Below are 72,089 nucleotides of genomic sequence, written 5' to 3' on the forward strand. Positions count from 1 at the left end.
TGTGGGAAAAATTAGCCTCTGATCCAAGTTCATTTGCATCTGCCAATCCCTGGCAACCTTCAACGGGCCCAGGTCCGGGGTTGAGGGGCTTGTCCTCGGCTTGTCTCCTTCCCGGACAAATGTTGATGAAAACTGACGCTCCTCTTGGTTCGTTAAAGGTTGAGCGTTGATGGATTTTCTTTTGCACTCAACTTTCTCGGCTAGACACCTGAGAACTGGTTGTGTCTCCATGTGTATCTGCCCTGAGTAAGGCTATAATAAATAATCAAGATTTATTTGTGACTAATATGATTTTGAATGTTGATCATATTAGCTTGGATGATCCAAATCGTTTTTGATCTGGTTTATTTATTTCACAGTTTAAGTGGTGAAGATTTTGCGACAGCCAGGATTTGACAATAAGGTAACTCATTTTAGTCACATTAGATTATTGTGTCGTTGCAGTTGTTGAGAGAGATTAAGAACACCTTCAGAGAGCATTTCAAACCACTACACCAACATCCAGAGTTTTGGTGTAGGTTTTGGAAAATTTCCTGTGTCTGCATTGGTGTTCTTCAGGTCAGTCAGTGCAGAGATGTAGCAGGCAAACTGGGAGCTCTGTTTTAAAGTGACCATGAAAGATTATCTGTATATTTGGTCTGTGATGGAATACTTTCTCATAGAGTGCACATGTGCCTCTCACCCAGTGAACTCACACATTTCAAATCAGATGAAAATGTGAAGTGGTGCTGGTAAAATCACGGGCAAAATACAGATAATGTGCACAACTTTCAAATACGGAAGAGCAGTTCTTTAGTACATTTAAATTGTCATTCTTTGATTATATGTCCCTGATATTATGCACACTGGAACCAGAAGGTGAATCATATCAAATACAGTGAAGACTATTGTATGTGTGCATGCATACAAGATTACACACAAATCATCACATTTGAGTTCTCAGTATTAGCAGAGTTTTTATTTTTATTTGCAATTTCCATTTTTATTTAGTTTTACATTTTGTTTATTGGTGGTTCAGTTTTTAGCACTGCCACCGAAAACCAAGAACGTCCCGGGGTTCAGATCCACCAACTATCTATTGCCCCTCAGTGTCTTAGGTAAACTTTGCAATACATTTTTAGTTTTGTAAATATAAAATAATCTTTTGCTTTTTGTATTTGTCTAAAGTTTAGCTATAGTTCACTATACTTACAAAACTTTGCACATGCATTCTGGTATAATTGCAATAGCAGACAGGTAATTTGCAGTGCATTTGGATCTTAAGAAGTGTTTTTGAAAGAATGTCTTACATTGACGTTGCCTTTCGTCACAAAAGATCTTGCTATAAAGCATTAATTCATGAATTACATTATGCATTATGAAATACATGGGACTGTGTAATCATCACTGGGTGTGTCATTTCTGTTTTATTTAGTGTTATTTTAGGTTTCAGTTTTATTTTATACTGTTTTCCTGCAGGTGACCACAATGCGGCAACAAGACTGAATTAAGACTAGAAACCTGCACCATCATCTCATCTTTGCAGCTCTCAGTTTGGAAAGTAGACCTACACAATTGTCTCAAAGGTAAAATCTTCTGTTGGATAATTTATTAGTGTGCATAGCCTCCTCTGTTAGTTTTTAACAAACAGATGACATGTCAGTTGTCAGCAGAAGTGAAGAGAGGACAAAATGTAAAAGTTGAGAACTTCAGAATCTGAGGTTTGTCCAGATTTGCAGAGGGACAGATCAGATTTAATTTTGTTTATATCATGCTCAGTCTTTCAAAATTAGAAAAGGCAGGATTTGTGTTGTTCAAACATACTGATTCCACAAAAAGACACAAATGTGAAATTACCTAGCTAACATGTTAGAGAGCTACAGGATGAAAATTATATGTGAAGAGATCTGCTTTTTTAAAATATAGCTACATGCTTGTATTTACATCGGTGACCATCTGAGGGCAGTAAGCACTCATTAATCAGTTCCTCTTTACTGACATCAGTGTTTCTGTCAGTTTAAGAATATCTGTGTTCAAATATGCAGTGTTATCACACTGATTAAGTTCATTATTCCAGCACTGAAATGAACTTCATCATCTCAGCTGAACTGAGCTTCAGAGAAACATCATACTGAGGCTACGTCCACATGTACACGGGTATTTTTGAAAACTGAGATTTTCCGTTTGTTTCTTTTTTAAAAATCCCGTCCACATGTAAACGCAAAAATGAAGGAAAACGCTGCTGGGAACATGCCAAAGCAACAGGTGATATATTCCTAACCGTGTGGAAATGTTGGCCAATCAGAAGTCTAGAAGCCTGGGTGGGAAAGAGTAAGCGCCATCGCGCATAGAAGCAGAACTGAGTCCTATGTGTGGAGGCACAGTAACTGTGTGTGTACATGTAAGCATTTAAACACTGCAGAGAGTAAAATTAACAGTAACAGTATTTTGTCTAAGTCCGCCATCGTAGAAATCCATATCACCGAAACAATAACGTGGCGCACAGTGTGACGTCAAAAAAGGCGCACACCTTTGACGCTGCGTTTTCTCCGTTTTCCTCGTCCACACGCAAACACAAAAACTGAGTTTTTGAAAATCTCCACCCTGGCAGGAGCTTTTAAAAATCTCAGTTTTCAGTGACCGAAAATGCCGTTTACGTGTGGACGAAAGGTGCAAACGCATAGAAAAATCTGTGTTTTCAAAAATACACGGGTACGTGTGGACGTAGCCTGATATTCAATGTGAAGCTTTGACAGAAAAACAGTTTAAAACATCAACTGATTAAATCCATGAATCTAAAAGTGTGTTTCTGAGTGAAAAAATAGACATGTATAGACTGAACTATCTGTTCAACAATCAGAGTGTTACAGGACACTAACAAGACACTCTTTAAACTAAACTACACACAGATGCACCGAGGAACCACATGAGACTGTAAATCCAGGATACGCAGCTTCAGTGAATCTGGTGTTGAAGGTGTGGAGGTGAATCAGAGTGTCAGGGGAGACTGTGTAGAAGGACAGAGTGCCAGCTGGACAGTCCACATACACTGCTACTCTGTTAGAGACAGAGGAGGAGGAGGAAATGGATGTCTTCTGGTTATTGTGCCAAACAGAGTAACCATCATCTCCAGAGCAGAACAGACTCCAGGACTTATTATTCTTTCCAAACACACAGTCTGTATGTTTCCCCTGCTTTCTGATTGTTCTGTAACTCACTGATATATAAACTCTTCCTCTCCACTTGACCTCCCAGTAACAGCGACCAGTCAGACCATCTCTACACAGCAGCTGAGGATAACCAAATCTGTCTGGATGATCAGGATATGACTGGTCCTCCTCCACGAGCCCGTTCTCACTCCCGAGGCGTAACATCCCGACGTTTTGTCACGTCCTGCGGCGTTCCTGAGGAATGCGAAAGGTGACCTTCCACGTTGTTATGGTACGCGGCGGTTTCCAGCCCTGTACTGCAGCCCTAAACTTAACCTTATCACTAAGCCTAACCATAACCTTATGCCTAACCTTAACCATAACCTTATGCCTAACCATAACCTTATTCCTAACCTTAACCATAACCGTATCCCTACGCCTAAACCTAACCTTATCCCTAAACCTAACCATAACCTTATGCCTAAACCTAACCATAACCGTATACCTAAGCCTAAACCTAACCTTATCGCTAAACCTAACCATAACCTTATTCCTAACCTTAACCAGCACTTTAATGAGGTGAAATAGTGTTTTCTAAAGCGATTTTAAGGGAAAAAGCGAAGATGTGTACATTGAGTCCAAACGGTTCTCATGTGTCCGCAGTTTTCCGATGTCGTGACGTAGGAACGCCTTGGGTGCCCAAAAACGTAATATGTTGACGATTTGTCACCTAGCGTAAAATGTTACGATTTGGGAGTGAGAACGGGTTGCCTCCACACATGTCACCTTCCTGTTATTGCTAGACAGTTTGAGGTTTGTGTGTACTGTGTTTGTATTGATTGTGAGTTGACAGGAATCTGATGGAGAGAACAAACACAATCCAGCTGCAGTTATTGATCCATCATCTGTTCATTGATTGACACTTTGATGATGACTCCTGACATCAGAGATGTGAATGAGTGATGTGACAGTTTGAAGATGGTTGAATGTGTGCTGCTTTGTTTTCATGAATCACATTAAAAACACACTTACACTTCCTCAGACCTGGTCTCAACCATCGGACTCCAGCAGGATCCACCCTGAAAGGAGGAGGGGGGTCAGACCAGCGCAGTCTCTTTCAGCATGCACACATGGACATTACATCGCTCTCATACTGTTAGACACTGATAAAGGAACAGTCCAACATTTTGACACATACACTTGAAGAAAATGTCTAACGTTCAAAAGAGCAAAAATCATAATCACATGACATCATAACCTCCATTATTAAGCATATGTTCAGGGAGCAGTTGACACATGCAACAGTCAAAATTCAACACACTGACATACATTCAGGGTGTCAGGGAGTGGTTGCATATAGTACATGTAAAGGCTGTACTAAGTGCAAACAATGATGAAGCATAGGTACAGACCAGCCGTCAGTGTAAGACACATTTTGGGCTAATGCGGCAGTCATCATAGCACATACTGCTTTCTGCATGAAAGAGGCCTTTAGGTTTCAATTAGGGGGTGTTTTTAATCATAAAGTGTGCCTTACAAGGGTAGCGTCTGTTTCCTGCTGGGATGGCTCCCCAGCAGGCTCTAAGAGATGAGGGTGAATCAAGGACCAAAAATATTGTACGAGTTCAAATCTCAGTGACCAAAAGAAACCAAAAAGAAAAATGAAAAAAAAAAAAACAAAAAACAACTTTTTTGTTTTGTTTTGAGTGACTTCCCCCTTTCTTATTGCTGGAAAAATGAACCACATGAGCCAATAACAAAATTATATTTGGTTACTGAGGAAAAGGTAAACTGTTTTTTTTGCAAATCTCTTTTTATTAGCATTTTTTCCTTTTTAACAAACAGAACATACTTAAAGGACATTGTATAGTAATCATAGAAAGTAAAAACAAAAAAAAAATAAAGACAAAAGGAGGCAGAGGAGATACATTGAGTAGGAGATAAGGAACCTTATTCCAAGTTAGAATTTAATTATAAAATAAAATAGTTTAAGATTCCTATGTGATACCAAAACCTTTATGTTAAAAATTTGTAGAAATTAGGACGTTTGTCCAAATAAAGGACAGTAATAATAATGCAGTACAGTCCTCAGAAACCTTGTAACCTAATACTTTTTGTAGAGTATCACCCACTGTTTACCAGAATGAGTGAATTTTAGAGCAAGACCAGAAGATGAGAGAGTGGTTAGCTGCCATTTCACCACAGTTTCTCCAACAAGGCTGCTGTATGCCCAACTGCCTACTCTTAATGTGAGGAGTGATAAAAAACCTAATAAAGCATTTCCAATTAAATTCCCGCCACTGGAACTTGTAGATGTTTGAAGTGAGCCGCATATCTGGTACCATATTTCATCTGTAATTGATAGTTTTAGTTCCTCTTCCCATTTTGTCTTTACATATAATGAGGTAAATTTTTGGTTCTTCATCAAATTGAGGTAGAATTTAGATACTAGTTTGGTAGTTTTTTCTTGGCAGGCATCACACATCATTTCAATTAAAGGGTTAATCATCTCAGCCTCAGCTATCTCTTTATTGTAATAATCTCGAAGTTGTAGATATTGAAACAAATCCTGGTTTTTCAATGTCTTTAAGCTCTTGAAAGCTCCTAACTTTGTCCTTTTTGGTAATTAAACAGAAAGCAGTTAGGCCCTTGTTGGTCCACTCTTTGAAAGCATTGTCATATTGTCCTGGTTTAACACTATTGTACAAGGCTATCCATCTCAACTTCCTATGGCCATTTTTCAGTTTTAAATGTTAGAGTACCACATTTGAAGTGAAAACTGGGTTATGGGATTGAGTTTTGATTTAACAATGTCAGGTAAGGTATCTTCTCCTAACAGTGTTTGGACATTATAATCCGTGCTATCTTGTGTCTCAGTCTGTTTCCACTTTGCAGTGTATTAATTATCACACCATAGGCATAAAGGGCATAATTGTGCTGCCTGAAAATATCATTAAAAATTAGGCAAAGCCATACCCCCTTTGTCCTTTGGCAACTGCAGAGTGGAGAAGCGTATTCTTGCCTTTTTGCCTCCCCATATGAATCTCAACAACATTTTATCCCAGGCCTCAAATTGTTGAGATGGAATTTCAGCTGGCAGTGCCTGAAAAATGTACAGCAGCCTTGGCTTATATTAATTTTTATCACATTTATTCTGCTGCTTAAATCCAATGGGTATGTTGACCACCTCTCCAAGTCTTTTCTAATATCATCTGAGAGAGAAAGCGAGAGCAGAGGCGAGAGAGGAGAATAAACAAAACAAAACATAGCGCCTGACTGCTGTCAGCTGGCGAGGTGCGGGGACCATGACATAATGGTTTCGTTATGGAGAAGCCCTACATTAAGGTGCCAAACCGTGTTTCTTGGAAGTGAGTCCAACTGAATTGTCAGAAAAATTGCGTTATGATCTGAGACATCTACTATAGTGATGGGATTTCCGTCTCTTTTTAGAGAACCGGCTCTTTCGGCTCGGCTCGCTAAAAAGAGCCGGCTCTTTCGGCTCCGAACTGGCTCTTCAGGTTGTTTTGTTGCTTTAATTAATTTATTATTAACAATAATATAAAATTATGCACAAAAGGAATTACTAATGTAAAAAAAACCCTGTGGTTTTATTTATATATGTTTATATATAAATATATACGGTGGCCCCTAGAGACAAATCACGTACAAACTCCAAAAAGCACGTACAAACTCCAAAACACATTTCTAGCGTTAACTGAACTTCCAAAACAGAGCTACCTAGATCACTTAAATTACACAATTGAAAGCATATGTGTATTGTTTGTGTATTTATACACGAGCACTCATATATATTCAAATAATTTAAAAAAAATGTTCATTTACCTGTTACTACCACACACCAAATCCGGTCGTTGGTACTTCCTGGCTTGTGTAGCCACTAGATGACAAAAGCTCAACACTGCCCCTAGCACCCTGGAGCACTTCTGTTGTGTTTTGTACGTGTTTTGGAGTTTGTACGTGCTTCAGTTTTTACGTGTTTTGGAGTTTGTACGTGCTTCGGAGTTTTTACGTGTTTTGGAGTTTTTACATGCTTCGGGGTTTGTACGTGCTTTGTCTCTAGGGGCCACTGTAAATATAGTTTTATGTATTCACTCCACATAAAATGTAATAAATAAATTATATAATACAAAGACCAACTATTTACATTTTAACTTTTGACTATTTAAATTTTCAGCTTTTTCCTTTTAAACAAATTTAAAGTGAAACAACACAAAACACTGCAAACCACAACACAATTAAATATAAATATGAAAAAATATGAAAACAAAAAGAAGATACACATTCTCTGTCATATGGGCCTGCATGAATAAACTTTCTAAATCCTTTATCATCCGCAACTGAAAATAGTTGTGGATGATTACTATACCTTTCTAATGTGACGTTGTTGTCCCTGGCTCTCTTTCTCTCTCTCTCCCTCCCGCTCTGTTCCTGTGCTACTGCGACTGTAACTACCGCCCCTCCCCCCTCTTCCCAGCGCAAAGCACAAGGCTCGCGTGCAGAGTGAAGCGGAAAAAAAGTGCGAGAGAGAGGGTGAGAGAAAGAAAAAACAACCCCACGGCTCGCATCGTTCACTTCAAAGATCCGGCTTTAAGATCCGTTTCATTCGCGACCGACACATCACTCATCTGCTACCCCAATTTTACAGTCTAACACTCTGTGACATTCTTCCTTTTGCATAAAAAAATAATCAATCCAGGTGTGCACTGAGTGCGGAATTGAGTAATGCGTGTAATCCCTTTGTGAACGGTGCAGTAACCTCCAGACATCCACTAGTCCCGTTTCCTCAAGTGTCAAGTTTAAGTGTCTGTTTATATGTGTTTTGTATCTAGTTTGACTAGTTGTGTCCAAATTATAATTCAGTATTACATTGAAGTCTCCTGCACAAATACAAATTCCCTCTGCCTCCACTGAGATTAAGTCAAAGAGATCTTTAAAGAATGATTTGGGGCTATTGGGTGGTGCATATATACAGACAAGAGCCAAAATACTATTTAAAGTTTTGCCCTTCACAATGATGTACTGTCCTTCTTTATCTTTTATTTCTTTAAAGAGGTCAAACGACAAATTGTTCGCCATAAGAATGGCCACCCCTCTTTTATGGCTGTTGATATGGGAGCTATAATATGTTTTTCTATATCCAAATTTCTTTAATTTTTCGTTCTCTTGTGGTGACAAATGAGTTTCCTGCAGAAAGATTATATTCTTATTTTCTTTTTTAATTTTTTTTAATACACTGGCTCTTTTGATTGGATTTCCCAGGCCATTAACATTAAGCAACATTATTTCCAGACACTGTGACATAGTATACTGTTGTGAAAATGAAATGATCCTCCACCACTGACCTTGAAAACAAACGAAACCTAAACCAAAACGCGGTAGAACTAATAGATGAACAATTAAAGAAAGCTGCAGAACCCAAAACTTGAACAACACTGCAGTATGACTCCCAATATGAGGTAAATGAGACACCCCCATACAATGATGAGGGAAAGCCTCACAAAAAGTGAGGGCCCTCTCTTAGAATCAGTGAGAACCACGATCTGAGTCACACTCATCCTATCTTAAGTTGTTGACTACCTCAAAGTAGAGCGATTATATACAACTTGAACCATAAAGAACATATTAATTATTCGGGAGAGCCAGATACCTATTTGGAGTTTTCTGTCCCCACACTGATAGAGTATCTATAAAGTCAAACCCTTCTCTGAAGTTAAGTTGTTCTGCGCTGGAACACTTGTAGTTTGTCGCGCACTCTCTGAATGGCTCCGTCGTTGCTTCTCCGGGTCACGGGTTGCCATGGTGACCAGTGGCTCTAGTAGAGACGTAGGGTCAAATCCTCCTCTTTCGCGTGGCTCCTCCACCGTAAATCCTCTCCGCTGCATTTCTCGTACCGCTTCGGCCAGACTTTGGTACACCTGAGGGCCCGTGTCCCAGTGGATCTGGAGTTTTGTAAATGGAGATCGTATGCCCTTTTGTTTAAGTGCGCTTTTCACTTCTCTATATGCACGGCACTGTTGTACTACCGTAGCAGTATAGTCATGGTCGAAACCGATGGGTTTGTCTTTCACGAGGATCTTCTTCTGCCATGCGTTTCTGAGGACTGTTTCTTTTGTTTTGAACTGAAGAAAACAGACGACAATGGAACAGGGAGTGGCATCAGCACCTGGCCTAGGACTGAGAGACCGGTGAGCCCGTTATATTTGTGGGTCAGTGCCATCAGGTATTAGCCTCTCTCTTCGGATCACATTTTAAACAAAGCTTATTACAGAGCTGCCCTCTTGGAGGGGGGGAGGGGTATTTATTCTCAATCTAGACTGAAGGTCTTCTAGCTTTTCGGTCAGTTTCCTCTGCTCCTTTAGCAATTGTCTCAGCGCGTCGTAGGCCACCGCTGACCAGCTTTTGAGCACCGCCACTCGTGTTTCGGCTTCCTCAAGTTTCTCGCTGTATTCTTGGACCGCTAGCTTATTGGCCGTTAGCTGTTGGTTTGTGTCTTCTTTGAATTTATTCAGGTCTTCTTTCAACTCACGCCTCAAATCTTCTTTGAATGCGTTGAAGTCAGCTTTCATCTCCGTCCGGAGGTCAAAGATTTGTTGGCTGATATTTTTAATGCCCTCTTGCAAAGATTCGAGTTTGGCCCCCTCACCGTTTTCTTCATCTGAGTTAGCCATATCAGCGTGCGTGTCCTCTCGTTCTTCTGAAAAATACTGTTCAGTTGGTTCATGTATCTTCTTGTTCTTTGTCTTTGTCCCCCCCGGCATTGTTTTAAACATAGAAGTAGTAAAAAAAAACCTTGAATTTGAGGGGGAATTCGCTCGAGGGGGTATGCACAGAGATGAAAGTTGAATTGATTAATGTCAGAAAGTAAAATTTAAGACTGTTCCTTTGCATGGATCAGATTGAAAAGCTTATGCCACTGTTGTTCATGGAGATTTTTGGATATACGCAGAGTAAGAAGATTCTAGCATTAAGTAATCAGACAGAGTCAGAGTGAATTACAGTTTCAGACACTCACATCATCTGTGGCTGCAACAGCCATCTACATACCTGACAGTGTTTGGTCTCAGCTGCCTCACCAGCTTCATTCCTTCCTCTCCAGGATTATTGTAGGTCAGGTCCAGCTCTCTCAGATTGAAAGGAGTTGAGCCAAAAGCTGAGACCAGAAAACTGCAACCTTCTTCTGTGATCAGGCAGCCTGACAGCCTGTAGACATGAAAAATGCTCTTAAAAAGAAAAGAGCTGCCACAGCTTTCATAATTTGACAAATCATAGCTGATACAGTCCTACATCAATCAAACACTAATGTAAACCAGATATTAAACAGTCATCAGTTGAACATTTTACGAAAGCTGACCTGAGTGTTTCCAGTTTACTATGTGGACTTTCCAGTCCAGAAGATAAAACTTTCACTCCAGAATCCTTCAGGTCATTGTTACTCACGTCCAGCTCTCTCAGACTATTGGATTGTGAACTGAGAACTGAGGAGAAACTTACACAGCTAGTTTCGGAGAGGTTACAGCCACTCAGTCTGAAAAAAACCCAAACCCAATAGAAAATTATTTTAAAAGTTGAAATTCAAACTTTTCATTCAACTTGATTTGTATGAAATGTAATCTCAAATGCTAAATGTTTTGTGATCTACTGTTAGAAATAAATAAAGCCCTCCATTGACCCTGTCAGACTGATCAAGCACTACATTTCTTTATATGCGGATGATGTTGTTTTGTTCCTGTCAAATCCTGAGCGAGCCGTTCCTGTGCTATTAGATCTGATGAGGTCGTTTGGGGAAATCTCGGGTTATACAATTAATTGGCAGAAGAGTGAGTTTGTGGCTTTAACTGCAAACCTTGATGTAGATTTTTTGAAAACTTTGCCTTTTAAATTTACATACAGACTGAAATACCTGGGTGTTATTTTGCCCAAGGATCCTAAATTGATCTTTAAGTTGAATTATCTTGAACAAGTTGAAAAACTGAAAAAGGACATTGAGAAATGGAGGGCCCTCCCTATTTCCATGGTAAGTCGCGTCAAGCCAATCAATCAATGCTACCTTTTAATCACTCTGATAGCTCCTCGATTATACACTTGCTTGATATTCTTAGCGATGTTAAGTCATGGATGGCTCTAAATTATTTCAAAATTTTACTGAACGTAAAATGGAAGTAATTCTATTCGGTCCCAGTCATTTCTCTAGTACCTCATATGTTGACTTTGCTGCTCTGACCCCTGACTTGAAGAGCTTGGTTACTAATCTTGGGGTAAAAATCAGCACTGCACTTAGTTTTGATGGCCACATAAATTGCGTGGTGAAATCCTCGTTCTATCACCTAAGACTCAAAGACTCTCTCAAAGGTTAAACATTTTCTTTCCAGGTGGGACTTGGAAACTGTCATTCATGGTTTTATAATGTCCCGCTTGGATTAGTCCAATTCCCTTTTAATAGGGGTTGGCCAGGGCACTCTGTCACGCATGCAATTGGTGTAAAATGCTGTGGCACTGGCTTCCAATTGAATTTGGGATCTATTTCAAAATTCTTTTTATGGTTTTTAAATTCTTAAACGGTCTGGTGCCTGTATATTTGTCTGATCTTCTGCAGCCCTATGTCCCCCCTCATTCACTCTGGTGAGCTGAGCAGCTGTTGCTCTCAGTCCCTAAATCGCAGCTGAAGCTTAGAGGAGACCAAGCATTCTCAATTGTGGCCCCAAAGCTTTGCAGTGATTTTCCTCTTCACATTAGGCAATCTGCTTTAGTGGTGGTCTTTAAATCCAGGTTAAAAACAGATTTTTATTCACTGGCCTTTGACACAGTGGCACAGGTGGCCATGAGGGGACAGAGGAGGAATGCCTCCCCTGCACCTTAGTGGCACACCTACATCTCAAAGCTGTGCATATGTTGTGGTGTGATGGAGAGGGAGGAGGGAAGCAATTAGGGATGGGTACCAAAATACCCCTTCCCTGGAGCCAGCTCACCTACTGACCTCCATAGGCACCCCTGTTCCCAAAAAAACCAACAAGGGCAGGGGGGGCCCAGGCCCATGCAAAACAGGGTCCATGTCAGCAGCAATAACAATGTTAAGATTTACTCTCAACCATTTCCAGACTTGTTTAAATGAAATGCAACTTGCAATTGTCAACCGGGTCTCAAATAAAACCAAATGTAACATTTCCATACCTCAGCATTTCCAGTTTACAGCGTGGATTCTCTAGTCCAGCAAACAGCACTTTCACCCCTGAATCTTTCAGGTCATTGTAGCTCAGGTTGAGAGCTCTCAGTTCACAGTCTTCCAGTCTGAGAGAAGACGAAAGAGCTTCATAGCTTCTTTCTGACAGGTTACAGCGACTGAGCCTGGAGAAAAAAATTTAAGTCATAAGAAATTTGGTTTTGATTTCCATTAAAGCCAGCATAGGGTTTAAATTAAAGTTTGGTACTTACCGAGCTTTGTTGGAGGCTTTGACCACTGGCAGAAGCCTCAGAAGAGTCTCCTCTGAAGCCGAATATTTCTTCAGGTCAAACACATCCGGATCTTTTTCTGATGACAGTAAGATGAAGAGCAGGAGACAGTTCATCTGTGGAAAGACTTCCTGAACTCAGGGACTGTTGGACCTCCTCCACCAGAGAAACATCATTTAATTCATTCAGACAGTGGAACAGGTTGATGCTTTTCTCTGCAGAAAGATTCTCACTAAGCTTCTTCTTGATGTACTGGACTGTTTTCTGATTAATTTGTGAGCTACTTCTCATCAGTGTCAGTAAAGGTTGTAGGAGAGTCTGTCGGGTTTGTGAACTCCTTCCAGTCTGTGTTTGCAGGCCTTGTAGAAGGGTCTGACTTGTCTGGAGAGAAAGACCCAGGAGGAAGCGGAGGAACAAATCCAGGTGTCCATTTGGACTCTGTAAGGCCTTGTCCACGGCATTCTCATAGAAGTATTCATCTGCAGATTTTCTTCTTTCAGACTGATGGGATGTTTTTTGTTGCTCATTAAGCAAGCTGACTCCAGAGTTGATGAAAGTCAGATGGACATGAAGAGCAGCCAGAAACTCCTGAACACTCAGGTGGATGAAGCAGAACACCTTGCCCTGGTACAGTCCTCTCTCCTCTTTAAAGATCTGTGTGAACACTCCAGAGTACACTGAGGCTGCTCTAATATCGATGCCACACTCTGTCAGGTCTGATTCATAGAAGATCAGGTTGTCTTTGTTCAGCTGATCAAAAGCCAGTTTACCGAGGCACTCGATCATCTTCCTGCTCTCTGGACTCCAGTGTGGATCTGTCTCAGCTCCTCCATCATATTTGACCTTCTTCACTTTGGCTTGAACCACCAGGAAGTGGATGTACATCTCAGTCAGGGTCTTGGGCAGGTCTCCCCTCTCTCTGGTTTTCAGCACATCCTCCAGAACTGTAGCAGTGATCCAGCAGAAGACTGGAATGTGACACATGATGTGGAGGCTTCGTGATGTCTTGATATGGGAGATGGTCCTGCTGCCCTGCTCCTCATCTTTGAATCTCTTCCTGAAGTACTCCTCCTTCTGTTTGTCAGAGAAACCTCTGATTTCTGTCACCATGTCAATACAGTCAGGAGGGATCTGATTGGCTGCTGCAGGTTGTGTGGTTATCCAGAGGTGGGCAGAGGGAAGCAGTTTCCCCTTGATGAGGTTTGTCAGCATCACATCCACTGAGGTGGACTTTCTAGGGTCAGTTAGGATTTTAGTTTTGTGGAAATCCAGGGGAAGTCGACACTCATCCAGACCATCAAAGATGAAAACAACCTGGACATCTTCAAAGGTTAAAATCCCTCCTTCTTTGGTTTCGGTAAAGAAGTGATGAACAAGTTCCACCAAACTGAAATTTTCCTCTTTCAGTACATTCAACTCTCTGAAAGTGAATGGAAATATGAACTGGATGTCCTGGTTGGCTTTGCCTTCAGCCCAGTCTAGAGTGAACTTTTGTGTTAACACTGTTTTCCCAATGCCAGCCACTCCCTTTGTCAGCACTGTTCTGATTGGTTCATCTCTTCCAAGTGAGGCTTTAAAGATGTCTTCTTGTCTGATTGTTTTTTCTGGTCTGTTTGATTTCCTGGATGCTGTTTCAATCTGTCTGACCTCATGTTCTTCATTGACCTCTGCAGTCCCTCCCTCTTCCCACATTTCAAATCTTTACAGAAATCATCTTACTGTTCTGCAGATAGTCAGCTAGCTCCTTCTCCTCCAGTCTCCTCAGGAAGTCCACTGTAATCTTCACAAATGCCTCTCTGCTGCCCCTCTTACACACCTCATCCTCACCCTCCAACACTTCCTCATCCTGACTCTCCAAACAACCTAGGTAATCTGTACTCAAAACTTTCTGGATCTTCTTCAGCTCATTCTTCACAAACGTTACAATCTTGACCTCCAGGAGCTGGAACAGAATAATTTATGAAGGACCTAGTCAGGTATCACGGAACTAAACATCAGATCCATGGTTGACACAATAGTCTAAAAAGCATAGCATGGAAAATGGAGCAATAATGCAAGATTGAGATCACAGTAAACGGAAAATGGGTAAAAGCTGCACATAAGTAAAGACCATAAGGATGGAGTCCAGTTTTGTTTGATGTTGTTGGGTAGACTGACCACTGGGTATCTCTACAGTCACCTGGTCCAATCTGTGGAGGAATCATGAAGAATTAGCTCACATTAGATTTGAGTTTATGAGCTAAAGGTCCACAAAGTGATCTTAGGAGCAAGTATGTCTTATTTATATAGCATTTTTCCAAATAGCAGTTCCAAAATATGATTCAGTAAAAAAAAGAGAAGAGAAAACAGAACAGAAAGATCATTTAAAACAGGAGTGTCAAATACCAGCCCAACTAAATGGATGTGGATCAACTAAAATGGAAAAAGTCTTGTCCACCTGTATTCTGACTCTATATCTTGTGTGCTGATTCCCAGGAAAATACTCAATATGCTCTCACATCTATTGTTCACACGGCTCTGCATCAGTATGCAGCTCTTCATGTCCTCAGCTCTGCTTATCAGGCCTGAAAGTCTTTCTGATTCTGCTCTGGATTTCATTCTTTGCTTTATAGTTCTCCAAACTCCAGACTCTCTGCTCAGTTCAGCTATGGGTTCCTTATTGCTCTGCATAGCAAACCACCTGGTTCTCCATGTTCTCCATAATCTGCTCTGCCATATTTAGCCCACGACCCATTCAGTCTGCCATAATTATTCATCTTTAATCTAACTACAGTACACTAGCTGCTGTGTTAATAATAACAGACAGCTAATGTGACTCAGGTAATTTCTAACAGTTAAATGGCAATTCAAACCCCAATACTTAAACAGAGCAATGTGCTCTCCACAAACTAAACACACTGCTTTACTTCTAACTTGATTAAATAGATACTTCAAAATTCATGGTTTGATAAAAACTCTGCATTCTGCATGAGTTTTTTATTTATTCCTTTTTTTTTCTTTTTTTTTTTACATCTGAGCTGACATCTATCAAATTTATATATGTCATAAAAGTCTGTCCCAATGTATTTACAATGAAGCTTTTTATGCTTGCACACACACGTATGTACTCTACAACTTTCTCAAATTCCTCCCGACCTTAAAAGTTAATTTGCACGAAGGGCCAAACCAGGGTCACCACACAAAATAAACATTTACATGGAAAAGCTTCAAATTTCTGTTTCTGTCAACTGAACTGTTCTCCAAAAGGTTAAAGATCAAACTTTCTATTCAACATTTTAGCAGATAAGAGTTTGATTTTTATTTGATTTTCAGAGTTAAGATAGAAGTTTAAAAATAACAACCAGTGTTTGATTCATTTTTGATGCTCTGAGTTTTATGAATAAAAGTGAAATCTGCGCAGCAAAGTTAGTGTTACCTCCTCTAACTTCCTACAACAGCATCACTTCCTGTTTGCTGAAGTGGATTTTCAGTTGTTTAGAAAGGCTTGTTTTTAAGAGGCAGTTGAAATGGGATTGAGGGAATGATGTTTGCACTGCAGTTTATATCCAGCAACATCAAGCAGTTAAATCATCTCTCAAAGAGTTCAGAGTTTACATTTACATAAATCCGTTGCACATACCTGATCACTATTCTTTTCGTAAGGTTAAAAAAAGGTGAAAGAGCCTGTCCAGCATCTCATTTTCAGTTCATTATTTCTACCTCTTAGAAAAGCACTTCATTTTAAGAGTCGTTTAACCCTCTTGAGTCAACAGAGTCACCGATGGCATGATTTTAGGTCAGTTGTGCTATTTGTAAAAATGACGCTCAGCTTCTTCACTACAGAAACACATCCTATAATATGCCTTCTTTAAATCTTGACTGCTGTGTTTAAGAAATAAAAACAAACTCCAAAAAACACAGTATTACATATGAACATAGAAATGTGTGTGAGAAAGAGCTGAGCTGTGACATTAACCATGTTTGAAAAATATGTTCAAACTGTTCAAACTAAGTCAGTAACAACATTTAAAGACGGATTACCTCTGTGCAGCAGAAGAATTTTCTTTACAATTAATATTCAAATCTTTTGACATGTTGCTTTTTAAGGACACACAGCTGAGTTCAGCTTTCTGATACATCCTGACAGAGAAAAATAAACAAAAGCACACTTTAGGTTAAAATTCTGATTTTTTTTCCAACAATTAATAGCGAAACTAAAATAGTTTTGTATAATCTAGAAGAAAACAAATTATAAACATGATGAATGTGATGGAGCAAACTATCAAAAATTTGTCCTCCGAAATATTTTTCAGCCCCATTTTAATACTGAGACATACTTACTCTGTGTCAGATAAATGTCTTTCTTTAAAATGAATATGAAGATCCTTTGACGTGTCACTCTTTAAGGACACACAGGTGGGGTCACGTCCAGGTTGGTTCCTGTGAATAATGATGGAGCAGTGATGTGAGTGCTGAGCTGTGACATGGAGAAGAGTCATGGACAGTTAGAGATGGTCATCTCACCTCTGAGCTTTGGTCTGGCTCTCATGTTCCCCACACAGAGTGGTTTTAGAGGGAGGGACTCCCTCCTCTCTGTCCTCACACTGATCCATGCTGCTGAATTCACATCCACATCAGCTCACACACACTTTCTATCTTCATGACCAATCATGTGGCTGGAATAGAGTTAGAGCAATTCTATGTTAGGTTGATGCAAACAGAGTGTAGGAGGAGCCAGTAGCAGCAAGGTTGCTTACTCCCTGCCAGCTTTTCATTCCCGTTTTGTCTGACACTTCACTATTATGGTAATGCAAAGTTAAACATCACAAATTACTGTTCAATGAAACTTTGCCTTTATTTGTAAAATATCATAAAGTGAATCACTCATAGTTGTCATCCTGACTCCTGTGTATACACCACTTTCACGTACATATGCATCATCTATGTTATTTGTTTTTTAACAGATGTTTTTAGCTGCACACAGCATATCCATCACAAATGCAAGGAATGACTGTGCTCCTATAACCTATCAAGAAACTGACACAGATGTGAATACACACTTAACAAGTTGTCAGAGACAAGGGAACACAAGAGGACTGAGGCATTAACACAGAAGCAAGACAGAGAGAAGAACAAATGGATAAACCCCGAGGCATCTAATGTTAATTATTATAGACAGACATGAACCAGAACACAAAATATCACAGAAACTGTAACTCATTACTAGAATGACCATAAAGTAAAAAGAGGAACCAAAGACCTAATGATACCTAAGCATATAAGAACTAAAGCTCACATAAAACATGTTCAATAAATATTATAAATATTAAAAATAAACTCTGGGTTGATTAACTCTGAGAAGAAAAGAGTAATTTAACCAGCTTGGTCCACTCAGTCATCTGTCATCATCTGTCAGGATGCTTTCAGCTTTCCAATTCAGTCATCAATGTTTCACAATATTTCACTTTTGAAGGATGAGCAATTTTTAAATAGAGATCATGTTGGGACAAAATAGGTAGCTGTGACCTGAAAAATGACTGGAACTGAACCCGATACGAGCCTGATTGGGCATAAATCTGTTATCCCTATCCAACCTGCCGGTGTGGACACAGTTTGCTGATTAATCATGAAGCCTATGATACGCTTTGACAGCAACTTTATGAATGTGGAAATGAAACTGAGTGTCAGCTGAGTGTCGAGCAGGAGAAGAGGAGTCAGAGAAAAGTGTAGTGGTGGCAGAGCTGCTGACTTTACAAAGAAAGGTAAAAGTATATAATTGGAAGTAAATGAAGAGATTAAACAGATAATACAAGCTAAAAATAAAACACGTGAGTCTGTGTGACAGAAGTTTACTATTAAAAGTGTTGCATGTTTGAAAGATTTTGGTCAGTGAGACTGAAAAATAGCTGCATAAGTTACTATTGGGAACATACCCCTGTAAGAACCCTGATATTACTTGGATAAGATCAAATCCTGCTTCGTAGTACAGACCTCAGTACGAGGATGTGGTCCAGTTGGACTCTCGTATGGTGAGTAGAAGGACTAAGAAGGACTGGTGTTTCCCAGTCTGCAGTGTGCCTGCAGAAAGTGAACCAATGGAACAAATTGAAGCTGCTTATTTCACACACCATATTTCAGCTTATAGCTTTAAAATTACAACATTAAACCATTGTTACCACAGAGAATCCTAAAATGATTTTTAAAAACACACTTTGATTTAGTAAATTTCTGAGAAAGACCAACAAAGATCAATGAAAAGGACTCTGATTTATCATTTTCATTTCAAGCCGATAATGTCACAGCGATTGAGAAGAGCCGTGTGGAGAAAAATAAAGAAGGATCCAATTGCAGGCACTAGTGGAGATGCGAAGGAGGTTTATTGTAACAATAAACACAAGTTGAACACGGCAATACAGAACTAAAGACAACCTGAATTGGGAAAACTAAACTACAACACACAAACATGAAGGAGGGTGGGCAGAGGCAAATGACGATAGACAGAGGGGGGAGAACACACAGATGAAACACGGTAGATACACAGGAGATAGACAGACATACCAGCGACTACAACAACAGAAGACACGACTTAAATACACTCAGAGAACACAGGGAGATTACACACAGGTGGGGAACACAGCTGGAAGTAACTGACAAGACGAGACAAGGGAGGCAAACTGAATACACTCACATAAGACACAGACTTTCACAATAAAACAGGAAACAAGAAACCATCACACAAGGACGCAGACTCGAAACTGAGAGGCAGACAGAATATAACACATGGAACTCAAACTATGCTAAACATGAGACACAACCGAAGAACAAATCCTTAAACACGAATAAACAGAAACAGAATTCTAATAATAATCAGCAAAGCACACGAGTCTCAGAAAACAATCCAAAATGCAAAAAATAAACCAAAACATAAGAAACTCAAAATGCTGGGTCGAAACGACCCAGAACCGTGACAGATGAATATTCACAGATTAATAATTTATCACTGGAAACATTTATTCATGTGATCATTTGTTCTGTTTGCCTGTAGGTGCAGTTCACGTTTACATCGAGACATCTTTTTTTAAAATTTAATGTTTCAGCAATATTTTATCTGTATTTAAGAGTTTTTAATATTTCAGTGTAAAATGCTGTGAGAGCACATCCAGACTCTGTAGATGTTCAGTAACTCCTAAAAAATATATTCAATGCTGTTTAGAATCAGTCATGTAGGGACAAAGTTGCCCTAATGTGCACAGAATCAGTATTTCTAAATATGTAGCTGCAGCTAGTTAGAGCAAGTCACATATTAATTGGAAGGTTGGTGGTTTGATCCCTGTCTGCACCACTCAGCATCTGAAACGGCCAAGATACTAACCCGGAGTTGCTCTCTGATGCATCCATCGGAGTATGAATGTTAGATAGAAAGCTCTTCTGCATAGAAAAATGAGTCATTTGTATAAAGCACTTTGAGTGCTCAGAGTAGAAAAGTGCTATATAAGAACAAGCCCATTTACCATTCTCTCGTACTACATTATAGCAAAGTTTCATCTCCAACCACTGCATTATCCTTCATTATTTGTTAGGATCTCTGGGTTTTTTATCCAGGGTTTTGTGTTTTGTAATTTCTTCATGGAATTTGGATTTTGTGATTCCTCTTTGATTTTGAGAGTCTGCTGTGCTTTAGTTTGGCTCTTTCTATTTTAGGATGGTTAATAGTTTCCTTTAGGATTTACTATATCCCAAGTAGTCTCTGTTTAAATTGTGGTTTGTCTTTTGGGTCTTGTAATACTAGCTATCTGCTTTAGTGATCCCTTTCTGTTCTTCAGTCAAGTCCCTGTGTCTGTTGTGTCTCTCTGTCTTATGTGTCTGTCACTGTCAGGTTTCCCCATTTGGCATGTCCCCACATTCAGTTATATTTCCCTTTGTTTTCTCTGTATGTGTGTTACGTACGTGTACATACGTGTGTGTTAGTTCCTCTTTTTTAATCATCTCATGTCTCGTGTGCTTAGTTTTGTGTTTTACTTCCTCCATCTGGTTAATCCTGATTTGTTCCCATCAGTGTTCCTTGGTTTCCCAGTCTCGTTTGCATTTACCCATCCCATGTTCCCCTGTCTAGTCTTTTCTCCTCTATGTAATTTAACCCTTGTTCCCCAATAATCTGTGTTTTCCTGTTTCTACTGTTGCTTCTTGTGACTTGTGTTGTTTACTTCCCCTGCATCATCATGTCTGTATTTTCCACCCATGTCTCCCACCTGTTGGCTCCCTTCTCATTATCCAGTGTGTATTTATTGTCCCCATCTTCTGCTGTATTTTGTCAGGTCCTGCTGTCATGGTTGTGTTTTCTTGCTCCGTCTTCCCAAGGTTATGTTTTGGGGGCAGTGGTGTGGGACTGATTAAGGAAAAAGGCAAGGTGTTCAGCAATACTCTATATACTAAATAACGTATGTGGAAATGAAAACATACCACACTGGTAAACTTGGAATGGTTGGGTTACTAGGAATGACCAAAATGAGAAAAATAAATTGATCTCCAATAAGAGAACTGATTATTGTAAGAAACAATATTTTTGATGGGTTTTAGATTAAATAATGAAATATGAGCATACTCTTTTTTTAATCACTGTTTATTAAATTAACCTTGTTGAATTTGAGTAGAACTGATTTTTTAATTTGGCAAAAATATGGCAGCAGTTTGAAATAAAACTATGCCGGCTGTAGAGTAGGCGAGAATCAAGAATCTACTGAAATTTTCATTTAGACAATTAAGAAACATTTTGTAAATGAATTTTTTATATGTGGTAATAATATTCCAATGAGCTTGTTGAATTTGTGGAGAAATGTCTGTGGAATCACACAGTGGGCTGAGATGAAAAGAGAAATCAGTTAAAAATTTAGTGTCAACTAGTAAGAATGAATTTTTTAAATTATTTTTCCAGATATCAAATTTGTTCTGTAATATAAAACTGTAATTTACGCTAGAAATAATTTTCCAGTCCAATCAGGCGGATCATCAATTAAGAAGTGCACTACAGCAAAATTCAGACACACACACAAAAACACAATTTTACTGTGTCTTAACACAGCATCATAAATCTAATTATGATATGTGACAGTCTATTAAATAACAATTTAACTATGCTTCAAAAACATATTACAGCTTTTTTCAGTCTGTTGAACAATAATCACCAAAGAAGGAGAAGCACTACCATAAAACTTAGTGTAAAAGTGCAAGAAAGTTTAAGAGGCTTACAAATGATTGCTTACATAAATGCTGTGTTACAAGTCGACATTGTTCATATGAGTCCATCATCATGAACAATGCTATGATTTGTGCTGTTTGTGCTGGAAGTAAGCTGCACACAGGTGATACTGATCAGAAAAAAAAATAACACACTGCTTCCATTACCTTCACATGGAGATTCACACGAAGACGACCAGCTGCACCACCAAGTTTAGGAGACAGACAGTGAAACTTTAAAAAATGAAATAGTGAGAGTAGGAGGAGTTTGTGGAAAAGCGGGGGCTGGGGAACATTAGTAACTGATTAGTTTATAATCAAGTTCTGTTTTTAGGAGTGGAAATGTTTCTAAGCATCTGTAAATGTTTGTTGGAGGGTTTACAGAAACCGAATCATTTTGTGTGACAGTTAAAGTCAAACATACTCGTAGTAGAGAGAGACTGTCTCTGCAGATCAAACACGTCTTACTGTAATGTCTCTTTAGTCAGACTCTGTCTCTGCTACATTACTGACTGCAAGCTGTCACATTTAGTAAATACTCCTTATACCACTTATACACTTTTATTTTATTACACTACAGATTTTCTGATGAAGAAATACGGTATATATATAGGCAACCTGATGAAGCAGTATTTCACTACAAAAAACTAAGAAGGAAGCACTGCAGTGAAGTTACAGCTGAGTTTACCTGCATTCAACTGGTGATGCAGAAAATGTTTTTATGTTTGAAATATAAAGTCAGTTTCATACTGCTGGAGTTGCAGCTGATAAAACATTTTAGTGACTGTGTATTACGACCCTGGAAATTGTGGTAAAAAATATTAATATCTGATTTCTGATCTTTTTTGTGACCAAATCCTACAGACTCTTTATGGTTATTATGGGATGGTTTTACAGGTGGAGGACACTGATATTTTTCCTCCTCATCTTTACTGACAGTTTGAATGTTTCCAAGAATGAAATTCAAATTGCGAAATCTCCTGGAGGTGAGTGACTGTTTTCCTATAATTGTTTCTTTGGATTCTAAATCACAGTTTCATGTAGTAAGACATTAGACCAGTATTAAGTAGAGGGAGAAAAAAATACTGCTGGATATCTATATCTATGTGTATAGTTATTTTAACATAAATTCTGACTAATGGAATTGTTCAATTTCATGCACCAAAAATGAAAGTGGAATACAGAAAACTGCTGTGAGAGGTGAGTGTGTGTTTCCACTGGTGTTTTTTGGTGTGTTTGTCATCTATCTATTTATAAATTATAACAACTGTATTAATTAATAATTGAATTTTATGCTTTAAGCTCTTCCAGATGATAAAAATAAACCTGTCATGGTTCTGGGTCATTTTGACCCAGTATTTTGAGTTTCTTATGTTTTGGTTTGATTTTGTATTATGGGTTATATTCTGATTCTCTTGTTGTACTTTGTTGATTCTTATTATTATCCTGTGTTCTGGTTTCTGTTTTTGTATTTTGAGCCCCTCTATTCTGTGTCTAGTCTGTGTCTCTGTGCCTGCCCCGGTCCCATGTCTGTGTTCCCTCTGTTCCCATGTCTGTGATGTCATAGTGTTTGCTTTAAGTTGTGCCTGTTATGTTTCCTGTTTTACTTTGAAAGTCTGTGTCGATGTGTCTAGTTTTGCTTCCCTTGTCTTGTTAAGTCTGATTTCTCTCAGCTGTGTTTCCCTCCTGTCTTATATTCCCTGATTACTCCAGTGTGTATTTAAGCCCTGTGTTTTCCTTACTTTGTATTGTGTTGTACCCTCTTTATGCTGTGTTTTTTTCTTGTACTCCTGTTAGCTTTGTAGTGTAAGTTTCTTAGTTCCTGTTACCAGTTTAATTTCTAGTTTTGCTTTGAGGTTTTGGTTTGTTTTTGTAAAGTCTATTTTCTCAGCAATACAGCTGTGCTTTAAGTTTAACCTTCCATCTACGAGTCCTGCATTTGGGTCCAATCCTTCCTGCCACACAGCGAATCATGACAAAACCAAGGAAAGTGGAAGTTTTTCAACTGGTTGAATGTATTGCTTTGCATATACTAAAAGCCTGCAAGCAGAAAACCTGTCCAAATTTGAACTGTGTAAAGTGAAATACTCATAAATATATACAGTGGGGCAAAAAAGTATTTAGTCAGCCACCGATTGTGCAAGTGCCCCCACCTAAAATGATGACAGAGGCCAGTAATTTGCACCAGAGGTACACGTCAACTGTGAGAGACAGAATGTGAAACAAAAATCCATGAATACACATGGTAGGATTTGTAAAGAATTTATTCGTAAATCAGGGTGACAAATAAGTATTTGGTCAATAACAAAAATACAACTCAATACTTTGTAACATAACCTTTGTTGGCAATAACAGAGGTCAAACGTTTACTATAGGTCTTTACCAGGTTTGCACACACAGTAGCTGGTATTTTGGCCCATTCCTCCATGCAGATCTTCTCCAGAGCAGTGATGTTTTGGGGCTGTCGCCGAGCAACACGGACTTTCAACTCCCGCCACAGATTTTCTATGGGGTTGAGGTCTGGAGACTGGCTAGGCCACTCCAGGACTTTCAAATGCTTCTTACGGAGCCACTCCTTTGTTGCCCGGGCGGTGTGTTTTGGATCATTGTCATGTTGGAAGACCCAGCCGCGTTTCATCTTCAAAGTTCTCACTGATGGAAGGAGGTTTTGGCTCAAAATCTCACGATACATGGCCCCATTCATTCTGTCCTTAACACGGATCAGTCGTCCTGTCCCCTTGGCAGAAAAACAGCCCCATAGCATGATGTTTCCACCCCCATGCTTCACAGTAGGTATGGTGTTCTTGGGATGCAACTCAGTATTCTTCGTCCTCCAAACACGACGAGTTGAGTTTATACCAAAAAGTTCTACTTTGGTTTCATCTGACCACATGACATTCTCCCAATCCTCTGCTGTATCATCCATGTGCTCTCTGGCAAACTTCAGACGGGCCTGGACATGCACTGGCTTCAGCAGCGGAACACGTCTGGCACTGCGGGATCTGATTCCCTGCCGTTTTAGTGTGTTACTGATGGTGACCTTTGTTACTTTGGTCCCAGCTCTCTGCAGGTCATTCACCAGGTCCCCCCGTGTGGTTCTGGGATCTTTGCTCACCGTTCTCATGATCATTTTGACCCCACGGGATGAGATCTTGCGTGGAGCCCCAGATCGTGGGAGATTATCAGTGGTCTTGTATGTCTTCCATTTTCTGATGATTGCTCCCACAGTTGATTTTTTTCACACCAAGCTGCTTGCCTATTGTAGATTCACTCTTCCCAGCCTGGTGCAGGTCTACAATACTTTTCCTGGTGTCCTTCGAGAGCTCTTTGGTCTTGGCCATGGCGGAGTTTGGAGTCTGACTGTTTGAGGCTGTGGACAGGTGTCTTTTATACAGATGATGAGTTCGAACAGGTGCCATTCATACAGGTAACGAGTGGGGGACAGAAAAGCGTCTTACAGAAGACGTTACAGGTCTGTGGGAGCCAGGGATTTTCCATGTTTGAGGTGACCAAATACTTATTTGCCACCCTGATTTACGGATAAATTCTTTACAAATCCTACCATGTGTATTCATGGATTTTTTTTTTCACATTCTGTCTCTCACAGTTGACGTGTACCTCTGGTGCAAATTACTGGCCTCTGTCATCATTTTAGGTGGGGGCACTTGCACAATCGGTGGCTGACTAAATACTTTTTTGCCCCACTGTATTATGTCTGCAGGAGACAGCAAAGAGGTTTGCCCCTGGAACTGGTCTCCATACAGAGATCGCTGTTTCATTCATGTTCATTTATGTACAGATGAAAAGTTCTGGGATGATGGTGAGTGCAGGTCTACTCTTCCATCTGTCTGCGCTATGGCTATCGCCATAAATGCAGACACCCAAACGCTATTGCGTTTAGGTGTGGACGAGTAAAACAGATTTACTCACGCAACGTCAAAGGTGTGCGCCGTTTTTGACGTTGCGCTGTGTGCCATGTTATTGTTTATATGAGATGAATTTCTATAATTGGCAGATACAGACAAAATACTGTTTCTGTTAATCTTACTATCTGCAGTTTTTACACACTTACATATACACATGCAGTTACTATCCCACCATTTAGTACAGAGCCCTATGGAGCCCCGCAAGGGACATTGGAGAAAAAAAACATGAAGATGAACTTTTGCGAGATCTCGCAAAGCTTTTGCGAGATCCTGACTTGGGCCGTATCATCCTTCGGAGGCCGCATTTGAAGGCCAATTATGTCACAGCCAGGCAACGAAGGCTGCTCCAAATGCGTCCTTCATTTTCCCAAATTTGACTGATGAGTCTGGTATATCCTTCGTGGCCCAAGCTATCCCAGAATTCATAGCATGGCCAAGCCAATTCCAGTTTCCAACAATGTCGGCAGCTACTTAGTTTTAATATTACTCTTTCTGGGTCACAAAATAAATGTTTAAAATATTTTCAGGCGAGAATGTAGCTGTGGAAACTTCAAATATCTGCTCGGTTTATCAAGACATCACATATTTGCAAAAGTGCTCAGATGTTTTTGGAGACATCTGTTACCCACCATCCTTTGGAGGCTGCCAGGTCGAAGCTGATCAGGAGGTTGAGGCCCACTAGAGCCGGCGAGAGCACCGCACTCCCGGCACATCGTCCCTTGACCTCCCGGTCAGCTTCGACCTGGCGGCCTCCAAAGGATGCGAGATTTCGCAAAAGTTTTGCGGGATCTCGCAAAAGTAACTCGGGATCTCGCAAAAGTTCATCTTCATTTTTTTTCTCCAATGTCCCTTGTGGGGCTCCGTACATTCCCAAGTTGTGAGTCTACACCAACCAAAATACTGTCTTTAGTTATACATTTGAAATGCAAAGGGAAAGGGACAAATCATCAACTTAGAGTCAAACTCTTTCACATTTAGGCATTCCCTGAAAATTCATCATATTTTGAACATGTATAAGACAGAGATGGCACGATACTAAAATTTGGATATCTGCCGATACCGATAATATTTGTACCTGAATAATACCTGAATCCGATATAGTGTATTTTATAATCAATAAAACTGTTTTTAAAATATCTTGCTGCATTTTGTAGAAGTTCATACTCAAGTTTTAAAAAACAAAACACTAAAGCTATTCTGTTATACCTTTATCCAAAAAATACACTGCACCCAAAATATTCCGTAGTTCAGCAATACTGATCAATCTAATAAACTTAAGCCTACACCATCCTCCCTATTTTGGTATTTAACTAACAGGGTTGCCAACTCCCAGCAAAAAAAGATAAAAAATAGGGAACCACCCCCTACCCTCCGCCTCATGATGCTTAATCAACGTAATTGACTTTAATTTCATGCATGTGTAAAACAAATTCACAGAAACCAAGTATTTTTCTACAATAATTAAATAGATTCAACATTTTTCTTCAACAGAATTGCAGACTGCACAGATGGTACCTTCCCAAAGGAAAAAGTACTATAGCTTACTAGGGTATATATTAAACTTAATAGTTACTATATACAATAATGGACTTCTATACATTTTACATCAGATGAAAACTTTGGTTGTAAGATTCAGATAATTATTTATTAAAAGCGAGACATTTTAAATGAGAATAAGAAAGAAAATTATTTCTTTGTGCCCCCCTTTCCCTGTTAATGCCCTATCGGCCCCCCTGGCAAAACTTTGCTAGACCCGCCCCTGCACAGTTACCATCCGTCAGCTACGTAGAAAAGGATCCTGATGTAGATAGTAATATTAAATAAATTATAACAACAGCTTATCAAGATTAAACGTGCTGTTATTGTTTATCTGCTGGTTTTCTGGTGCAAAGTGGGCGATAAACAAAAAAGAGTGACGGGACTCGAGACAGAAAAGCCGATCAGCTGATCATTGATCAGTTTCATGATTGAAGTAGCAACAGGAGAGGGAGGGGGAGAGAAGAAGAGACAGTCGGTCCATATATCGGTTGTTAAGCTTAACGTGAGAATGCTTTACAAACATTCAGAGATGAACTTACACACTTGCTTTGCTTCTCTGGGATACCTTTCTCTGAGATGAAATGGCGGTTTGGTAGCAAGGCTCCAAATGCTCAACCAGACCGCCGACAGGTCTCGCACGCCACAGCCACTCTATCACGTGACGCACACTGCTCCGACATGCTAAGGTCATGAGCTGGTTTACACCATGTTGCAGGTTTTGTGAGGTGCTTTTGTGATAGTTAATGGATCGGATTACATTTTTTATTTCTCTCCAGTATTCGATCCAGTAATTTAGGTCAGTATTGGACCGATACCGATACGTAATATCGGATCGGTCCATCCCTAGTATAAGATCATATCTGTTTTTTCTGCTGATCAAACAGGAAAGTCAAACTGTAACGTGCAGGCTAGTCAGACAGTTTTATTTTTAGATTGGAAACCGAATAGGCTTACAATAAAAGTAGAAAACTGGAACCCAGGAAGACAAAATAATGATTCAGCAATGTACAAAGCTGGGAACTAATACATTTTTAACTGTTTTCTAAAGGATCATTTAAAGCCATTGCAGGCAAGCTAAAGTCTAGCTATCGCTTCATCATTCTAACAGCAAAAGTAAAAATCACAATGACCCTGGATGCTCATTAAACTTGGAACCATAGACAATAATGTGTGAATGTCTCTGAGCAGTTTGTAAATTCATCTTTTGGGTAACTGCTGTTCAGTGATTCCATCATTTAGCACAGTATAAAACATCAACTGACTGGATCCATGAATCAGAAAACGTGTTTCTGAGTGAAAGAGACAGACATGTACAGACTATCTGTTCAAGAGTCAGTGTTTCTCTAACAGGCGGACACTCTTTACACTCAACTCAGCACAGAGTCACTGAGGAACCAGGAAACCAGACTGTAAATCCAGGATAAAGATGTTCAGTGAATGTGGTGTTGAAGGTGTGGAGGTGGATGAGAGTGTCAGAGGAGACTCTGTAGAAGGACAGAGTGCCAGCAGGACAGTCCACATACACTGCTACTCTGTTAGAGACAGAGGAGGAGGAGGAGGAGGGGGGGTACAGATATGTTTCTCTGTTACCGTGAACGACAGAGTAACCCTTAACATCAGAGGAGAACAGACTCCAGGACTGATCATTCCTTCCAAACACACAGTCTTTACTGTCTCCTTTTCTTCGGATTGTTCCATAGCTCACCGATATTTGAACCTCTACTTTCCACTCGACCTCCCAGTAACAGCGACCAGTCAGACCATCTTTACACAGCAGCTGAGGATACTGGTAATCAAATCTGTCTGGATGATCAGGATGTGACTGAACCTCCTCAACATGTGTCACCTTCCTGTTGTTGTCAGACCATTTGAGATTTCTGTTTACTGTGTTTTTGTCGATTGTGAGTTGACAGGAATCTGATGGAGAGAACAAACACAATCCAGCTGCAGTTATTGATCCATCATCTGTTCATTGATTGACACTTTGATGATGACTCCTGACATCAGAGATGTGAATGAGTGATGTGACAGTTTGAAGATGGTTGAATGTGTGCTGCTTTGTTTTCATGAATCACATTAAAAACACACTTACACTTCCTCAGACCTGGTCTCAACCATTGTTCTCCAGCAGGCTCCACCCTGAAAGGAGGAGGGGGTCAGACCAGCACAGTCTCTTTCAGCATGCACACATAGACATTACATCTCATATACATACTGTTAGACCCTGATGAATGAATATTTGGCCACATACACTTTAATCAATACATGGATGAAATTACTGATGATTTCGACTGATCCTGGATAGAAATACACATAGATATAGAAACGATTTAATGCCACGCTGAAGAAAGACTACTAGTTACAGCAGCATACAGGACAGAAAAAAGTGAATTAGAGATATATTAGAAAAGTAAAAACAGAAAAAGGTAAATAATGGGGCTCTATGGGTGTAGGTGACTGGGCAGGACAAAGCTGGCCCTCTTTACCAGTCTACCAGTTTGTGGTTTCGAAACAGTCCCTCAGCATCTCATTGGGTTCTGTCAGGTCGCATATTTTAACAATTTTGCTGAATTTCTTCAGGGTGAAATGATGTGGATTCAGGCTTTTAGAAATCCACCACACCCCCTCCGACCAGATCTACAGACTTCACTGCTGATGGTGTTTTATTCACCTTGGGGATGTAGTCTGAAGCAAATGTTGGAAGCTGTGATCTGAAAGGCTGTGTGGGGATGGGTGGTGGCATGGGAATCGATGTGTGGAGTTGCTTATTATCAAGTCAGTCTGATTGACATTTCTAGATTAAATAACTCTGTGAGTTAGTGTAATGTTCATCTGAAGTGAAATTAGTCTGTGGAAATGGAAGGTTTCTTTGTAATGATGTAATTAATTCATAATTCATTAATATTAAGTTGCAATTCATGGGACCACAGGGCCCAGCCTTTGCTCCACATGCGCATCAGTGAGCCTTGGTCACTCATGACCCGGTCACTGATTTACCACTGTTCCCTGGACCACTTTTTATAGATACTGACCACTGCAGACTGGGAACACATAATAAGAGCTGCAGGTTTGAAAATGCTCTGGTCCAGTCGTCCAGCCATCACAATTTGGCCATTGTCAAACTCACTCAAATCTTTAAATTTGCCCATTTTTCCTGCTTCTAACTCAATGTTGAGGACAAAGTATTCACTTGCTCCCTAATGTATCCCACCAACTAACAGGCTAGTGTTATTCATTTTAGCTGTTAGTGGTCATAATGTTATGCCTGATCTGTGTATAAACAGTATGCAAAATAGACTGTTCAATGTGAGTGAAGTTAACACTTGGATTTTCTGTCACTGTTTTCTGAATTACTGTGGACACATGGCACTGTGCATCAACATGATGCACACCAGTTTTCAACTGAACAGGGCAGAATATTGAACTCAGAACCTCTGCTTTCAAAGAATAGGTATGTTGAGTGACACCCTTTTAAGCAAGGGATTTCACAAGCTGGAATACTTTACTCTCCTCTGAACTATTCAACATGTTTTGAGCAGAGAGACTGTAACAGAACGCAGAGCACAGACTTTGACAGAAGGCATCAAAGGCACAGGTGTTCATGAAACAGTGTTGTCCTTTGCCAAGTTTGACTGGCCGTTGATTATTTCCATTTTTAACAGCCCTAGCTTTACTTTTTTCTGTTTTTACAGCTGGATCTGAGTGGAGCCATTCAGGACCAGGGGAGAAGTATGAAGTCAATTTCCTCTTCTTTGGTGGGACTGCAAGACCTCTCCAGTTTTCCAAAGCTGCTGTTTCTTCTATGTCCATGTTTGTGTCAATTTTGGGCTCCTGAGAGGTGTTATCATCCATTTTCACAAAGGCCTGGTGTGGATTCTGAAGCTTTACTTTACCATCCTGTCCAGCAACTTCTGCTTCTTTTCGTATTTGTTTTGCAGAACAAATCCGCATGTTGCCTTCAATGAAAGCAAGATGACGTGCAATGAATTTATCTATCCTAAAAGGGAGATTTTCATGCTTGAACAGGCAATGTTTAATGTTCTTGAACTCTGTTCAACATTAGATGAAGTTGCAGTGAGTTTGCTCTGAAATAGGGGAACAATTACTCTAGTCCAGAGTGGTGGGTATCCGCCCAATCTTATTAGGTGTGGGACTAGCTCAGGTGATCGAGACAATATGCACTAACTTCAGCATGGCACCTGCTCTCCTCACAAATATCTGCCACCCACTGCCTTAAGTCAGTGGGTATTTCTGTGCATGGATCCAATCTAATGTCTTCTTCTTCCTCATCATTAGAAACAAACATAGTCTCATCTGCAATTTTTCTTTTGAGATTTGATTAGGACACTTCTGACACAATGGGGTTTTCAAAACTGTTGTTGCCTTCTGTCTCACTTAAAACCACAATAGCAATGCTGCGTGTTAGGACCTTTTCTTTCTCCAAGGATTGGGACTTGACAAGTTGTGCCATTGATCGCAAGTCTTTTACCTGATGAGGCTTTTTTTCTCAAACAGCCCCACTGGCAAATCATTTTGATGAAGTGTGCCACTTCCACTCCGATGAAACATGGTGGTAGTTTGTAGGATTTTTTCTGAAGCAAGACACCAGCGTATTCATTAATGTAGCTCTTCAAATCTGAACGATGTGTTAAAGCCTTCACTAAAGCACCAAGTAAAGCTAAAGAGAAACCACAAATGGCCTCTTTTGGGATTGGTGCTCCAGCACGAATCCATTCTGTTAACCATCTTGTGATTGCCTGGATATCATGTCTCTCTGACAACATTTGCACCACTGGGACGTGAGAGTTGTAGCTTCCTGTTAAAACACCTTGATATAGGAAGATATTTCCAGGCAAACCATTAGGCCTGAGAAGCTTTTTTACAACTCAGCCAGTTGCATCAAAGGCAACTATGGGGTGCTTCACTGTCTTGTACATTAGCATTTGAGTTTGACTCCAGTAGTGACAGAAGAACTTGTCTAATCTAATGTCTCCAATGTTTCCACTGTGAGGAGAACTGTATTTTAATGAGTGGAGTGACAGTATTGGGTTTTTATGAGCCACTTCTAGTTGATTTTGTTTGTGTTTGGCTTTGTGCAGCATGGTCAAATGTGGTAGATGGCTTGGATCTGGATCACCAGTGTCCATCAGCTTTGCTGCCTCTGATGCTCTCCACACATGGGGCTGCAGTCTTCCTTCACAAAGTTCTTTTGTTACTTGTGCCCACAGACTTCTGGACATGGCTGTCTCAGAAAAGCCAGTGTGCAGTGTGCATCTGTGTTTGCCATTACACACTTCATCACCATTGGGCAGTGAATTTCAGGTTCTGTCATTTTAATGAAACAAGATACAGTTGTGGGGTACACCTTGGCTCGTTTAAAAGTAATGGTGCATGTACTTTTAATCTCTTTCCAGATTCTCTGGCTTACTACATGAGTCCATGTACCTGGCTTCAAAATGGTGTATTTCCTTTTTTTTTTGGAAAGTATTCTTTTTGTATGTGACTTCATCTGGAATCCTATGTATCCACTGTTTAAATGGGAGCTCCACATTGAAAGTCTTGCAATCTTTGTTTTGAAAAGGAGAGCTACTTGGCTCAAAAGCATTGTCATTGCTGTCTGTGTCAGTCTCTTTTCATTACTGTAATCCAGAGCAGCCCATACACTGTGTCTGTTTAATTTAACAAAATTGTAAAGTGCTTTTGGTGTCATCTTTTCACCAAGTTCTTTGCACAGATTTTGCCATATGTCATCACTTGGAGATGAAATGTTTACATTTTCTTTTAATGAGTGCTTGTTTGGAAGCACAAAGGACTTCAAACACTGCAGTTTTGTTCACTGATTTCTTTGGCATCTGTTAAGCTAAATTAAAAAATATATTATATTACTGCTTTAATTTGGTTATAACTATAGTTCAAATCTTTAAGTGGAAATAAAATTACTTACTTTGATGCACTGCTTTGAAATAGTGAATTGAAGTGTTGATGATTGCTGTTGATCATATCTAGTTTAAAATGCTGATTAGATAGCATCTGTGCCAATTTTAAATTCCTGTTTTGTTCAGTTAAGGATTTCAGTTCAGTTTATTTAATTTAATTTAACTTTTTATTTTTGTGTTGCTTTAAATAACATTATTCTATGTTGTGCACTAATTTAGAAAAACACTGCCTTTTGTTCATAAAAAGTGCTATGAATAAAAAGGTTTTTTTTTTTTAAATTCTGCAAGCTTGCATGCTCTAAAATGTACAGAAAAAATGCCTGGTGGTTGTCAGGTTCTACCAGAGTTTTGATTATAAACCTTTACTAATGATTTATTTTTGATCAAGCCAGGCTGAAGGTTTCCCCTGCGTACAGTCTTTCTGCTAGGATAAACAGGCCCTAAACCTGTTTCTATACAAAGAATACAGAAATACTGAAAATGAGTTAATAGTTAAACCTACAGAGATCAAAATCATGAATAAATGGTGCCCACCTACATAAATACCTCTTTTCATTGTTCAATTAGACTGGTGTTTTTGTTGTAAGCAAAGGAAAGATTGTTCTCAGTGTGTTATTGTCCATGTCACATCTACATGAAACAAACAAGAGCTGAGTGAAGTACACAGAAAATGTTTCCAGCTCTTTCTCCTCTATCAGATATTCTTTCCATACCTGAGAGTGTCCAGTCTCAAGTGTTGATCCTTTAGCAGCTTCATTCCTGAGTCTCCAGGATGGTTGTAGCTCAGGTCCAGCTCTCTCAGATTTGAGGGGTTGGAGGTCAGAGCTGAAGCTATAGAAGCACAGCCTTCCTCTGTGATCAGACAGCCTGAAAGACTGCAAACACACAAAATAACAATCCTTCTGTGAACACTTTATTTTAAAAGTTTGTTTTTTTTAATTAAAAGAAAAACCCCCATATCCATATTCATTTCCATCCTCCTGTATGGAGAAATTAGTTACATGCATCGCTCAGGTGTGATTCTTCATCAAAAATAATCTTCAAATCTGGAAGGCTCCATTCGACGAACTCTGACCTTTAGATTTTGCTATAGATTTTCAGTTGGATTCAGTTTGGGTGATTGGCTGGGCCAATCTTTACTTTCTTTCTCTGAAACCAATTGAGAGTTTCCTTGACTGAAACATCCACCCTCATTTCATTTTCATCATCCTGGTAGATGGCAACAGATTTTTATCAAGAATGTCTCGTTGCATTTTTCCAGTCATCCTTCCTTCAATTATATGAAGCATGCAAGTGCCCTGTGCTGAAAAATACCAATACACTATGATGTTCCCACATCCAAACGTCACTGCTGGTGTTTTGGGGTGAAATGCAGTGAAATACTATGGCATCCAAAGATTTTAATTTTGGTCCAATCTGAACAGACTATATTCTCCTAGTATTTCACAGGCTTGTCTAAATATTTTTCAGCAAACTTTAAATCATGGTGTTTCTTCAGTAATGGAGTCTTGCATGATCAGAGTGCTAATAGGCCATGGTGGCTACGTGAATTACTTATACTTTTCTTAGCAACAATTATACCTGCTGTTTCCAGGTCTTTCAGTAGCTCCTCACAAGTGGTTCTTGGATCTTGGATAATTCTTTTCACTTGTCTGTCTGGCATTTGTGGGGAGCACCTGGTCATTGTCAGTTTATTTTGAAATTATGTTCTTTCTACTTCTGGATTATGACGCCAACAGAGCTCACTGGAACCTTCAGTAGTTTAGAAATTCTTCTGTAGCCTATACCATCAGTATGCTTTGCAGCAATTGTGAAGGTCTTGAGAGAGCTCACCAGTTGTACACATAGTGATATTTTTCTTGTGTGACACCTTGGTTATGAGACACATTTTTATAGGCCATCAGTTGTGACCATGACAAATCATATTAATTTGCACTGAGTGGAAAGATTGCTTTTCTAATTACCATGATGTTCCATGCCTTTTTAAACCTCCTTTGCTTCATATTCTCAATACTTTTTCCCTGTATCATTTCTCACTGTCACACATAATTAATGGCCATCTATGGTTTGATTTCTTTGTTTGTTACTGACATCTGGTGATAATTTCATATCAACAGCACCAAATAGAAATATATTTACTTAGAAAGTTGGTGATGTGTTATTGCTTATTTTTGCTGTTGTAAATGAGAAGTTGTTGCTCTGGAGATAGCAGGAAGCCACTGATGAAAAGTCAATATGGATGAAATATGATCTCTCTCTTTCTAGTCACTCTTAGTACTCCCACTGGAAGGTTTTGCTTAAGCTAAAGACTCTTCAGGGAGCTTTTTAAGCAGTTTAACCTCAAAGCAATAAATGCTACCCATCAGCACTACTCTGAGACTTTGTTTCTAATTCTAGAAACATTAAACAGAGCATTCCCAGTTATTTGTTAAATGTGCACATCAAAGAACATATCCTTAAAAAAGTGTATTCAAGTTTCATGACAGTGTTACCAGAAGCTGAGGTAATGGCATCTAGAATAAGTATAAATTAAAAAAAAAGAAATTAATACATTCTTAAACATCAAGTTAAAGGTAGTCACCCTCGTGCTAAATACTCACTCAATTTCAGATTTTTATTTTTCGGTTGTAACTTCAGTAACAAATTCAAACTATTGCAAAGGCAATAAGTTAAACCCTTGTGAGCTGAGAAACGATTTATGATTATTTGATTTAAAATGATATCGGAACAGGCCTTGCATTATCATAAAAGGGGTGACTGGATATATTACTTTGATTTGTAGACTGTGGCAAACTTGTGACAAAAATAATTAGGCCCGGAGAACAGTTAATACTTGATGTGTTTGTGATGTTCGTTTTATATTTAAGGTAAAGGGGTTTATTATATTGTTATTATATTATTATATTTATTATAGGAAACAACTCAGAGTTAGCATTTGTGTTTTTTTTCTGACAAAAGGATGTGTTGGATGCAATGGATTGTGAGTCAAGAATAAATGTACTTATAGGACTGAGGAATAAGAAGGAAACTTTGAAATGAATTTGTCTTCGTTTATTAATATGGGTTCTGCTCAGTGTTTAACTCAGTCTAATCCTCATGTGTTATCCATCCATGAGGTTTCAATACTATTAACAAGACAATCTACCTGTGTGAAAGTAAAGTTTAGGTAGCGTCTATAAATTGTGGTGACACATGGCATCGAAGAAAAACAAAGTAAAATCACTTCCATCTAATTGAGATTTGCAGGGCGTGAAGTGTATCACAGTCGACATTAATTGCTGTGACGTTAAATTCCCAATACTCTCATTTTGAGAAATCAACCTTTGAAAGTCCATCCATCCATCCATTCGCTTCTGCTTATTCTTTTCAGGGTCGTGGGGGGGATGGAGCCTATCCCAGCTGTCTTAGGGCGAGAGGCGGGGTACACCCTGGACAGGTCACAAGTCTGTCGCAGGGCTACCACATAGACATAGACAACCATTCGCACTCACAATCACTCCCACATTCACACCTGTGAACAATTTTCCAATTAACCTATCCCCACTAAGTGAATGTCTATGGACTGTAGGAGGAAGCCGGAGGACCCAGGGAAAACATGCAAACTCCACACAGAAAGACTTTAAAAATATATATATTTTTCTCAGACAATAATCCAACCAAATTTAATTCAAACTGACTAAAGAATTCTGTACAGGTAGTGGCTTATGCATTAATATGATTCAGATTTTAAGTGGTAATCAGTGTAAAAGCCTGAAACCTGACCTGAGAGTTTCCAGTTTCCAGTATGGACTCTTGAGGCCAACAGACAAAAGCTTCACTCCTGAATCCCGCAAGTTGTTGTTACTCAGGTCCAGCTCTCTCAGACTAACGGGCGGGGAACTGAGAAGTGAGGACAGAGCATCACAGCTTCTCTCTGAGAGGTCACAGCCACTCAGTCTGAAAACAATGATAATAGTGGTTAAATTAAATCACTTAATATTGAGCGTATTAAAGAAAAACAGAGTGTGCACTACAGTTCTTGGTTATTTAAAATAAATTAAAACATGTCTCAGATTTGTCAAATATAAAACACCTTAAATTTGCCCAGTAAAAACACAACTATGCCTATATAATTAAATCGAAACCAGTGAGGAGCTGGTAGATTTAGTCATACTTGTGTAGTACCCACTGGCACAGGCACACTAGGCACAGTCTGTGTTTTGTTTTCTTTTTTTCCTTTTTTTGTTCTGTTTTGTTCAGGTAAGTAGAATAAACATTTTAAACAGACACAGATGAGTCCATTTTACTTACAGAGCCTTGTTGGAGGCTTTGACCACAGGCAGCAGCCTTAGAAGAGCCTTCTCTGAAGCAGAGTATTTCTTCAGGTCAAACACATTCATATCTTTTTCTGATGACAATAAGATGAAGACCAGAGCTGACCACTGAGCAGGAGACAGTTTATCTGCAGAGAGATGTCCCGATCTCAGGGACTGTTGGATCTCCTCCACTAGAGAACAATCATTCAGTTCATTCAAACAGTGGAACAGATTGATATTTTTCTCTGCAGACAGATTCTCACTGAGCTTCTTCTTGATATACTGAACTGTTCCCTGATTGGTCTGTGAGCTACTTCCTGTCTGTGTCAGCAGGCCTCGTAGTAGAGTCTGATTGGTCTGAAGTGAAAGACCCAGGAGGAAACGGAGGAACAAGTCCAAGTGTCCATTTGGACTCTGTAAGGCCTTGTCCACAGCACTCTCATAGAAGTATTCATCTGTTTCAGACTGATACGATGATTTTTGTTGCTCGTCCAGCAGATTAACTCCAGAGTTAATAACTGTCAGGTGGACATGAAGAGCAGCCAGAAACTCCTGAACGCTCAGATGAACAAAGCAGAACACCTTGTCCTGGTACATTCCTCTTTCCTCTATAAAGATCTGTGTGAACACTCCTGAGTACACTGAGGCTGCTCTGATATCGATGCCACACTCTGTCAGGTCTGATTCATAGAAGATCAGGTTTCCTTTCTGCAGCTGCTCAAAAGCCAGTTTTCCCAGAGCCTCAATCATCTTCCTGCTCTCTGGACTCCAGTGTGGATCTGTCTCAGATCCTCCATCATATTTGACCTTCTTCACTTTGGCCTGAACCACCAGGAAGTGGATGTACATCTCAGTCATTGTCTTGGGCAGCTGTCCTTTCTCTTTGGTTTTCATCACATCCTCCAGAACTGTAGCAATGATCCAGCAGAAGACTGGGATGTGGCACATGATGTGGACACTTCTTGATGTCTTGATGTGGGAGAATATCCTGCTGGCCTGCTGTTCATCTCTGAATCTTTTCCTGAAGTATTCCTCCTTCTGTGAGTCATTGAACCCCCTGATCTCTGTTACAATGTCAACACATTCTGGAGGGATCTGATTGGCTGCTGCAGGTCGTGTGGTTATCCAGAGGTGAGCAGAGGGAAGAAGATTCCCCCTAATGAGGTTAATCAACAGCACATCCACTGTGGTGGACTTTCTAGGGTCAGTTAGGATTGTAGCTTTGTGGAAGTCCAGATGAAGTCGACACTCATCCAGACTATCTAAGATAAAAACAACCTGGAAGTCTTCAAAGCTGCAGATTCCTGCTTCTTTGGTTTCAGTAAAGAAGTGATGAACAAGTTCCACCAGGCTGAACTTTTCCTCTTTAAGCACATTCAGCTCTCTGAAAGTGAATGGAAATATGAGCTGGATGTCCTGGTTGGCTTTGTCTTCAGCCCAGTCCAGAGTGAACTTCTGTGTTAGGACTGTTTTCCCAATGCCAGCCACTCCCTTTGTCAGCACTGTCCTGACTGGTTGTTCTCTTCCAAGTGAGGCTTTAAAGATGTCTTCTTGTCTGATTGTTGTTTCTGGTCTGTCTGGTTTCCTGGATGCTGTTTGAATCTGTCTGACCTCATGTTCATCATTGACCTCTGCAGTCCCTCCCTCTGTGATGTAGAGCTCTGTGTAGATCTGATTCAGAAGGGTTGGGTTTCCTGCTCTAGCAACCCCCTCAAACACACACTGGAACTTATTCTTCAGAGAAGATTTGAGTTCATGTCGAATATCTGGAGCAAATATTTCTGAGAACACACAATAAATACATATAATGATGGAATTATTATTTAGTAAATACACTTACATTTTTCTTGCCTAAAGAATAGGTTTTTGAATCTATTGTTGGTCCATTTCTTGAGACATCCTTAAATTTCCCATTTATGCAGCAGCTTAAATCTTTAAATACATCCTCTTACTGCTCTGCAGACAGTCAGCCAGTTCCTCCTGCCTCATTCTCCTGAGGAAGTGCAGTGTGATTTTCACAAATGCTTCTCTGCTGTTTTTGTTCTCCTCTTTATCTTCACCCTCCAAGACCTCCTCATCCTCTTTCTGGCTCCCTAAGGATTCTGGGTAATCTGAACTTAGAATTTTCTGGATCTCCTTCAGCTCATTCTTCACAAAAGTGATGATGTTGTCCTCCAGTAGCTGGAACAGAAGATGATATGAATAATCCAGCCAGACTGAAATCATTGACCAAAACCTCAGATGATGGACACATTAACAATTCAGTGGTCTATAAAGTGCAGAATGGAGTAAACAGAACAGATGTAAGAGCAGTTGTTCTGCATGTACAGACCATAAATACAGAGTCCAAATGTGTTTGATGGTGCTTGGCAGGTTGATCAATGGGAACCTTTGAACTCTCCTGGTCCACTCTATGAAGGAATCATAAAGAATTATTTCACATTATGACTTTCCACACAGAGATAAATACAAATTAAAAGACACAAGATATGCTTTGCTGTTTGTCTTGGTGTCAAACTGAGAATCTTCTCTCTGACATTTGAGAAGATCAGATCAGGTGACAAGTATGAAGAGTTTTGTTTTGGATTTTGTTTATTTTCATTTTTATGTTTCGGACTAGTCAGGTCTTAAATTTTAAAGCCAAAATGATAAATTTATCTTAACCCCTCTATGAAGTATATCCCATGAGATCAAGTACTTTGTGAACATTCTTCCCAGAGTTTGTCATCCATCTTCATTATTGTCCTTTTTGATAGGTTTTTGTGGCTGATGTTAACTCAGAGTTAGAAATCATGGCTGTTATGCTTGTCTTAAAGAAAGAAATAATTAATTAATCTACTTGACATTTTTATGAATTAAAAATGGGTTACGCTCCCAAAATAAACCATATATCTCACTAACTAGGAATTTCTTTAGTATCAAACAATTTACACGATCAAAAGAGCCATAACTCATCACAATAACCAGGTGAACCTCTTATAAAATAAAAAGTATAAAAACGAAAACTTTCTAAACTAACCATTAGTACTAATTAGCTTGCAAAACAAACGCTCTTCTTTAAAAGGTGTTCATATAGTAGTATAACATATGATATAAATGTACTTAAAACGTATAAATAGGTCAGCACAAATCCAGTACATAGGTACAAACATCTATCATAATAATTCCCACTCCAACTTCATGGCCTTCCAGTGTATTTAGGTCAATTGTGTTAATACAATGTGTAAAAAGTACGCTCACTATAGAAACACATCCTACAAATACTCATTCTTCTAATCTTTGAATGCTGTATTTATGAAAAAAAAAAACCTCCAAAAACACAAAGCTTTACATATGAACATAGAAATGTGTGTGAAAAAGAGCTGAGCTGGCATTAAACATAATGTAAACATTTTAAGAAACAGCATTTAGTGACACATTACCTCTCTGCAGCAGAAGAATGTTCTTTGAAATCAACATTAAAATTCTTTGACTCATCACTTTTTAAGGACACACAGCTGGTTTCAGGTTGATGTTTACGTTTAGTTCCTTGTTTCTTCCTGTGAATAATGATGGAGCAGTGATGTGAGTGCTGAGCTGTGACATGGAGACGAGTCATGGACAGTTAGAGATGGTCATCTCACCTCTGAGCTTTGGTCTGGCTCTCTTTGGCTCTTTTAGAGGGAGGGACTCCCTCCTCTCTGTCCTCACACTGATCCATGCTGCTGAATTCACATCCACATCAGCTCACACACACTTTCTACCTTCACCTGCAGAGGAAACACAAATCATTCATGTGCACATCAACTGAAATCCTCTTTTCCATCATGTGTGCTGTCCAAATATCAGCTGCTTCTTTCCTGCTTCATCTCAGTGTCAGCTGAATGCAGTCAGACAGCAGTGTGAGGCAGAGGAAGCTGCCATCAGCTGCTCTACTTCTACTATCAGTCCACTAGATGGAGCCATAAAACACACATGATGCATTCACTGACACACACTAATTCACTGTGACTGGAAGTTTCAGTCCATTAAGCCTCCACTCATCTGCATTGTACCCCCCACCCCCACCACCACCACCTGGAGCCAGGAGGGTTTTCTCACTGAGGCTAGCCTTCCTGTCGTGTTTGGGTCAAATCTGACCAATTTATAACTTAAAACACTCATAAATATTGTGTTTTACATCTGATTACCCACTGAACGACCTACTGAACTAAATTTGTTGGTGAAAAATGTTTGCTATGCTAATTTAAGAGCTGTTGAAATAGACCAGTCAACACTAAAGTAAGGGGTGGGATGTGAACGCCTCAGGAGGGCTAGATGCAGGAAACTCAGTCGCTTCCTTTGGCAGATCTAAATCTCATACTAAACCATTTCACTCTGGCTGAGTGAACAACTGGGGGACAGAAGAGATACTAGATGATGGATCTTCAAATTTCTTATCACTAGAATGTTGTGCATCTGGAGACAATGAAAAAAAGTGATGTCATAGAGCAAACTGCATTTAATTTTTGAAAGTGCTGAAGAAGAGTCTCCACTCCACACATGGGCTGTGTCCCAATTCAGGGTATGCACGCTTGAAGTACGCACACTACGCGTACTACGTACGGTGCGTACTACAAGTACGAGAAGTGCGGAAGTGAGAGGCTTGTGAAATGGGACGGTCTAGCCTTCATCGCGCTGTTCAGGTTGCCTAGCAACCATGATACTAACCGCGAGAAACGTGTCATACAGCTTTGTTTGACAGAAATGAAGGAGAAAAAATGTTCTGTTGGTCCTACATTTTTGTCATGACATCACTTTGATTAGTTGAGTATCTGAGGCTGAGACCACGGGACTGTAAAACATGATAGTTGGGCTTCATTTCTGTGCTGAACAGTCATTTCAAGATTAGTTAGTAAATAACAATCAGCTAATGTTGTTCATGAGACTAAAATCATCTCACTGTGGTAATGTTAATATAATATGGACAATATTATATGTATTGTCAGATTATATATATATATATATATATATATATATATATATATATATATATATATATATATATATATATATATATACATACATACATTACAGGATATATTACAGCAGTGAGCTTGATCTCTGGGTCAAAGATTAAAGTTGCAGTTATTTATATTGCCTATCACCTTAAATCTTCACTCAAAGACAAGTATCTTTGACAGTGTATATATAGATGTATTATATATAAGAGACAAATATTGTTCGTCTAATATGTTGGCATTATTACATTTGGCTCAATGCTTACATATATGTGTAAAAAGGAAAATGTACGAGCTGTGATAACTGTGTCTGATAGAATGAAGAGTAGACTGATATATAAATATTCCTTTATTGGGTGAGAAAATCAGACCATGTCATAACTGCTTTAAGTCATACAGAATAGATATCAGAGCCATAAACAGGCTGACTTCTGCTAAATGGGTCAAACTGGGCAGAAAGTAAACAAACACATAACATCCTTATAGAATATGATGGAACACTATAGATCAACTTACCTCAGAATATATAAAGCATATAAACAATTACAGCAATATGATGCAACAAACACAGCAGTGCTACTAATCCAAAATACTCAAAGCTTCATAGAACTGAAACAAACATTTATTTTTAGGTCCATTCTGCTGCTGATACATACTTTAGGTTTCTGAATATTAAACTTGTTGCTGCCTTTCATAGTGTGTAACTTGAAGGCCCTGAGTACTTTCTCCCACACTGAAAACACTGGAATGATAACATTATTTGAACATCACCTAATAAGACTGATTCAGGACAGATAATTAGTTATGTTAAACTTTCCTAGCAGTCCTTCACAAACAGGGAACAGTCTGTCTATTCTCTCTATCTGTCAGCTTCTTCCTCCTCCTCTTCGTCACACACTGCTGAGTTTGTCCTGGTGGATCATCAGGGGTGCAAAGCCTCACAGATGATGTGCAGCAGTGGGTCCCTCAGTCTGTCCTCACTCTGGACACTTGCAGTTGTCACACATGGAAATCAAATGTGTGATAAGCTGCAGGATTCAAACACAAGTGTAACTTATAAATACATGTTCATACTTTTATTCCACAATCAGAGAGAAAGAAACAGAGAGAGAGTGCAGGACAGACAGACAGGTGACAGTCTCAGGTGTATACACTGCTACAAAACAGCACAAGAGAAGGAGGATTTAGTGTTTGTGTTATTACGAGTGCTAAACAAGAAGAGTTCCCAGATGGTCCAGTGGACACATGTGTGACTCCTGTGATTAAAGCATCTTTCTTTCAGCTTAACGAGTGAACCGTCAGCTCGTTCAAACACACGTTAAAGTCCGTTTGGCTCGACACCACCGAACAGAGGCAGCAATATAACATAGCTAACATTAACAGTGCAGTGAATCCTGCTTGTGCCGTGATATTCAGGACTGCAAACCGAGCAGCATCACTGACTTTCAGCTTGTTGTGTTTGTGGATATATGACTGACTTTAATTATCCATAAAATCATCACATTCTCTGTAAGATTAAGGTCGACTATATATATATATATATAGAAGTACAGGCTTTAAAACCAAGTTAACGCTGAAAGTACAAACATCGCTAATGTCACATAACTTTGCCGACATGTGGCCAACAGTAATGTTTTAATGTTCTTAAACATTCGCACATAAATAAGTGACATAATATTCAGTACTTACTTTTGACAGTTCACTCTTCAGCCGCTCCCTTCTGCCGTATTTTGCGGCAAAATTATCCACACCCACCGCTGCGCTATGAATTGTGGGATATATGGGACCACGAAGCGTGCACCGGACCACGCTTGATATTTGGGGAAATCGACGGCGCATTTGGAGTACGCATTTGAAGTACACTTTGAATTGGGACAGCCGTCGTCGCGTGGCGGTGACGTATTCACACTTGAAATGCGTACTTCAAGCGTGCAGACCCTGAATTGGGACACAGCCATGGACTGACACACAGGTGAGCTACTTCCTGGAAGGAGTCAAGACTCCACCTGAAGCAGAACAGGAAGGAAGTGCTCAGCAGTAGCAGCAGACTTTAACGTGAAAAGTAAAGGTTCCCTCTTTTCTTCTTTTTCCATTTCCTCACTTTAAACATCTTCTCTGATTTTCCTGTAAATATCACTCTCCCAGGTGACAGAGGAACATCTGCCTCCTTTCCTTCCTGTTGGTATTGGATTAAATCTGCCCTTTGGGGGGGCGCTATGGAGCCGCGGACCAAGATGGCAACTTAAAGTGGTTGCTCCGTGTAACCTGCATTAAAAACCCAGAACAACCCAAAACTAGAAACTTAATAGACCCTGTGCACGAGAAAATGGTAACTTCCTGGTTTGAGACCGGATGTGGGGTTGTACATTTCCGGTAGCTTTACTTTGCGGTCAATCGCTACTGCGAAGATATACTCCAAAATCATGTCCAAAACTCGAAAACGGAAAGATCGCGTTAAGTTACAAAGAGCAGAAGGTGGGAACACTCACCACTGTTGTGTCATAAAAAATGTAATGATCAATTTTGACGTTTAAAGAGTTTAGATCGATCAGTTGTTTACATCACTCAACACAAGCAGAACTGCATTACAGAATCAGAAGACACATTGTCCACATTCAGAAGCACATCTCTGTATAGTGACTGGTCTTATGATTTAAACAGGCAAATGTTCAGCATTCAAACTACAGGTGAAGAATAGTCAAACCAGATGTTTCCCTGTTATGTTGATATCAGCTAGTCAAGTACACACCTACACAGCATGTCAACAAACCATGAAAAAAGCCACACAAAAAATGAATGATTGCTGGTAAGGGTTTCTATACATTAGTATTTACGAAGGGTATGTTGTGACTTACCTTCAAAATTACAGTGGTCCCTCGCTATAATGCGGTTCACCTTTCACCTCGCTGTTTCGCAGATTTTTTAGTGCAAATTTGCATGCTTTTTTTTTTTTTTTTACATCACATTGTGTCCTGCGTCCTGATCGCTGCAGACGATCTCCTCCGTGACGTCTCTCCTGTACAGTACAGAATCGCCGCATCGATCGCTAGCAGTGTGACTCTGAAGTGCAGTACTGTATGTCGACGAAACGTTTTGCACCGTCAAAAAATAAAATTGGCTACTTGATTTCACCTATCGCTGGTTATTTTTAGAACATAACACCCGCGATAAACGAGGGATCGCTGTTTATAGATACTGAGAAATATAACATTTGAATCCCTTTTCTCTTTTGCTCTGAGGCGCGGGGGAAAAAATATCGACAAGTCGATGAACATCATTTACAGATATATTGGGTAAATACCCAAGACATCTATAGAAATGTAAATCGCCGCTTGATTCATTCATTTGCTTAACTTGTTTTGGACCATAAACAGGGCGCGAATAGGACACCGGAAACAAAGCTCCCCACAGGAGTTTCCGCACCGGAAGTAGCATATGCTAACGTGCACATAGTCTATTGCTATTGGAAAATGTCAAAAATGACTAATCTCAAGGACTGTGATATTTTCACCCGAAAACGCGGTTCCCAAAAAGCAGTTAAAACTGATATTTTGGTAACGCCTGAAAACAGCGAGGGAGCTGTTAGCGCTAGTAGCATGGGTGACCTTAGCACGGTGTTAGCTGAACTTCAGTCATTGCGCTCCGAGTTTAGTGGATTCGGAACCAAACTGGACAGTATAGATAACCGTATGGGCGAAATGACAAGTCAGTTGCTGCTTTGGAGAAAAACATGACCGAGGTAAAGCAAAATGTATGGGCTCAAAATGTGGTCATAAATATTTTGTACTTGTAAATCAGGATTTGTATGTGTAAAAAGAATTTGTGTGTGTGTAAAAAAGATTTGTATGTGTAAAAAAGATTTGTGTGTGCGTAAAAAAGATTTTTATGTGTAAAAAAGATTTGTGTGTGCGTAAAAAAGATTTGTGTGTGGACTTAGCCAAAAAACCCCTGCAAGTTACACGTACGAATTTTGACCCTATTTTTCTTCCTTTCATCTGATTGGTCAATGTCATGTCAATCACAAATGTAACAATCCAATCAGAGAACAGATGGGTTTGGCTGTCGGAGGGGCGCTTTTTTTGAACTGCAGGTCTTTGAAGGGAATAAATGCCCTTTTACATGCCAACCTAGCATTTTCCTTCATCACCACGAAGGAAAACAGTCTGTGGTCGTCTGAGTTTGGTGATTTTTGTGTCACAGGTCTACGTGCTTAATACAGGGACTTCCACAGCCTTTTCAACAGCGCTGCGGACCGCGGGGGGCGGGCAGTGTTTTGGAAATGACAGTCTTCATTACAAACCTTTCTTCATTATGAATTAGCATACATGTTTTTATTGAACATTTGAAGAACTAGCAAAAAAAAAAAAGTCAGAGATAGAAACAACAAGGAGCAGGTGCATCTAGTACAGGTAGAGCTGCTGCAAAAACTCACAGAGCCCAGCAGCCAGCGCAACAAATTCTGGATCCTTTGCTTTTAGTTAGCAGTTAGCATTAGCAGCACATCCTGCGTCCGATGTGAAAGGACTTTTATGCTGCGCACTGTGACTCACAGCAATGGTCTCGGGTCAGCCCTGACTTTGTGTTAAACTAATCCTAAAGTAATGATGGTATTTCTAACCACTGACATACCACAACTTTATCCTTTCAACAGCTGCTGAAAGTTAGCGGACCTAGCTGCTATCGGATATTTATATAGAGATCCTCCAGCTTCAAACTGTATTACCCTTCAAGGACCTGCAGTTCAAAAAAGTGCCCCTCCGACAGCCAAATCCATCTGTTCTCTGATTGGATTATTACATTTGTGATTGACATGACATTGACCAATCAGATGAAAGGAAGAAAAATAGGGTCAAAATTCGTACGTGTAACTTGCAGGGGTTTTTTGGCTAAGTCCACACACAAATCTTTTTTACGCACACACAAATCTTTTTTACACATACAAATCTTTTTTACGCACACACAAATCTTTTTTACACATACACAAATCTTTTTTACACATACAAATCTTTTTTACGCACACACAAATCTTTTTTACACATACAAATCTTTTTTACACACACACAAATTCTTTTTACACATACAAATCCTGATTTACAAGTACAAAACTGATTTACAAGTACAAAATATTTATGACCACATTTTGAGCCCATAAAAATGTTGCTGCAAATGCTACACAACTGGAGGAAGCTGAAAACAGAATAATGTCGGCAGAGGAGCTCCTGGAAAAGAGCGTGGCCGATCTCAGCAATGTCATGAAGCGTATATCCTACCTGGAGGCAAAAACCGACGACCTGGAGAACCGGGGCCGAAGGAAGAACCTGCGGCTGTTTGGCCTCCGGGAGGGCGCCGAGGGTCAGCGGCCACTGCTGGAGTTTATAAGTGAGATGTTACCGCGCTGGCTTGAGACCGACAGATCGTTTATTATTGAGAGGGCTCACCGCACCCTAGCACCTCCAAAGCCAAACCAACACAGAGCTGTCCTTATCCGATTCCTGAACTTCCAAGATCGGGAGTTTGTTTTCCGCTCTTTTTTTTCTTTTCTAGAGTTTGAAATTTTTCCATTACGTTTTAATAATGCTACTACAAACGTAACTTTTTGTTTGTTTGTTTTTCCTTTTTCTCTTTTTCTCCCTCTTGAACACAACAATGTTACCTACTTTGGTTGAACTTTTATCCTTTCAAGTGGGATTCTGTAAGTCACAAAAAGGACACTGCCATGGAATTATTCTAATTTAGTGGCTAATCTGATATGTTAACACGTATGGGTTTGTTATGTTTATGTTTTTGAATATGGTGTATGCATGGTTGACGGACACCACTGTTGCTTTTGTTGGGTTGGGTTCTTATAGTTCAGCTATTCCCCTTTATAGTGGAATAGCACAGCCCCTAGTTTATTACTCTGAGTAAGGGAAGGGGGGGGGGGACTTTAAGTGTTATGGGTCAATGCCAGGGTTTTTTTTCTCTATTTATTTCTCTATTTTATTTTATTCAAAGTTTACTTGTCACTTTTGTTTACTCAGCATCACGTGTTGTTATCTTAATGTTACAGAATAAAAACTCCAAGTATGGACCAACTAAACACCCGCAATATCTCTGACATAAAAGTCACTAGTTGGAATGTCCGGGGTCTCAGGAAACTAATCAAACTGAAACAGGTTATAAGCAGGATCAAGCAATTGAAATCAAAAATAGTTTTTCTTCAAGAAACACATCTGACAGACTGTGAACTAAAGTCTGTGAGGAACAGATGGCCTGGCCAGGTGGTCCACGCATCATATAATAACTATGCGAGAGGTGTAATTATTTTGATTCATAGAAGCATACCATTCCAAATGACGAAAATAATAAAAGACCCTGCTAGTAGGTACGTAATCACTCAGGGTACCATCCTTTCTATTACTTTAAACTTGGTGAGTCTATATGGCCCAAATGAAAATAAGCCCAAATTTTTTGAAGATCTGTTTCTTACTGTATCTGCTTTGCAAGGACTGTATATAATTGGAGGAGACTTTAACTGCACTCTCAATCCAAGTATAGATCGCTCAACGGGCTCAGATACATATAAAGCACAAACTAGACGACTAATAAATCAATTTATATTAGATATCAATTTGGTAGAAGTGTGGAGAGAACAAAATCCTGATAAAATAGAATTCTCCTTTCATTCGAGTATACATAAATCCCGCTCACGTATAGATTACTTTCTTGTCTCAAGAGAACTTTTATCAAGGATCAAACGGTGTCAGTATGATAGCATAGTGATCAGTGATCATGCAGCTATCTCACTGAGTATCCATCTAGGAAAGTTTATCCATAACCCACCGAACTGGCGGCTTCAAACAAAATGGCTGCAGAATCCAGAATTTGTTAAATTTATAGAGAAGAAAATAGAAAATTACTTTGAGTTAAACACAGATCAAACTTGTGCCTCAGTTAGATGGGAAGGATTCAAAGCATATATTAGAGGTGAAATTCTTAGCTTTACGAGTACAAAGAATAAACAGCAAAGAAAGCGAATGGAAACCCTGGATAAACAGATTAAATCTTTGGAATTAGACTTAAGCGTTAGCGACGACTCAACAAAACAAAGTGAGTTGCTACGTCTGAGAACTGAATATAATAAATTATCATCTGATGCAGCAGCAAAAAGTCTAATGTGGCTGAAGCAATCTTATTATGACCAAGGAGAGCAAGCAGGAAGACTTTTGGCATGGAGAATTAGGAAAATGCAGAGTGAAAGAGCAATTAATAGTATAAAAACCTCTTCAGGGAATGTAACAGTAGATCCATTAGAAATTAATGACAGCTTTAGAGAATTTTATGAAAAACTGTATAAATCAGAATGTGCTCAAGCCTCAGAAGAACAGGACATATTCTTAGATCAACTTCAGTTTCAGACACTAACAGAAAACACAAAGCAGGAATTAAACAGACGTCTAACTATTGAAGAGATATCACGGGCTATCAAAAGCATTAACAGTGGTAAAGCACCTGGGCCAGATGGCTTTCCAATTGAATTTTATAAAACTTTCCAAGACAAATTATTAATTCCACTTTTTAACATGTATGAAGAAGCGTATCAAAATGAAGCTCTCCCACCCACTCTGAGACAGGCAATGATTACTTTGATACTGAAACCTGGCAAACCCCCTGCAGAGCGTTCATCATTTAGACCAATAAGTCTGATGGGTGTTGACACTAAAATACTTTGTAAAGTTTTAGCAAGAAGATTAGACCCCTATATATCACATTTAGTTCATAATGATCAAAATGGCTTTGTGCCAAAACGTCAAGGTTTTCACAATATAAGAAGGGTTCTAAATATAATTCACGAGAAATCCGATGCTAAAGATACAGCTTTATTATCGCTTGACGGTCATCAAGCTTTTGACAGAATAGAGTGGTCATATTTATTTACTGTTCTCCCAAGATAAGGATTTGGAAACAATTTTCTAAAATGGGTTAAACTTTTGTACACAAATCCCAAAGCTAGTGTTTTAACAAATAACATAGTTTCTAACCCTATCACATTGGAGCGTTCCACTCGCCAGGGGTGCCCATTATCTCGAATGCTATTTATCTTAGCTATAGAACCCCTGGCGATGACAATTAGAATGAGAACTGACATATTTGGTGTCCAGTTAGGAGATCAGGAGCATAGATTGGCTCTGTATGCTGATGACCTGGTAGTGTTTCTGACTAGGCTGTCCATTAGTATACCAAAATTAATGCAACAAATGGAGTTATTCAGACAATTCTCTGGCTATAATATAAATGATTCAAAATCCTCTATCCTATTTCTGAATAAGGATGAAAGGCTAAATCCTATTATACAAACCCCGTTTATTAATGCAAAAGAAGGATTTGTGTATCTTGGAGTTAAAATCACCCCAGACATTGATACCATCGTAGCAACAAACTATGATCCTCTGATTAGTGAAGTGGAGGAATCTCTAAATAAATGGATGACAATGCCCATATCAGTGATTGGCCGTATAAACATGATTAAAATGAATATATTACCCAAATTTTTACATCTCTTCCAGTCACTTCCTCTGCCTCTTCCAAAAGAATTCTTTGATAAACTAAATGGTATCTTTAATAGATTTATTCGGAATAACAAAAAACCTAGACTAAGACCTCACTTGTTGTACCTGCCATATGAAAGAGGGGGGTTACAACTCCCTAATCTTAGACTGTATTACTGGTCTGCACAACTGCACTCAGCCATGTTCTACTTTTCCACTGAGACACCCCCGGCCTGGATACAAATTGAACAAACATCAGTAACAAATCTTCAGTTAAATCTGTATTTATATTCTGCAAGCCTGAAAAATTAAAAAAAAAAGACAAATAATCCTTTTTTAAAAAACACAATAGATATTTGGTATAGGGCTCATCAGTATGTGGGAGATAAGTCTTCTATCTCTCGTTTTTCACCTATTTGGGGCAACACATGTTTTAAAGCAGGAAGAGCTGATGGGGGTTTCAAAATCTGGGCAGATAAAGGTATACAGAAGGTGGCAGATCTTTATAAGGATGGCAACCTTCTTACATTTGATCAGCTATGCCAATTATACAGCATCCCCCAAAAACATTTTTTTAAATATCTACAAGTTAAACATTTCACTATGTCAAAATATAAAATGATTGTATCTGAGCCACCATTATCACACTTGGAGAATGTCATACTTCAAAAGCCAGTGGGTAGAGGTCATATCTCTTCAGTTTATACAGCTTTATTAACACATGATAAGGAATCTGCCACTGACAAGTTGGACGCATGGAGGGCTGACATCCAAGGGGAGATACAGGAGGCGGACTGGGAAACTGCATGTTTAAAAGCCCAAAGACAATCAATTAATACAAGGCTGAAACTCCTCCAATATAAGTGGTTGATGAGAACTTACATAACCCCAGTCAAACTGAATCACTGGTCGCCTGTCATCCCAGATAGCTGCAGTAAATGTTTAGACGAGAAGGGCACTCTGCTTCACTGTGTATGGAGCTGTCCAAAATTACAGCAATACTGGAAATCAATCACGCAAACTTTATCTAAGATTGTTGGAGTAAATATACCTGTTGAAGAAAATGTGTGTGTTGGGTATATATCCAAAGAACTGTGACTTTAGCACCAGACAGCTAAAATTAATTGACTTTGGACTCCTGCAAGCTAGGCGGTTAATATCTTTGTATTGGAAGAAAATGGATGTACCCTCAGGTCATATGTGGGTGAAAGAGATGGCATCATGTATTGTATTGGAGCGACTTACTTATATTGTCAGAGGAAAGGGAGTAGATTTTGAAGAAATATGGTTACCTTTAACTGAGTTTCTGAGACATTATGAAGGGGATTAATTTAGAAAATGATACTTATTGAGTTGCTCGCTGAGTTTTTTTTTTTTTTGTTTGTTTGTTTTTTTGTGTGTGTGTGTGTGTGTGGGTGGGTGGTTTTTTTTTTTTGTCTGTTTCCTTGTTTTTGTTGTTTTTATTTTTCATTTGCGTCTTGCTTTGTTTGTTTTACCCATGCTGTGCATGGGTTTTGTTTTACTATTATTATTATTTTTTTATTATTATTATTATTGTTTCTTTTAATTTATATTTGTTTATTTTGGGGACTATGTTCTTTAATATAAATCTCATGTTAACTGTACTATTATTCTTTGCTTGTTCTGTAATATAAACTCAATAAACATACTGTTTAAAAAAAAAAAAAATCTGCCCTTTGAGTTCCCTCCCACCAACATGTTCAGGAAGCAGGCACAGCATAACTAAACAAAACCTCCTCTGATCTCATGAATAAGATCAAATCAAAGTTTTTCTGTGTCTCTACACAAACAGAAAGCATTAAAGTTCAAAGCTCCATTCTTACTGAGGATGAGCCATTTTTAAATACAGATCATGTTGGGACACAATAAGTAGCTGTGAGCCAGGAAATGACTGGAACTGAATTGGATACAGGCGTGATCAAATTTAAATTCGCGCTGCCGCCGCTTTCCACACAGCCAGTCCCTTGAACTTTGAATTGTGGACTTTTATGCCGTCTACCTTTGGGTCAAGCCACTGAAGTGTTTGGGCTGTAGGGAAAGTAACACGCCTTCTAAAGAGCACAGATGGCCACATAAGAACAGTAGAAGTCGCAGTGCGGGATTAAAACGTATACAAAAACCTGTAGCATGTCTCATCCCCCTGCCTTCACTTCCTGAAAAGGATTGTTGACTATGGTAATTTAAACATATTTCCTACTAAAAATATGGGGGCAGCTGTAAAGATTCTTGTTTTTCTTACCCTTTTTTCCTCACTCTCCTTCAGCTCACCAGATTGACCTTGTTTCCCTTTCTCACTATTGATTGGCTCTGGACTTTGTCCCTTAATTGCACTCACCTGGCACATGTTATATAAGGACTGCACTCACTTACAGCTCACTCTTTTCACTCTCACATGGGGTGGGAGCTGAGGTGAGTTTGATTTGGTCTCTTGAGTTTAAACCTTTATTCTTAAGTTAGGTTAGTGACTTGTAGTCCAACCTTGTTTTCTCATTCAGAGTTTAGCAGTCCATGTGTGTCTTCCTTTAAGTTGAGTTACCACTGATTACAATTCAATAAACTGAAATATACTTCAACAGATTGATGGCTGTTTTTTTTCACATTCTGACCCGATGGTGATAACAACCTCAAACTTCCTTTGAACCTCCTCATTAACACAATAATGAACTCCTCCATAAAACAATCTGGCCATCAAAATCAAACTGGAATCCGTCACGTGCACCAGTGTCTCACATCACATCTCCAGTTTTAGTTTGACTATGAGCCCAGAGCTTCAGAGTCCAAGTGAAAACTTGAGTCCTAATAAACATCTCATCACAGTCAAACTTCACTGTTAAAGAGGACCAGACAGTTCTAGATGTGATGTAAAGTGGATGGTGAGAAACATTTCATGATGTTGAAGCCAACCTGCAGTCTTCTGATTAAGACACTCAGACAGTTATTCTGATGTGAGGAGAATAAATGTGTGTGAGCTGATATTTGTAGAGTTTATTGTTGGAGGAACTTGGTTTGATTGCCAAGACATCAAAGATGAAATAAATCTGTTCTCTACATAAACACGCTAACAAAACCTCAGAGAATCAATTAATCAAACTTCTGTTCTGAAACTCCACTTTCACAACAAAAGCTGCAGCTGCAGATGTTACTGAGGTTTTATCAGAGAGATACAGTAATCAAAATAATCCTGAATTAACATCTATGGCAGATTTCTATGAAAATAAATAATGGTGGTAGAAATGTAGCCTCCGGGGAAGAATAAAACATCACATTGTGGCAGTACGCAGAGTTTTTAAATGGTTTTGAAAAAAATCAATTATTTATTTATTTAATGCAAGTTGCTCATGATTCTATACATGCACATTTTGTGATTATTGAAACAAAAACTTTATTTAGATGAGGATAATAAATGAGTTTTCATTAACAGAACATAACAATGACATCTTTCTAGTTTTATCATTATCCCTATCACCGCACATTATCAGCAATGAGTGAGACAGGCTATTTAATTTTACTTTGTATTTATTACTGATTTTCTGTCTATCTATCCACACCTTACATGTCACATATATGATCATTCACACTACCTGGTCTCCCTTACAATCTGTTGGTATTTTATGTCTTGTTTGTAGGCACTATAGAACTGGTGTAGCTCGTATCAGTGGCACTGCAACTGATTATGTAGCTGTGAGGGACTAACTACAGCAGGACTGCAGTGAATCCCTCAAAGCCTCCATAAATCCATCCTGCAGTATCACTGTAGACTGACAGCAACACTCAGAGGGAACCAGCAGGGGGCGCTCACTGATTCCTGTTAAATATTATCCACGAATTATGGAGAATATTTAACAAATGAACATGAACCTTGATGCTCCATAAAACAACTTGAGTATCAGTCAGACTGGAGTCCAGCATCTGAACCATCTGAACTCATTTCAGAACTTGTTTTATAGTTTGATTTGTGAGGCTGTATCTAATCTAATATGTTCAGAGTTCACAAGAAAACTGAGTCTTACTAAATATCACATTACAGTCTGATCTCCTCTGTTAAAGAGGATCAAACAGTGGCAGATGTGATATGAAATGCAGAATCAGAAACATTTAATAAGGCTGGTAACAACCTGCAGCCGTCTGAAGACACTGACACAGACTGTTCACCTGAAGAGAAGAGAGTAAACCAAATCTTTTCTTCAGATGAAGTCAAGTTTATATTCAAGGCATATTATGGTTTTGAGTCTTTATCCAATGTATCACAGTCTTCATCCGTTCTCTGCAATAAACACTAACAAAGAGCAGCAGCTGCTTTGTGATGAAGACAAAACCTCAGAGACTCTAATGAATCAAAGTTCCACTTATTCAGCTTCTTCCAATGAACTTCTTCATTCTTTGGTTCTTCACTGTGTGGAACACGCCTGTTTAGAAACACAGAAAATCCTTTGCTTCTTCTCTGTGATCTGGCTGCCGCCACATTGAACACTTTAAATCATAAAAGAGTCTTAAGATGCAGCTCAGAGCTCAAAGATCAGCTGCTCTACCTTAATATGTCTTTAAACTTATCAATGATTACAACAACAGCAACAACTTCCTGCTGTGACTCTGATGCTGTAACACAAACAGACACAGCCACACCCAGCCTGCTTGCTTTATTTGAAATATGAACATTTGTACTGCAAAGGTTCAAATATTAACAAATCTGTTTACAGACTACTTCTTCCAGTTAGTACAGATACCAGCATTACTTCAGACATCTGGAAGGAATCATGTTGGATAAATATAAGTAATAAATAATGGATGAATCTGATTATTTGTGAAAGAAAAGTGTTCCTGCAAACAACAACAACAACAAAAAAACAACAACAAAACCCCAGATACTGGGCAGTGAAATGTGCTGCCCAGTATCAGAAAGCTTTGTCTCAGTCACAGGTCACAGATCCTCCAAAAGGATGAACCAAAACAGGGCTAAAAACTGAAACATGATTCTGCTGAACCACAATTAGTTCATTTTCAGTAAATTTTTAACTATTTCTAGTTTTGTCAGTTTTAAGGCAGCATGGTGGCTCACTGTTGCCTCACAGTGTGAACATCCTGAGTTCGACTCCACCACCAGTTCAGGGCCTTTCTGTGTGGAGTTTGCATTTTTTTTCCTCCCACAGTCCAAAGACATGCATGTCTTTGGTTAGGTTAACTGATGATTCTAAATGCCCATAGATGTGAGTGTGAATGACTGTCTGTCTGTTTGTGTTAGCCATCTGACAGACTGGCGACCTGTCATAAGTTGCTCAGAACAAAAACCATAATCTGAGCAAAAAAAAAAAAAAATTAATGGGCATTATGATGGTGTAGACATGAGGAGTCAGAGAAGAGTGTAGTCGTGACAGAGCTGCTGACTTTACAAAGTAAGGTAAACCTATATTATAGGAAGTATATGAAGAGATTAAACTGATAATACAAGCTAAAAATAAAACACATGTATGACTGTGTGTGACAGGAAAAGTAGTGAACAGAAGTTTACAATTAAAAGTGCGGCATGCTTGAAAAAGTTTGGTCAGTGAGACTGAAAAATAGCTGCATAAGTTACCATTGGGAACATACCCCTGTAAGAACCCTGACATTACCTTGATAAGATCAAATCCTGCTTCGTAGTGCAGACCTCAGTAACAGGACGTGTTCCAGTTGGACTCTTATATGTTGTGAGTAGAAGGACTAAGAAGGACTGGTGTTTCCCAGTCTGCCTGCAGAAAATGAACCAATGGAACAAATTGAAGCTGATTATTTCACACACATATTTCAGCTCACAGCTTTAAAATTACAACATTAAGCCGTTGTTACTACAGAGAAATCTATCATCATTTTTAAAAACACTTTGATTTAATACATTTCTGAGAAAGATCAACAAAGATCCATGAAAAGGACTCCGATTTATTCACAGATTAATTATTTATCACTGGAAACATTCTTCATGTGATCATGATTCTGTTTGCCTGTCGACGTAGTTCACGTTAACATCGATCTTTTTTAAATTTAATGTTTCAGCAACATTTTATCTGTACTTAAGAGTTTTGAATATTTCAGTGTAAAATGCTGTCAGAGCACATCCAGACTCTCTGTAGATGTTCAACAACTCCCCAAAAATATATTCAGTGATGTTTGGAAGCAGTCATGTAGGGAAAAAGCTGCCCTGATGTCCACAAACTCAGTATTTCTAGATATGTATAGATCTTACTGAGATCACCGGCTCTGTCTCTACTTGATGACAGACTGATGATATCAGCACTCATGCTGAACACAGACTGTGGGGAGTGAACTGATGTCTAACTTGGACTTTAATGTCTTTAAACACAAACTTGTGCAGATTAATTGTACTCTGATATCAGCTTTAGGAATAAGGTAATGATTTACAGACAGCTGCTTCAGGCTCCACTGGGCGTGTCAGTTGGAAAGTCAGTAACAATTGTGACTGATATGTAATCAGCTTTAAATTATTATGTTTAAATTTAATAAAGTTTAACAATAAAATTTCATAAAAACTTTTGGTCCAGTCAGTCTCTGAGTAAGACCACTCTTCTGTGGGTGTAAACAGTGAACGATAGCCCACTTCCTGTTAGAGAGCCAGAGGTTTGTGACGCAGTATTTGTATTTCGAGGTTTATGTCGAATTTTTGTTACATTCTATATTAAATAATAATTTACTACCTTCAGTCATCAGTAAGTGGATCCACAGTAACAACGACTCTGAGTTAAGCTGCTGACCATCAACTAACTTTTTCTGCTCTCATTCCGGACTCTGATCACACACACAGAAAATGGCGAACAGGTTACCAGTCGCTTCGTTCGTGAGTCCGTTACTGTGAACTATGCAGCAGCAGATTTGTGCTGTTTGTGCTGGAACTAAGCTGCACACAGCTGATGTTAACTTAAAAAAAAAAAAAAAAACCCAATCACAGACTGCTTCCCTTACCTTCACATGGACATTCACACCGACAAGATCATCTGCGACACCAAGTTCAGGAAAACGAAAGTGAAACTTAAATAAAAAGAAGAAAAGAAAAAACTGGGACAGGACGGGTTTGTGTGAAAGCTGGTGCTCGGAAACATAAGTTTAGAATCACTTCCTTTGTTTAGGAATAAAAATGTAAATGTTTGTTGGAGGGTTTAAAGAAGCTGAATCATTTTGTGTGACAGTTAAAGTCAAACACTTGTTGTAGAGAGAGGCTGTCTCTGCTGATCAAACAGGTCTCACTGTAATGTCTCTTTAGTCAGACTCTGTCTCTGCTACATTACTGACTGCAAGCTGTCACATTCTGTAATGTGAATGCAGATATACCTTACACTAGATATACTCTTGTTTTAATACTCTGCTGAAGGAATACATTTTCTATCTGCAACCTGTTGAGTCTAATCTGACAGAGAAGGAAGCAGTGCAATAAAGCTGACATCACAGTTTTTCTAATCTGCAGCAAAGTAACTGCAGGCGACATGAACTGAATATTCTCAGCTGAACTGAGCTTCAGAGAAACACAACATATTGATATTCACTGTGAAAGTTTTAAAAAGACAGACAAACAACATCTGAATCATGGCTTCCATCTTTAAAGTACAAAAGAGGAAGAAGTTTATCAGGAATCATTTAGAACAGTTTAAAACATCAACCGATTGAATCCATGAATCTGAAAATGTGTTTGAGTGAAAGAGAGACATGTAAAGACTGAACTCTCTTTTCAACAGTCAGTGTTTCTCTAACAGGAGGACACTCTTTACACTCAGCTCAGCACAGACGCATTGAAGAACCAGATCTAACCCAAATCCAGGATAAAGAGGTTCAGTGAATGTGGTGTTGAAGGTGTGGAGGTGGATCAGAGTGTCAGAGGAGACTCTGTAGAAGGACAGAGTGCCAGCAGGACAGTCCACATACACTGCTACTCTGTTAGAGACAGAGGAGGAGGAGATGTTAGTGTGTTATTGTGCCTGACAGAACACGGACCATCATCAGAGCAGTGCAGAGTCCAGGACTGATCATTGTATCCAAACCAACAGTCACCACTGTCTCCTTTCCTTCTGATTGTCCTGTAACTCACTGATATAGAAAGCTTTCCTCTCCACTCAACCTCCCAGCAACAGCAACCAGATCATCATACAGCAGCTGTGTGACCTGAATCTATTAGATTCAGGTCAGGTGATCAGGTCAGGAAAACGTAACTTTTTCCTGACCTGGTTTGGGTTATTGGGTTTGGGTTATTTGGGTGAACTTTTATTTGGGTTATGACCCCCCTTTGTGGGGGGGGTCACACACACACACACACACACACACACACACACACACACACACACACACACACACACACACACACACACACACACACACCAGATAAGAGAAGAGAGAAAACCACGGCAACTATGTTAATCCTTAAATCCCATAGTTTTCACAGCAGAACACAAGAGGAATACCGTGTGGACATCGTTCTGTACAGCATGAGGGTTAATAAAAATGTACTCATATGAATATGTGTAAATTGATTTACTCTTGTACCTCCATGCCACAGTGGCCGAATTCTTCACCCCAGTGAACCGGTGATTGTTTTCTCCTATCGTTTTAATAAATTGAGCCTTTTGGTCTTTGTTCCCTAAAACATAAAACCAAAAGCTTAATTAAAAAAAAAAAAATCAAAATTAGCTGTATGTAAGTGGCAATACATGAAAAACTGCGGGACCCAGCATACAAGCTAATTTATGAGTAATTTTTACGAAGAATATTTTAATAAGCAAATGCCCAAAGCCTAACAACACAACCGCTATGAAAACGTAACTTTTGTACCACCAGATTTTCATATACTTACATTTTAAAGTGTATTCCTCTCCCGCATTAACTCCCGCTTCGTCCACGATTGTTATGAGAAAAATTCTCCTGTATGACCCACAATGAATCCTGGGATTTGGTGGGCCACGAAGGATACACCCGACCCATCCTTCAAATCTGGGGAAAAGGAGGGCACATTTGTCACCACATTTGGAGGACTCTTCGAATTTGGACGGCCTTTGTCGCTTTGCTGTGATGTCATTGCCAACAAATGCGGCCTTCGAAGCATGCTACCCCTAAATTTGGACACAGCAAATATGTGCACACAAGGGAAAACAAGACCACAGGTGGGAACACAGTTGACACTAATCCAGACTAATGAGACAAAGGAAGCAAAACTGTATTTGATCCACACGAAGCAGGAGACTATCAAAATATAACAGGACACGCAGAGACCCAGACTGAGACGTGAGCTTGATGTTCCTACACAGCAGCTGAGGCCACTGATCAAATTTGATCGGGATACGACTGATACAGCTCAGTCTCATTATTGCCATTATTACAAACTATTCTACTGTATAAACCTGACATCTGCAAAACATTTCTTACCATTAGATCACAAGCTGACCACATGAGGCAGAAGACAGAAGTTAAAATTTCAGACTTTTATCTTTAATCATTTTTGAGCCTCTGATTTCAATGTGAAAGAAAAATTACATCAAAGTGACACACCTTTTAAAATATAACTATCTAAAACGATATTTTACCCATGAAGCTAAAATTAGCATAATTCATTATGTTCTGTCAAGGTCTGAACTGGAAGACTGTTTGGAGTGGAGAGTGGACTCAAATGTAGACACCAGAGACAGAACTGAACTTATACTAAAAGCAAGCCTTTATTGATGGCTGAACAAAATGAAAAAACAAAACAAAACAACAAAAAAAACCCATACTAACCTAACAACACCTAAACTGGGAAAAACAACTAAAATCTGAATACATGATTCTGAAAGCAAGATGATGTGGGAAACTAAGACATGAAACCCAAACCTGAACATGAAATACCTGACTTGACACACAGACAACCCAACTAAGAACAAAGAAAAACACACACACAATATATACACACAGAGGGTATTGGGGGGAATTCACAACAGGAGTGAGAAACAGCTGGAACTATTCTGACATAACAAGTCAAAAGGGAAGCAAAACTAGATACACTGAATACAGGATAAGGACTTTCAAAATAAAACAAGAACACTCGGCAAAGTGACAGACACTTGGAGTCAATATATGCAAGCTTGACATGGTGACCGGGGAGACAAGAATAAACACAGAGACAAGACAAACTAACCACAGGAGGAGATTAGACTCTGAGGGGAGGAAGAAGTGTGATCACTAAGATCTAGACACTAAACAGAAACAAAAGGATCTAATAAGAACATAAAAATACAAGCAAACCAAACATAAACCACTCAGAGAATCCAATCTAACTTAGAATCTCCTATTACACCCCAAAACAGAACAATCCAAAAAACAAACCTCAGGTCACTGACCCAGGGCAATGACATACTGTATACTCAAATTTTGGACCATAACATTTATGCAAATTGGAGATGGCAGAGCAGAAAATATTCAAAAAATTTGATGATTTGAGATTGAAGTCACCCCCTTCAAAATGCACCCCTGGAATGTGAGCACTTGCCTTCTTCCTGGAATGAGTCAAGAATCCACCTGCAGCAGGACAGACTGCACAGGGTAACAGGGTCTTTAGCTTCTGTGGTTATTAATTTTTTGGTTAGTTAATCTTTTTAGTAGGCACAAGGCTGTCTTGTTGAGGCACAAGCCACTTTTGATGAGGCCCCATCTCCATATTAATGCATGTGGGTAAAAGTAGCGGGCCACAAATATGAGGACAGCATTTTAATTTGCAGTAAGGATTGCAGGGAGACACATTTGGTGAATAGCTGGTAGCACTCCTTGCTGTAGACTGCCTCTTAATGTATGTACGGTAATAAAGTAACTTTAATTAAATGTCACCTGTTAGGGATAACTTTGTGTTAAGTGAAAAAAAAGGTAGCTTATCTTTCATTGCAGCTCCACTCTTATTTTTGTTTTACTCATTTTAATGAAAATAATTTAAATGATTTTGCCACACCGCTGCATTGTCAGTTAAGAGCATGTGTGCTTTTGATTAAATGGTGATATGATTACGCTCGATTGGGGAAATATTTCCTGGGGTGCAATTCCCCAGGTGGCGCTGTTGGAATTTACGAAATTAAAGAGTAAAAGTGTCACGGTCCTGGGCATGTGGCCCAGTGTTTTGATTCTATATTATTGTTTATTGGTCTGTTTTCCTTTTGGTTCTTGGCTTATGACTACTGGTGTTTTGGTTTCTGTTCTATATTTCTTAGCTTGTGTATTCCTTTGCCTCTGATGTCACTCTGACCCCTGTACTGTGTTCCTCCTGTTCTTGGTCAGGGTTATCTGTGTTCAGTCTGTGGATTTCCTGTTTTATTTTGAAGGTTCATATCTTATGTCAGTGTTTCTAGTTTCGCTTCCTCTGCCTCGTTTAGTCTAATTTCTCCCGGCTGTGTTCCCACCTGTTCCTCGTTCCCTCATGTTCCTGCCTGGGTATTTATAAGCTGTGTCCCAAAACGTTGGCTGCATCCTTCGGAGGAGCTGGCCTTCGTGGTCTATGTGGGCCGGGTCCTTTGAAGACCGAGAAGGCTGGAAGTGCGAGGCTGTGAAATGGGACGGTCTACCCTTCAGATTTGCGTCACCGCTGTGTCGGTGGAGTTTAATAAACTCGGCCGTCTACTCCTTGTTATCTAAAATATAACGGGACAGTTCCGTAAATTCTCGACCGTCTCATACTTCTGTTTAATTAGTTTTCTGTTTGACGTTTATTCAGCTGTGTGAAAATCCCGGAGGAACCCACCCAATGGATTAATAAAGTTTTATTTAATCTAATAACTTTGATCTCAGCCAAACCGATTTACTCCGGAACAAATAAAACACCGAAAAAAGGCAAACAATTACATTTTTAAGTTATCCGAGTGACTTATATATCATGTTTAACCTGAGTAGCGAAAGAGCGGGGGTCTGAAAATGATGAAGCCGGGAGTCCGCTGCTCTCGCCGGCTCGAGTGACCATTGAACCCCCCGGCTTGCTATCAAACGGGTGGGTAACAGACATCTCCGAAAACGTCGGCACACTTTTGCAAATATGCGATGTCTTGATAAACCAAGCAGATATTTGAAATTTACACAGCTACTTTCTCGCCTGAAAATATGTTAAAAGTTTATTTTGTGACCCAGAAAGATTAATAAGAGTAATTTTAAAACTTAGCAGTGGCCGCCATTGTTGGCAGCTGAAATTTGGCTGGGCCGCGCTATGAATTCTGGGATATGGTGGGCCACGAAGGACACATCCGACCCATCCTTCAAATTCGGGGAAATGAAGGACGCATTTGTCGGCCGCATTTGAAGGAGTCGACGAATTGGGACAGCCTTCGTCGCCTGGCTGTGACGTAATTGGCCTTCAAATGCGGCCTCCGGAGGATGCAGCCGACGTTTTGGGACGCAGCTATTGTGTGTGTGTCCTCCAGTGTTCTGCGTCGCGTCGTTAACGTCAGTTCTCTCTCGTGCTGTGTCTCTCCTGATGTTTTCTTGTGTATTTTAGTTCTAGCTTTCCAGTTTAGGTTTTCTGTTGGTTTTCCTTTGGTCAGCATTAAAGCTGCTTTCAAGTTCACGTTTTGCCTCCGTGAGTCCTGCATTTTGGGTCCAATTCCTGCCTGCCACACAGCCAACCATGACAAAAAGTTCTTTTAATTGTTTTCCATCTCATGTCCTACTGCTTTAGTCTGTGTGGACAAAATATGCATAAAAATTACCAAGCCAGATTATATTTGGAATATTTTCAAATATTACAGTGAAATCTGCTTTCAATTGTGTCACGGTTTGTGATTGCAAACCGTGGGGAAGGAGGACCCAAAACACAGGACTCTTGCAATGAAGCAGTGTCTTTATTTACAGTGCAGTGAAAATCCAACAATAAATCCTCAGTGCGTTCCGGACTTCCGTTCCATGTTGTCTCCTTGTGCTAGTGTTCCATGTCTCCGCTTCTCGAGCTCTTTGCCCTCTTGTTCCCACAATCCTCCTGGAAAAAACACAGTGGCCGCCATCAAAAACTCCACAGTTACAGCAGACTAACTTTCACTACTTACAAGGAAACTAACGTGATGTCACTCAACGATCCCATGTTGATGGGAGCTCAGCCACTCTCTCAAGTAGCTCCCTCCAGACGAGGCTGATCAGCAGCAGGTGTGTGTCGTCATCTGCTTCAGGTGTGACCAGACTTCTGGTGGGACACACTCTCCGGGCCTGATGGTGCATGCAAACCGGGCCTCTGGACACACACACACACACACACACACACACACACACACACACACACACACACACACACACACACACACACACAGTTTAGCTATATAGATCGGACAAACTGTTTGTAGAGCGATTAAATCTTTAATATTGTTTTTATAGTTGTACTGATAAGCTTTAAGCACCAACAGCTTCATTAATGTGGATGAACTGTAACGTTCCAGGGAAACTATCAGGATCCCTTGCCTCTAGTGGTCACTGTAAGTAACTGCAACTTTCCGCATACAATAATTACGACAAAGATATTTTTTTATCACATGACCAAGTGAGTCGTACAAATAACAGGAATGCTTCTCTTTTGGATTGATAATTTATGATTTACAGACTGTTTTATATATTTTAATTGTAGTCTGTACCACAGAAAAATCAGTGCCAAATGCCACCACACACACATGTCAAAGTTAAGTTATGTCATCATTGTAAATGCACTAAAAATAAATATCAGGATAAGCCCTGGCTGCTCACCAAACTTGTGTTGAATAAAAATTTGTGAATCAGAACAGTTTAAAACATCAACTGTCTGAATCACTTAATCTCGTGATGTGTTTCTGAGTGAAAGAGACAGACATGTACAGACTGAACTGTTTCTCTAACAGGGTAAGACTAACTACACAGAGTCACTGACTCAAAGTCAAATAACAGTTGATTCACAACATGGTGATATCTTTGAGCAGGATTCTTTGCCAAAAATCAAGAACCAAAATCCAGGATAAAGAGGTTCAGTGAATGTGGTGTTGAAGGTGTGGAGGAAGATCAGAGTGTCAGAGGAGACTCTGTAGAAGGACAGAGTGCCAGCAGGACAGTCCACATACACTGCAGAGGACAGTGGAGACAGAGGAGGACGAGATGGATGTTTTTATGTTAATGTGCCAGACAGAATAAGCATAATCAGAGCAGCTCAGACTCCAGGACTAATCATTTAAGCCAAACACAGACTTACCACTGCCTCCTTTCCTTTTGATTCCTCTGTAACTCACTGATACACAAGCCAGTCTCCTCCACTCAACCTCCCAGTAACAGCGACCTTTCAGATCATCTTTACACAGCAGATGAGGCCACCAGTCAAATCTGTCTGGATGATCAGGATATAATGAATCGATAACACACGTGTCACCTTCCTGTTGTTGTCAGACAGTCTGAGGTTTCTGTTCACTGTGTTTGTGTCGATTGTGAGTTGACAGGTATCTGATGGAGAGAAAAAACACAATCCAGCTGCAGTTATTGATCCATCATCTGTTCATTGATTGACACTTTGATGATGACTCCTGACATCAGAGATGTGAATGAGTGATGTGACAGTTTGAAGATGGTTGAATGTGTGCTTCTTTCTTTTCATGAATCACATTAAAAACACACTTACACTTCCTCAGACCTGGTCTCAATCATCGGCCTCCAGCAGGCTCCACCCTGAAAGGAGGAGGGGGGTCAGACCAGCACAGTCTCTTTCAGCATGCACACATGGACATTACATCGCTCTCATACACATACTGTTAGACACTGATAAAGGATCAGTCCAACATTTAAATACATACACTTGAAGAAAATGTCTAAATTTCAGAAGAGCAAAAATCATAATCACATCACATTTTAATCTCCATTATTAAGCACGATGTCCAGGGAGCACTCCACACGTGCCACAGTAAAAGTTCAACGCACTGTGAGATACACTGATGCTTTTACGGAGTGGGTGCATATTAAATGTAAAGACTGACTGCATACAAAAAATGATTTAGTACAGGTAGAGTGCAGCAGCCAGTACATCACATATTTTGAGCAGTCATCACACCACATACTGCTTTGTTCAAGGTAAATGTGGCATGGGTGTGGTCTTTGGCTCTGCTGCAGTGGAGGGGTGGTGCAGGGGAGATTTTTTTGTAAAAGAAAGGGAGGCCTAGCAAAAAAACTTTGGGGACCACTGATTTAGTGTATCCTAACTCTTTGCTGTTGCTTTTACAAAGGTGATGCTTCAGTCAGAATGGAATAATTCATAGATGTCATTTATTAGCTCTACGTATTTGAGGACAAATCTGCAGTTTCCTGCTTTGGTCTGTAAACAATTATAACTGTAAATGAGACAGGATATACAACATCCCATTGTGATATGACACAAACAGCAGGAATATTCAATTCAATTCAATTTTATTTATATAGCGCCAAATCACAACAACCCAACAATCAAATGACCCCCTATGAGCAAGCACTTTGGCGACAGTGGGAAGGAAAAACTCCCTTTTAACAAGAAGAAACCTTCGGCAGAACCAGGGTCAGGGAGGGGCGGCCATCTGCTACGACCGGTTGGGGTGAGAGAAGGAAGACAGGATAGAAGACATGCTGTGGAAGAGAGACAGAGATTAATAACAAGTACGATTCAATGCCGAGAGGTCTATTAACACATAGTGAGTGAAAAAGGTGACTGAAAAGGAAAAGCTCAATGCATCATGGGAATCCCCGGCAGCCTATGCCTATTGCAGCATAACTAAGGGAGGATTCAGGGTCACCTGGTCCAGCCCTAACTATATGCTTTAGCAAAGAGGAAAGTTTTAAGCCTAATCTTAAAAGTAGAGATAGTGTCTGTCTCCTGAATCCAAACTGGAAGCTGGTTCCACAGAAGAGGGGCCTGAAAACTGAAGGCTCTCCCGCCCATTCTACTTTGAAATGCTCTAGGAACAACAAGTAAGCCTGCAGTGTGAGAGCGAAGTGCTCTAATGGGGTGATATGGTACTATAAGGTCATTAAGATAAGATGGGGCCTGATTATTTAAGACCTTGTATGTGAGAAGCAGAATTTTGAATTCAATTCTGGATTTAACAGGGAGCCAGTGAAGGGAAGCCAATACAGGAGAAATATGCTCTCTCTTTCTAGTACCTGTCAGTACTCTTGCTGCAGCATAATGGATTAACTGAATGCTTTTCAGGGAGTTTTTAGGACTTGCTGATAATAATGAATTACAGTAGTCCAGCATAGAAATAATAAATGCATGAACTAGTTTTTCAGCGTCACTCTGAGACAGGATATTTCTAATTTTAGAGATGTTGCGCAAATCGAAGAAAGCAGTCCTACATATTTGTTTAATATGTGCATTGAAGGACATATCCTGGTCAAAAATGACTTCACAGATAGTCATTTTTGACCATACTAGATATGGTTTAGGGGCGGTATTGTATCAGCAACAAGGTGACATGAAGCGAGTCATAGCCTATGCCAGTCGCCGGCTACGCCGGGCTGAGAGGAATGACCGTAATTACAGCAGCATAAAGCTAGAGTTACTAGCTTTGAAGTGGTCTGTGGCTAAGAAATTTAGGGGGTATTTACTCGGTTTGAAGTTTGTTGTGCTCACTGACAACAATCCCCTTTGCCATCTTAAAACTGCTAAGTTGAGCGCAGTAGAGCAGAAATGGGTTGCCCAGTTGTCAGTTTTCAATTTTGAAGTAAAGTATCGACCTGGGAGTGCTAATGCTGCTGCAGATGCCCTCTCAAGGCAGAAGTTTGCAGGGGAGCCGGAGGCTGATCCAGAGTCAGAATTTGATGACTGTGTCCTTCTCTGCAGCCTGGTAAGGCGAGGGACTGCTCTGAAACCAGATCTAGTAGTTAAAGGTCTTGAATGCTATGAAGTGAGACAGATACATGTTGTGGAGTCAGGCTCAGAAGTGGTGGCAGAGCAAGGTAATACTCCTAAACTCCAAGGCTATACCAGGGAGGAATTATTAGCATTTCAGGACAGTGATCCCACCATCACAGGGTTCAGAACCTTTTGGGATCTTGGAAAGAAACCTAGCTACAAGGAAAGGGCAGCCTTATCCAACCTGGTGAGACAACTTTTAAAACAGTGGAAACATATTCAGGAAAGGGAAGGTTTGTTATACAGGGTTGTACATTGTTAGATTAGAGATTAGAACCAAACTACAAACCAATGCTAACCCAGTGGTTAGAGAGGAACCAGCGGCATCTGAATCAGACTTATTGTTATTGTTGAGGAAGTTGATCGTTTACCTCGGTTAGATGTGCCACAGGTGTCCTCATGGCCAGAGAGGGACATTTTTCCAGTGTCAACACAGACAGATGGTATTGGGTCAGAGGGATCTGAAACAAGTTTTACTGACATGACTAGGAGAGAGACAGACTTGGGGACTCATCCCGAGGTCGGAGGCGGTGACTTCCCTGATGCCGACTGCATCAGGCCAGAGACCAGGCACAGGATTGAGGTGGAGGGTAGCAAAGGCTCTAAGCCTGTTCCCACTGTTAGGAAAAGTGAGCAGAGCACAGCAGGGTCACATTCAAACCCGTTTCATTTGCCCAAATCTGGTTGCCATGCTGTAACAGTTAGCACTGACATGGTATCTCAGAGAGGGATATTAGGCCCCTTATGTCAAACTGAGTGATTTATGACCCCAATAAAATGATTTATGACCCTAGGAGGTAATAAAGGAAGTAATAAAACATATGGTAGCCATAAAATTATGATATTAGTAAAATTATTATATTAATAAAATTATCATATTTCATAACTCATTAATTTTTCAATAATTAAAAAATTATTTCATGATTAAAAAATATACAATTTTTATCATCAATAGCATTTTCTCATTTTTAAGCCCAAAAAAAAGTTTACTTTTTTAAAAAAGTTTACTTTTACTTTTTTTATGGGCAAAAATGCCATCTGTTCTGGTCCAGGGCATGTGTGCGCGCGTGCGCGCCCGTGCCTGGGCCCGTGCTTGTGTGTGTGTGTGTGTGTGTGTGTGTGTGTGTGTGTGTGTGTGAAAAATCTGTTACACCTTACTAATGTGCTTAGTTAAACTTGTGCTTTTGTAACGTTCAGTATGGCGGGAGATAGAGGTTGCATGCCCCGGTGGAAAACTTTATTTCAATTTATTTGCGTATGTATTTTGCAAACTAGGAAAATGAGAATCAAACTCAGGGTCACAAACTCTCGCGATCCCCAAAAAACAACCCCAAGCATAAGCTCACTGCGGTTCCACCTAACCCAAAAACTTAGGCAAGTCAACAGGATAAAACTCCTTAAAAACCCTCCGTCTTTGTCCCAACTCACACCGCTCCTAACTTGTTAGGACGGTGACCGTGGCTCAGGGGGTTGGGAAGCTCATCTGTAACCGGAAGGTTGCCGGTTCGATCCCCGGGCTCTCTGTCCTGGTCATTGTGTCCTTGGGCAAGACACTTTACCCTACCGCCTACTGGTATTGGCCAGAGGGGCCGATGGCGCGATATGGCAGCCTCGCTTCTGTCAGTCTGCCCCAGGGCAGCTGTGGCTACAACTGTAGCTTGCCTCCACCAGTGTGTGAATGTGAGAGTGAATGAATAGTGGAATTGTAAAGCGCTTTCGGTGCCTTGAAAAGCGCTATATAAATGCAATCCATTATTAGGGGCTCCCCCGTATCCCCAAACCCTGTTTGTGCGATAACAGGGAAAACTCCTGAAAAAGCCTTAGTCTTTTTTCTTCAAACGATCCCTCTTTCTCATATCCAGCGCACAGCCTAAATTGTCCCTCTTACTCGCTCCGTCTCACATCCAGCGCATAGCCCTAAATTTTTCCTTGTTACTTGCTCCGACTCAGCTCCCGAATGATTCTTGCCTATCTTTGAAACTTTGCGCCTGAAACCAACTCCGCCTCCGAGGTGTGCCTAACTTCGCCCGCTGCCAATCACATATCAAATGGGCGGCTCCCATGGCACCCTGGTTAGCCAATCGGCTACAGGGCCGATTTACCTTCTCTGCGATTGGCTGGCTCACTAGCTGGCTCTCACTCAGGATAAATAATCTAACATTTAGGCTTAAATTTAACTCTTTTTTTTCTCCCAAAAAAGAAAAAAAAAACACTTTTGTCTCTTTTTCTTAAACAACATGGACGCCAGACCTGCCAACCTGACCCTGCTTGCTCAGACCCCTGTAACCAGCTACAGAGCTTCCGCGACGCCAGCGCAAGTCACAGGAATACATCTTTGTAGGGTTCAGCCAGCACCCGCTAACCCTATGGAAGAGAGATTCCATCTCAGCTCCGGCGGATTTTGGGGCTATGCCTTCAGCCTCAGAGAGAGCGAAATCTATTTCTATCAACTAAAATCAGGTGAACGTTTTGGCCCGCTAACACCTCGGATTGCTTTTACTTCATCTGACTGGGCTCTTTTGACCCTCATCGCGACACCCGAAGTGCAGAAGAGCCTGCGGGAGACGAGCTCAAAACAATCGCGAACCAGGGATCAACAGACGCAGACGTATCCGGTCTTCAAACAGGCCCAAGCATATCCACCCTTCAAACTGGAACAGCAGCAAAGGCCTTCAAACATGGTGAGACAAATCGTTACATACACGCAGTGGGAGATAAAGAGCACGCCATTCTGTCGCTGGTACTGTAGAGCGAGCCGGCAGACAACTGAAGACGCTCTCACAGATGAATTTGTTTTGGACTTTTCAAACAGCCAGTCTGGTGTTTTCAACACCATGCTCCGAATTCCCATGCAAGACTGGTTGAAAATGGTGGGCGAAAAGAGTGGAAAAATCTTAGACCTTTTTAAGCTGAGTAAGAGTTCAGTGGAAAAGGTTATTGTTGGAAAAACGCCGCCACGCTCTACCTCATCCCGCCCCTTACCCCGCGTCCTCCTCTGCCAGTCCTTTTAAAAAATCCCAACGCTCATTTCTTCTCCACTCCATACCACCTCAACAATGCTCACCCAGGACAGCTTCGGAGCCCCGGCCGCTGCAGCCCTTGCATTCCTCGAGCCTTTAGCTGATTCTACCCCACCACCGAGCCCTCCGGCGCATCTGGCTACCCCACCGCTGAGCCCTCTGGCGCATCTGGCTACACCGTCTCCGACCAGCCCACCACCAGAGAATCCACCGCCGTTATCCCCTCAAGGTTGGAGCTTGCCCAGCCACCCGCCACTCGCGACTCTCGGCTGGCAATCCCCAGACCAGACCCCCGGCGACTCTTCAGGGTCCGGCGCCTCGCTTAAGCCCAAGGAGCTCTGGGCTTTGGGCGATCCTGTGTGCCGAGCTCTTTTCCGAGAGCCCAAAGACAATGCTCCCCAGCCCGGAGAGAGCCGTGGACAGCCTTCAGCCGTGGACGACGGCGAGGCGGCAAGTCTGCTCCCCACTGCTGTTTTGGAACTCACTAAACTAACGGTAAAATACATAATTAATTCGCTAATCCAGAAACACCGACATGATGTCTTTCAAGGATGTGAGATCTCCCACCCCTCGCAGAGACGACATTCTTGTCTTTTCCCGTTTGAAAAATATTACTTTTTCCTGTACTATGATGAACTCTGTAAAAGATTCTGGAATGGACATTTCACCAGCACCTTGTTGCGAATTTTGCGGTTAGAAGGCTTTGCACCACCAGCGGCTCAAGTCAGAGGCGTTGCTCAGGCATATCTCTTTGAGCTCAGAGACGCCCGCGACATAGAGGGCACTCTGCAAGAAATCGACGCCAGTGTCACGGAGGTTACCAGAACTGTAATTCACAAAGTGCTCGAGGAGAAATACACACTGTGGCTCGACTAGTAATCATTTTTTTTCTCAATGTTTTTTATTTTCTTCTCAATATATATATTTTTTTTACCTTTTTTTTTTTTAGATAAATAAGTGTTTATCTTTGTTTGTTGGAAAAGCATTGCAACAATCAATGTTATCATTTTTTTTTACCTCAATCAAATGTATTGTTTTCATTACATCAAAAATGTATTGTTTGGAAACTCATTACATCAAATAAAACTTTCTTGGAAAAGCATTGCAAGAATCAATCTCATTATTTGTTTTACCCCGTTCAAATGTATTGTTTTCATTACATCAAATAAAATATTTTTTGG

At 40.0% G+C, this 72,089-nt stretch overlaps 1 protein-coding gene across 1 annotated transcript; it reads right to left on the reverse strand.

Annotated features, from left to right (window-relative positions):
• Nucleotides 1–27,555: 27,555 nt before the first annotated feature.
• LOC134620337 (NACHT, LRR and PYD domains-containing protein 3-like) lies at nt 27,556–58,169 on the reverse strand. Its single transcript, XM_063466465.1, has 11 exons — nt 57,985–58,169; nt 56,643–56,759; nt 41,129–41,254; nt 40,928–41,044; nt 39,838–39,916; nt 39,458–39,686; nt 37,501–39,286; nt 36,973–37,146; nt 33,924–34,085; nt 29,367–29,413; nt 27,556–29,191 (listed from the first exon to the last, which is right to left on the reverse strand). The coding sequence occupies exons 3-11, from the start codon at nt 41,203–41,205 to the stop codon at nt 28,647–28,649; spliced, it is 3,216 nt and encodes a 1,071-aa protein (XP_063322535.1). The 5' UTR covers nt 41,206–41,254; nt 56,643–56,759; nt 57,985–58,169; the 3' UTR covers nt 27,556–28,646.
• Nucleotides 58,170–72,089: the final 13,920 nt, after the last annotated feature.

This window comes from Pelmatolapia mariae, linkage group LG23, assembly GCF_036321145.2.
Source record: "Pelmatolapia mariae isolate MD_Pm_ZW linkage group LG23, Pm_UMD_F_2, whole genome shotgun sequence".
NCBI classification, from domain to species: Eukaryota; Metazoa; Chordata; class Actinopteri; order Cichliformes; family Cichlidae; genus Pelmatolapia; species Pelmatolapia mariae.

What these genes read in the sequence shown, in the direction of transcription:
- LOC134620337 (XM_063466465.1), bottom strand. Translation starts at nt 41,205, where the DNA reads ATGGATCAGTGTGAGGACAGAGAGGAGGGAGTCCCTCCCTCTAAAAGA. An exon ending in AGCCAGACCAAAGCTCAGAG is followed by an intron (nt 41,045 to 41,128) that starts GTGAGATGACCA and finishes CATTATTCACAG; the next exon opens with GAAGAAACAAGGAACTAAAC. An exon ending in ATTTGGACTCTGTATTTATG is followed by an intron (nt 39,687 to 39,837) that starts GTCTGTACATGC and finishes CTTCTGTTCCAG; the next exon opens with CTACTGGAGGACAACATCAT.